Source organism: Dendropsophus ebraccatus, chromosome 9 (genome assembly GCF_027789765.1).
Source record: "Dendropsophus ebraccatus isolate aDenEbr1 chromosome 9, aDenEbr1.pat, whole genome shotgun sequence".
Taxonomy (NCBI): domain Eukaryota; kingdom Metazoa; phylum Chordata; class Amphibia; order Anura; family Hylidae; genus Dendropsophus; species Dendropsophus ebraccatus.
Window position 1 is genome coordinate 40,959,902 of NC_091462.1, and position 72,089 is coordinate 41,031,990.

Below are 72,089 nucleotides of genomic sequence, written 5' to 3' on the forward strand. Positions count from 1 at the left end.
TCCCTATCTCTGCCTGGATATCACAAGTTTTTTACTTCCTATCTCTGCCTATCTCTCCCTCTCTCTACCTCCCTGTAAATATCTAATTGTTTGCCTATCTATCTATGTGCTTTCCCTCCCTAACTAGCACGAAGCTCCTCTCTCTCTGCAGTCTAGACACACAATGAGAAAGAGCATGGACGCTCAGGCACTTCCTGTTCCTGTAGTGACGTCACACACCTTGATATTCACATAATAACAGGATAAAAGGGATTATAGGAGTAATAATTCCTTATATCCTCTTCCATTCTGTGAAAACAATACAGTTTTGCGACGCCGTTGCGGTTTTAACGAACTTCGTAACAAACTTTTTGCAAAGTTCCTAATGAATCTGGTTCGTAACTGTTCGGTTCGCTCATCCCTACTTAAGCCACAAGCAGCGTGCAACCTGCAGTGTGAACAGAGTCATAGATGTGCTGCCAAAATTTCCCTTTTTTCCTGTTAAAGGAAACCTGTCACCAAACTATATAACTATAAGTAACAGGTAATGCACCTTAAGGCTAGGTTCACACTATGTAACTGTGCGGCTGTATTTTTTATGCGGCTGTAAATGTGCGGATGAAACTACGGCCGTGGGAAAAAATAGACATGCGGCTGAAAACATACGGTCATTTACTTGGAAATCTGGTTCAACTAAAAATAACAAATAAAATCCTAAGAAAGTGATGCAAACACCTCTGGATGCATCTGGGAAAGCAGGGACACAGTTTACATGAATCGCTATTACCGGGGTTTGCGATCCTCTGCAGTAATGCCGATGCCTCTCATGTTTAATATATTGAATTAATAAAACACATTTTCTTTGTAATAAAGTCCCTTTCATTGTTCAATAATTAAATTTAAACGATTCCATCATTTTGCAATTAAATATACTGTTAAAATAAATATATATATAAATAAATGTATATTTATATATATATTTATTTTTTTACAGTATATTTAATTGCACAATGATGGATTCCTTAGAATTAAATTATTGAACAACGAAACTGATTTTATTACAACGAAAATGTGTTTTATTAATTAAATATTAATTAGTACAGGAAGCTCCATAAGCCGTTAATTCATATTGCCGGCAATAGAGCTTTCTGTACTAATCATCACTTTACTTTAATTAAAACATCAAATGTTTCTTCTAATTATGTTATCACAATAGCATTATTAGAAGAAACATTTAGAATTATAGGTGCGCTCAGCTGATTGGCTGATCGGCTGAGCACACATATAATTAGCGGGTCCGCAGCACAGTGACTTCATTGTGCTGCGGACCAGCGAAGAGACAACATCGGGGTGAGTATAGAGCTCTCCCCACCCCCTCCCCGGCACTGCACCCCTCCCAGCAAGGAAGGGGGGTCACTTAACCCCTTCCTTGCTGGGATGGGTGCAGTCTGACATCAGTCTAGCCCCCAAGGGGTTAAGGGGGATGCAATACATCCTCCCTTAACCCCTTGGGGGCCAGACTGTAAGCAGCGATCTGTAAAGATGCTGCATACTGTAAGGAGCACAACACTGCTCACAATGATGGGTGTTGTGCTCCTGTTTGTGTATTTTTTGTGTGTTTCTCCCTTTTTGTTTTTCAGATATCGGTATCCTGGGGATTACGTCGGATTCCTTGGACTACGTCGATGACCAGCTGTTGTTTGTTGTTTTTTTTTTTTCTAAAATGGTCAATGAGGGGTGTGGGGGTGTTTTTATTTGAATAAAAAAAATTTTAACTTGTGTCTTGTCTTTATTTCTTTACTTTATAGACTTAGTAGTTGAAGCCGTCTAATAGACGGAATCCATTACTAAGTTGGGGCCTAGTGTTAGCCGTTATAAAATGTCTAACACTAACCCCCTATTATTACCCCAGTACCCAATGCCACCAGGGGTACTGGGAAGAGCCGGGTGCCAGTGGTCCCAGAGCGTCAAAATTGGCGCTCCTGGACCGGGCGGCAGCAGGCTGGTAAGATTTAGGCTGGGGAGGGCCTAAACCAATGGCTCTTCCCACCCTGGTGTTACCAGGCTGCTGTCGTTTGGTTTTTAACCCGGCTGGTTATAAAAATAGGGGGGACCCTATGCGGTTTTTTTTTTTAAATAAATAAATTAAAAAAACGCATAGGGTTCCCCCTCATTGACCATTTTATAAAAAAAAAAAAAAAAAAAACAACCGCTGGTCATCGACGTAGTCCACGGAATCCGACGTAATCCCCAGGATACCGATATCTGAAAAACAAAAAGGGAGAAACACACAAAAGACACACAAACAGGAGCACAACACCCATCATTGTGAGCGGTGTTGTGCTCCTTACAGTATGCAGCATCTTTACAGATCGCTGCTTACAGTCTGGCCCCCAAGGGGTTAAGGGAGGATGTATTGCATCCCCCTTAACCCCTTGGGGGCCAGACTGATGTCAGACTGCACCCATTCCAGCAAGGAAGGGGTTAAGTGACCCCCCTTCCTTGCTGGGAGGGGTGCAGTGCTGGGGAGGGGGTGGGGAGAGCTCTATACTCACCCCGATGTTGTCTCTTCGCTGGTCCGCAGCACAATGAAGTCACTGTGCTGCGGACCCGCTAATTATATGTACGCTCAGCCGATCAGCCAATCAGCTGATATAATTCTAAATGTTTCTTCTAATAATGTTATTGTGATAACATAATTAGAAGAAACATTTGATGTTTTAATTAAAGTAAAGTGATGATTAGTACAGAATGCTCTATTGCCGGCAATATGAATTAACGGCTTACTGGAGCTTCCTGTACTAATTAATATTTAATTAATAAAACACATTTTCGTTGTAATAAAATCAGTTTCGTTGTTCAATAATTTAATTCTAACGAATCCATCATTGTGCAATTAAATATACTGTCAAAAAATAAATACATATATAAATATACATTTATTTATATATATATTTATTTTAACAGTATATTTAATTGCAAAATGATGGATTCGTTAGAATTAAATTATTGAACAACGAAAGGGACTTTATTACAAAGAAAATGTGTTTTATTAATTTAATATATTAACTATTAGAGGCATCGGCATTCGGCATCATTGCCGCCTATTTTTGAAGTACTCCGTACGGACCGCCTTTCAATCCACGGCCGCATTTCCAGCCGCAAACAATGGTCTTGTTCATTTTTTACGGGTCCGTTTACGATAGGGCCGTAGATTCATACATAGTGTGCACTGTGCAGCCGTATATCGTATACTTTCCAGCGTACGCATGAACCACCAAAAATACCGCCGCACAATTACAGCCGCAAATACAGCCGCACAGTTACATAGTCTGAACCTAGCCTAAGGCTATGTTCACACAACATACATTTTAGGAAAAGAATGGCCATTGTTTGCAATTATAACATTGGCTGTTTTTGTCATAGAGAAATATGTTGCATTGAATTCAATGAAAACAATGGACACTGTTCACACAATGTATTGAACAACAACCATTGTTTGCTATGGCAATTGAAATAATTGACGGCCATTGTTTGACTCTTAATACATGCCAGGAGTTCCAAACGTGGGAAAAAGAAGTTTTATAATTGTCCCCTTGGAGGGGAACATTTCTGGTCTCTTCTGTCTTAAAGGGGTACTCCAGCAAAAAAAATATATATATATTTCAAATCAACTGGTGCAAGTAATTTACATCTAATAAAAGATCTCAAGTCTTCAAGTACTTATCAGCTGCTGTATGTCCTACAGGAAGTTGTGTATTCTTTCCAGTCTGGAGAGCAACAGTGGTTTTCTATAGGGATTTGGCAGCAGAAAGCATCCTGTCAGATTGCAAAGATTACACCACGTCCTGCAGGACATACAGCAGCTGATAAGTACTGGAGGACTGAAGATTTTTTTTATTTTTAGTAAATTACAAATCTTTGGCACTTTCTGACAACAGTTGATTTGAAAGAAAAAAAAATCACTGCAGTTCCCCTTTAACAACATCCCTGTCCCCCTACCATTACAGCTGGCCACCAGAGGGAGCTCTGGACTAAAGTACTGTGTGCTAGCTCTGGTAATGGAAATAGCAAAAAGATGATGGCAGGCAGAGGGGGAGAATCTGCCCAGTTGCTGCATCTATAAAAGTTTTCCTGCTTTGGAGCTCTAGAAGAAGTAATCCTGGATTATATGCTGGGTGTGGATTTCTGCTGTTAGGAAATCCTGAGGGGACTGGATCACTTCTGGCGGAGCTCATTGTTCCATTAGTGTGACCAGTCCTAATAGTATCGTTCTTCAGTGCTTTCATAGCTCCCAAAAATTAGCAATAAATGGATATGAGTGACAGCCATTCAACACAATAGTTTTTTCTGTAATAAGCGAGTAGAGAAATGTTGTAAAGTATTTATTGCTGAGGTAAACTTGCAACAGAATCCTAACCAATTTAAAGGGGATATCCATCTAAAGCTGCATTTACACGGAACGATAATTTGCCCGATCGTATGATTAACGATTTCGAAGTAATGATTATTTTTTTTTTATAACGATCAGCGTTTAGACGGAACGATATATCATACGGAAAAATCGTTTTGCGATCGCTTAAGCCTATCTCGCACATAGGTAAAATCGGTGAACGACTGTTTACACGGAACGATCTGCGAATTTTTTTTACGAATGACGATTTAAGAACATGTTCATAGATCAAAATGAACAATTTCTCGCTTGTCGATTGATTGTTCACTGCGTTTACACGGAACAATTATCGTTCAAATTCTATCGTTATTGCGCAAATTCGAACGCTAATCGTTCCGTGTAAACACAGCATAAGAGTGAAAAAATGAAATGCTAGCTAGTCTTATGCTGCGTCTGCACGGAACGATTATCGTTCGAATTTGCGAGATAACGATTGAATTCGAACGATAATCGTACGTGTAAACGCAGCGAACGATCAAACAACGAGCGAGAAATCGTTCATTTTGATCTTTGAACATGTTCTTAAATTGTCGTTCACAAAAAATTCGCAGATCGTTCCATGTAGACAGTCATTCACCGATTTTACCTATGTGCGAGATAGGCTTAAGCGATCGCAAAACGATTTTTCCGTACGATATACCGTTCCGTCTGAACGCTGATCGTTATAAAAAAAATCATTACTTCGAAATCGTTAAATGTACGATCGGGCAAATTATCGTTCCATGTAAACGCAGCATAACTCATCAAGTCCCCCTGAGTATTTGGAGATGTCTCCTGTCCTTCTAGCTGCTGCCATTCCTGAATTACAAGTTTTTCTAAAAGCCGATCTATAACCAAGATAGAAAACTACATTTCCCATCATGCATTTCCCTGATTAGTCCGCTTGCGTACTCGCCCCCTTAGCTTTCTTTCCTGCCCCCTGCTATCATTACTATTGCACTGTAAACACAGGACTGTTTTTTTTTTACTGATTTTGCATCACATTACCCCAATATGTATTCCATACTAGCTGATGATGTAGCAGAGCTGACGCTCGCATGGTGTAGCTATGTGCTGCATACAGGCATCTGTTTACCAGGGGTGGGGGTGCAGTGTAGGTTTAAATCTCTGCTTGCTGACTGTGAATGAAAACATTTTAGTTCCATCCAAACTCTAAGAACATCTATAACACAATATACAGAGCTGTGACACAAAGACGGGTACATATGTCTCAATTCACTAACAGCAAGCAGATATAGAAGTATAACTTTTCATATTACAGAAACCTAGGCTCAGGGACACATGTAAGTCTATGGAAGCAGCACAGGTGCATGGAGATGATGCAGATGATGTCTCCTGGGGGTCATGTTACCAAGTCAATAGACAGCTAAACCAGCCCCCAGAGAGGAGATCACATGTCCTTTGACTACAAAGGGAGGGGGAAAGAAGGAGCTGAGCATGGTCAGAGTGGACCCAGAGTAGAGGATTTTAGACATCCAGAGTGCATTAGAATGAGAAAAAACAGGGAAAGGGTGCAAGATAGGTTATACATGTATATTAGACATAGGGTGGTATTGGTAAGGGGGATTGTTTAGAATTTTGTTTTTGTTACCCAGATAACCCCTTTAAGTTCTGCTAGGGTCTGGGTGTTTCGACCTCCCCATTATTTGTTACAGCTGGGATAAGTGAGTGTCTATGCCCCCGGGTTACTGCCTCTTCTGTCACACTGCAGGGGATACTCCATATATTTACAATGCAGTCCATCTCCTGTGGCGAGATGGGTAGTGCAGTAAGCACTGGAGTGAAGTGCTTAGCCGAGTGCTTCTCCTTGCTCTATCTGACGAACAGTAGGGTTCTGAACAACCAAACCCAACTATCAAAACTTTTGATGTCTGAACTGTCAAATGTTTTTTGAAGTGACAGGGACACTTTTTGAACGGCTTTCCTCTGACTGCTAGATACTTGCGTTACTAAGGGGGTTATCATTTATTATTTCAACTGAAACTGTGGCACTGGTGTTATTCACACACACATTTATCTGTCACAAGGACCGCTTGTGAAGTGGCCTGGTGTCCTTTAGCAGCAGAAGTCCAGCTTCCACATCCAAGAGCAGGATAGAGGGTGAAAATGTAGAAGACAGCTCCCTGGTACCGTCCTTCTTGGCCATGCCTTCAATAGGGTGAAAAATGATCTTTTAATCTGCAGCAGCCGAGTCAATAAGTCAATCACTTGTCTAAACACTACACATGCGCCTTAATGATCCAAAGTGGCACATGTGCACAGTTTAGACAATTGATGAAGGAGAAATCCTGCCAGGGGTGTACCTAATAATAAGGAGGGCGAGGAGGAAGAAAGGAGAGGCATTGCAGGCCTAGGGCACATACACTCTAGGCCACACCACATTGACTCGGCTGCTGCAGACTAAAAGATAGTTTTTTACCTTAACCAAAGCACCAAGTGCATTTAAAAAAAAAAAAAACACGGCCGTGAAGGACTTTCTCATCAAACGGACAGTAACAGCGGGTTGGGGGGTGGATTGGTGGATACAGTATTGCTTTAAAGAGGTACTCTGGGCTATGTGTATTTTCAGTAGAGGAGCACCGCCTGAATGGCTGAGCTGCCTTGAGACGTCACGTCTAAAGCTGCAGCTCAGACCAGGAAGTCGCAGGCGGACGGGAGAACGGGGCAGCGTGATCTGGGACCCGGCGCTGGAACCGGGGAGGTAAGTGACCGGCGGCTTCTATATCCACACCCTCCCCGGCCGTACACTGAAAATACACATAGCCCAGAGTACCCCTTTAAGGTCTGGCCTGTGAAATGCAGCTTGTATACACCTGCACCAAACTCTTATGTTTTTGCCTGTTAGAATTTCCCTTACAGATATTTGATTAATATACCTGTCAACTTTTGCTTAGTAAAGCTGGTGAACAGGTTAGTCAGCACTTTGTAATTGTTATTGTAGCTGTATTTCAATATTCTGACTGGTCTGTGTGCCAGATTTACCAGGAGATATCCTGCAGAGCCACGTCAGCAAGCAGGCACAGCTCAATGAAACAAAGTGTTTTGTTTGAGCAAGGTGGTTCCTCGGCATTAACCATCATGTACTCAGCATTTGCTGATGCATTAAACTACAAATCCCTCCAAATGTTGCTGGTAGTATTTAATCCAATAATAATATACCTATATATATATATATATATATATATATATATATATATATATATATATATACAGTATATAGTATGAATTGCATTTTTACTGCACTGCAATCTCATCCTACTGCAATGCTATTTGTTAAAGGGGTAATGTTAAATTAAAGGAGACCTGTCACCGCCCCCCCTCCCCCCGTGCCAGGGTGACAGGCTCCCAACCCCCAGCTAGATCCCCTTATACTGACCTCATCCCGCCGAGTCCCGCTGCCGGAGCCGGTCCCGGGTTGGAGATATCCCGGTCAGAAGCCGGCGCGCGCGCTCTGGAGAGAGGTCCAGCGTCCATAGAGAATGAATGGAGCCGTGTGCCCTCTCCAGAGCGCGCGCGCCGGCTTCTGACGGGATATCTCCGTCCCGGGACCGGCTCCGGCAGCGAGACTCGGCGGGATGAGGTACATATAAGGGGATCTAACTGGGGGTCGGGAGCCTGTCACCCCAGCACGGGTGGGGGTGGGGGGGGGGGGGTGACAGGTCCTGTTTAAATGCTAACATTCTATTTATGTGAGAGGGGCAAAATGTTTTCCCTTTTAAATCAACTGTTGGCAGAAAGTTATACAGATTTGTAATTTACTTCTGTAGGAAGTGATATATTCTTTCCAGTCTGACACAATGCTCTCTGCTGCCACCTCTGTCCATGTCAGGAACTGTCCATGTCAGTAGCAAATCCCCATAGAAAACCTCTACTGCTCTGGACAGTTCCTGTCTTGGACAGAGGTGGCAGCAGAAAGTACTGTGTCAGACTGAAAATAAAACAACATTTCCTGCAGGACATAGTTACATCCCGGGAAGAAACGGGCGCAGGAGCTGTGCCCGTGCCATTCCGCGGCAGTTCCTGGCTCAGTGATAGCCGGCCACCTGCCGCATCCCGTGTTGAGTGCGGATCGCGGTAGTTAACCCTATAGGTACTGCTATCAGGCCGAGCGTAGCACCTATCGTGTAGAATAGAGGGAGAATCTTCCCTCTTTTTCCCCACCAATTCCAGGAAAACTGTCCCCTGAATGAATAGGGGTGCAGCTTGTTTTTGCGGCCAGCGCTCCCTTCATTCTTTATGGGGTCAAATATGCTTGGGAAGTTAAAAAGAATTTAATGAATTTTACCACTAAGTAAAGATGATACAATCATATATATAACACATACATAATATATATAGCTGGGACGGGGAACCTTCACAAAACTACAATTCCCAGCATGCCCAGACAGCCAAACCTATAGCTACAATGTCCAGGCAGGATAGGAATTGTAGTTTTGCAACAGATGGAAGACCAGAAGCTCATACCTCCAAACTTTTGCAAAGAGCAAAGAGGGACACGTGTGACGCAGTCCCCATAGCCACGCCCCCATAGCGGCCCTCCATAGCCACGCCCCATAGCAACCCTCCATAGCCACACCCCCATAGCAACCTTCCACAGCCACTCCTCTACAGTCACCACATGCTGCTGACTGAATAGTGCCCTAGTCTCCAATCCCCTATATAGTGCCCTACATAGTCTCCAATCCCCCATATAGTGCCCTACATAGTCTCCAATCCATCATATAGTGCCCTACATAGTCCTCAATCCCCCATATAGTGTCCCACATAGTCTCCAATCCATCATATAGTGCCCTACATAGTCTCCAATCCCCCATATAGTGCCCTACATAGTCTCCAATCCATCATATAGTGCCCCACATAGTCTCCAATGCCCCCATATATGCCCCACATAGTATCCAATGCCCCATATAGTGCCCCACATAGTATCCAATGCCCCATATATGCCCCACATAGTATCCAATGCCCCCATATAGTGCCCCACATAGTATCCAATGCCCCCATATAGTGCCCCACATGGTATCCAATGCCCCATATAGTGCCCCACATAGTATCCAATGCCCCATATATGCCCCACATAGTATCCAATGCCCCCATATAGTGCCCCACATAGTATCCAATGCCCCCATATAGTGCCCCACATGGTCTCCAATGCCCCCATATAGTGCCCCACATAGTATCCAATGCCCCCATATAGTGCCCCACATAGTCTCCAATGCCCACATATAGTGCCCCACATAGTATCTAATGCCCCCATATAGTTCCCACATAGTATCCAATCCCCATATAGTGCCCCACATAGTATCCAATGCCCCCATATATGCCCCACATAGTATCCAATGCCCCCATATAGTGCCCCACATAGTATCCAATGCCCCATATATGCCCCACATAGTATCCAATGCCCCCATATAGTGCCCCACATAGTAGCTAATGCCCCAATATAGTGCCCACAAAGTATCCAATGCCCCCATATAGTGCCCCACATAGTATCCAATGCCCCCATATATGCCCCACATAGTATCCAATGCCCCCATATACTGCCCCACATAGTATCCAATGCCCCATATATGCCCCACATAAAATCCAATGTCCCCATATAGTGCCCCACATAGTAGCCAATGCCCCCATATAGTGCCCACATAGTATCCAATGCCCCCATATATGCCCCACATAGTATCCAATGCCCCCATATATGCCCCACATAGTATCCAATGCCCCCATATATGCCCCACATAGTATCCAATGCCCCCATATAGTGCCCCACATAGTAACCAATGCCCCCATATATGCCCCACATAGTATCCAATGCCCCCATATAGTGCCCCACATAGTAGCCAATGCCCCCATATTGTGCCCACATAGTAGCCAATGCCCCCATATAGTGCCCCACATAGTATCCAATGCCCCCATATATGCCCCACATAGTATCCAATGCCCCCATATAGTGCCCCACATAGTAGCCAATGCCCCCATACAGTGCCCACATAGTAGCCAATGCCCCCATATAGTGCCCAACATAGTATCCAATGCCCACATATATGCCCCACATAGTATCCAATGCCCCCATATATGCCCCACATAGTATCCAATGCCCCATATATGCCCCACATAGTATCCAATATCCCCATATATGCCCCACATAGTATCCAATGCCCCCATATATGCCCCACATAGTATCCAATGCCCAGAATAGTGCCCATATAGTACCTCAATAGTGCCCAATATTGTATGCAGTCCCCCAATAGTGCCCAATATAGCATTAAATCCCCCCACAAGTGACACCCGCCCATCTCCCCATACCCGAACTGTCCGCAGCAGAAAAAGAAAATAAAAAAGCAGTAACTCCCCTGTCCGCCGGTCTCAGCAGCTCCTCTCCTGTCAGAGCGCGCACTCCTGTCATCCTCCAGTCTCCAATCCATCATATAGTGCCCTACATAAGTCTCCAATCCAGACTGAACCCCCCTCAAGCATGCTGGAGGCTGACCATTCAGCATATGAATACCAGTGGCTGAAGAAGTAGGATGCAGCCCCAGAGTCCAGGAAAACATGGATACAGCCATAGGCCACATACTCTAGTAGCACTCATCTCTATTCCCCATCTCTATTAAAGGGGTTGTCCAGCAAAAATCTTTTTCTTTCAAATCATAGTCATTTACTTCTATTTGAAATATTTAATGTAAAATGTACAAAAATATCAAGTCTTCCCATACCTATCAGCTGCTGTACATCCTGCAGAAAGTGGTTTTATTTTCAGTCTGACATTTTCTATGGGGATTCATAGAAAACAGAGGCAGAGTTCCTGTCTCGGTCAGAGATGTCAGCAGAGAGCACTGTGTCTGACTGAAAATAAAACATTTCCTGCATGACACACAGCAGCTAATAAGTATGGGAAGACTTGAGATTTTTTAATAGAAGTAACTTACAAATCTGGATAACTTTCTGATATCAGTTGATTTGAAAGAAAAAGATTTTCGCTAGACAACCCCTTTAACCCCTTAACAACATAGGGCGTATATTTACACCCTGATGCCGTTAAGGACATTCAGAGCGGGGCCACGCGGCGACCCCACTCTGAACCGCGGCGGTCCCGGGTGCCGCTTATAGCCCGGGACCGCCGGTATTAGCGGGCACGGTCCGATCGCCGTGCACGCTAATACAGTAATCAGATGCAGCTGTCAAACATGACAGCTGCATCCGATTACCGGACGCAGCACTTCCCTGGTGTCTAGTGGAGGAGATCGCTCCTCCGGGATGTTATCCCGGAGGAGCGATCTCCGTAACTGAAGCCGGCCGGGGACCGCTCCAAGATGGCGCCGTCCCCGGCTCGGCACTTATTTACATCCGGCTGCAGCAGCCGAAAGCAAACGAGTGCCTATCTCATGGATCTCTGCAGCATATCTATGCTGCAGAGATCTCAATGAGAGATCAAAGCACTTATACTAGAAGTCCCCTAGGGGGGCTTCTAGTATAAGTGTAAAAGTAAAAAAAAAAAATGTTGTTAATAGTAAAAAGCCCCCTCCCCTAATAAAAGTCTGAATCACCCCCCTTTTCCCAGGTTATAAATAAAAGTAAATAAATAAATAAATAAACAAACATGTTTGCTATCGCCACGTGCGTAATCGCCCCAAACTATTAATTAATCACATTCCTGATCTCACACGGTAAATGGCGTCAGCACAAAAAAATCCCAAAGTGCAAAATTGCGCATTTTTGGTCGCATCAAATCCAGAAAAATTGTGATAAAATGCGATCAAAAAGTTGTATATGCGCAATGAAGGTACCGATAGAAAGATCACATCATGGCGCAAAAAATTACACCCCAAACAGCCCCATAGACCAAAGGATAAAAGCGCTATAAGCCTGGGAATGGAGCGATTTTAAGGAACGTATATTTGTTGACAATGGTTTAAATTTTTTACAGGCCATCAGATACAATATAAGTTATACATGTTACATATCGTTTTAATCGTAACGACTTGAGGAACATATATAACAAGTCAGTTTTACCCCAGGGCGAATGGCGTAAAAACACATTTCCCCCAAATAAACAAAATGCGTTTTTTTTTTCAATTTCACCATACATTTATTTTTTTACTGGATTCACAGTGTACTTTATGCAAAAATTCAGCCTGTCACTGCAAAGTACAATTAGTGACGCAAAAAATAAGGGCTCATGTGGGTTGTGGGTTTCTAGGTGGAAAAATGCAAGTGCTATGACCTTTTAAACACAAGGAGGAAAAAACAAAAATGCAAAAATCGAAATTGTCTCTGTCCTTAAAGGGAACCTGTCACCCCCCTTGCCGGGGTGACAGGCTCCCAACCCCCGTTAGAGCCCCCTATACTCACCTAATCCCGCCGGGTCCCGCTTCTGGATCCGGTCGGGTGATGAAGATCTCAGCCGCTGCAGCCCGGCGCGCGCGCTGAGAGATGAGTCCAACGCTCATAGAGAATGACAGGAGAGTCCAGCGCTCTGTTTTTCCACCTAGATTAGGTGAGTATAGGGGGCTCTAACGGGGGTCGGGAGCCTGTCACCCCGACATGGGGGGTGACAGGTTCCCTTTAAGGGGTTAAAGGCAATGGCTAATGGAGCATGCTGGGAGTTGTAGTTTTGTAACCACTGATGCTATAGAAAAGTACAACTAGATCTGCAATGAATGTCATTGTTAAAAAAAAAAAAAAAGTGTAGAATGAAAATTAAACGGAATGTATAAATGCTGGTACGGCCGCACACCCGGATACTCCAGCTACGTGTCGCCTCCGGTCGCTATGACAACCAGCAGCTGTGCCGAGACGAGTCTGCAGTAGAACTCTACTGGCCAATCAGCGCGCGCCAGGACACGAGCCCCGCCCGGGGCCCACAATCCTGTGCGGCGGAGGCTTCTGAATACGGAGGTGGGCGGGGCCGAGAGTGTGCGGCGTCACAGCCCTGAGCGTCATCCTGCTGTGTACGGCCGCTTCCGGCTTATCTCACGCTGCTGTGCCGGCTCAGGACTGGAGGTAAGGAGCACTGCTGTGTGTGTGTCGGGGATCATTACATCACTGACATCCCGCATCAATGTACTCACTACTTTCATTACTGTCCCAGTGACTACTATTATACAAAGCAATGTTGTTGGTTGCTGTAATGCTACAGTACTGCAGGGGTAGGGAACTGTTGCAAAACTACAACTCCCATCATGCCTGGACAGCCAAAGCTTTAGCTTTGCAAAACATGATGGGAGTTGTAGTTTTGCAACAGCTGAAGAGCCAAGGTTCCCTACCCCTGCAGTAGCCACTCAACATCTGCACTATTATTTAAAGGGATATTCCAAGGCATCTCCTCTTTACAGAGTCTTGATCTGGGGCCCCCTGCCATCTGACACTTGGGGTCCCTGCACACATACAGGATCTGATGCTGTGTTCCATCATTTAGTTACATTGTTATCTGATTCTTTATGTGTGAATGGATCCTTAAAGGGATTGTCCAAACATGGCTTATTTCACTTTTGACATGTGAAAAGTTATTGATCGCAGCAAGTTTCAACATTGAGACCCGCTACCATTGGGAGATATAGCCAGGGCGACAGTGCCATCCGCTCCATGGCTGCTCACTAATTCTGACAGCGTAGCCTCATAAACTTACATTGTTGGAATTGGCCAATCAGGAGATACAGAGTGGATTGCGCTCTTTCCCCACCAATATCTCCTGATCCGTTGTGATCAATAACTTTTGACATGCCTGATGACATATCAAGTTATGTTATCAATAACAACAACCCTGGTCCTATTGATTTTCATGGTAAACTGCACTTTTTTTATGCTATTACACTGTAAAGCCCCAAGTTGCAATGGAGCGCTGGGCATAGGCGTGGCAATTATTTGGGCGGACGGTGGAATTTGCCGGCAAATATTATTGCGTCTATGAGACGGGCGGAACTTCAAGCGGAGGACGCCTAGCGGAATCCGCTGGAAGTCTCTGCATAAAATCCATAGTGTGTAGAGATGAGCGAACCTGGAACATGCTGGAGTCGATCCGAACCCGATCTTTCGGCATGTGATTAGCAGTGGCTGCTGAACTTGGATAAAGCCCTAAGGCTATGTGGAAATCATGGATATAGTCATTGGCTGTATCCATGTTTTCCAGACAACCTTAGAGCTTTATCCAACTTTATCAGCCACCGCTAATCAAATGCTGAACGTTCGGGTTGGACTCGAACCCGAACCCGGTTCGCTTATCTCTAATAGTGTGCATGTACCCTAACGCAGAGTAGTAAGTATTCATAACAGTGGATTTCCAACAACGGCACAGTCACCCCAGATTGTACAGATTTGTTGCTGCATACATTACATTTTATAATTCCACCTGGATATATATAATGTCGTGATATGACCCTTATACCCCATCACTGTCTCTATCATAGAATGTTATACAATAAGCAAATGAGACTAGTTAATGTTAAAAATTTTCTCTTTATTAGTTAAAAACAATAGAATACAATGCAAATAATAAATACGTATGCAAATAATGTTCATATAGATCAGATAGTCAGGAAGTAATGGCATATACATCTCTTACATGTACATCTCTTACATGTATTGCCCCTAATATACAGAGCTGTATCCAAACTTAGACAGAAGTTACAGCCTATCTATTGTGGGAAACACAGGCCTCATATTATATCACACACTGACATTTAAAGTGGGGAAATACATGTAGAGTAAAGAGATGTATATCCCATCCGTCCTGACTATCTGATCTAACACCTTTAAAGGAAGGCAGAATTCAGTAATATTAGCCATTACATGATCCCTTACAGTCACCTTCTGAGAAGTAGCCTCTGGTTCCTGGGAAAACACTGTGCTGGGTGCTGGTCATATGCAAAGTCCCTGCCCATTGAGCTGATGTGTATACATAGGTAGGCAAATCAAATACAATAGTGTCGCATGGGTATTATGATCTATTTACTTTAAGGATAACATAGTTATAATCTCTGGCTAAGCGAGGAGTACTGATCCGACCTGTATATAGTTATAGAAATGGGAGTATTACAGTCATGTCAGTGGGTGAGCGGTCATGGTGGGGTATGCTGTATCCAGCAGCTGCTCACCCCTCCATTTGTCATAGGATTACCAGCATATGGGAAGTTCCTTATGGCAAATGGCCAAATCTCTTTGATTGGTAGCATCAGCTGGCCACTAACTATCCCATGTCATATAGCAGTATAAGGGTCCATTTACACAGAAAGATTATCTGCCAAAGATTTGAAGCCAAAACCAGGAACAGACTATAAACAGAGAACAGGTCATAAAGGAAAGCCTGAGATTTCTCCTCTTTTCAAATCCATTCCTGGCTTTGGCTTCAAATCTTTGGCAGATAACCTGTCAGATAATCTTTCTGTGTAAATGGACCCTTAGTGTACCATGAATGGCCGCAGCTGACATTGTGAAGATGACGCAGTTGTGTGACTAATGGTGCGTTTACACAGAGAGATTTATCTGACAGATTTCTGAAGCCAAAGCCAGGAACAGACTATAAACAGGGTGTAAGACATAAAGGAAAGACTGAGATTTCCTGTCTCTTCTCTTCCATTCCTGACTTTGGCTTCCAAAATTGGTCAGATAAATCTTCCTGTGTAAACGTACCATAAAGCAAGCATCCTATTAGTGTCACACAATCCAGCCCTGCACTAAGCTGCACCTGCAATGTGTTTCACACAAATTAAAAAAATGCATCTAATCCACAATTTTTATTTCCCTCCATGTTTAGCCCCCAAAGGATCCGCACAGCAGCAGCACCAGTCGTGCTCCGAAGTAGACGACGCCGTCATGAAAAATCACTAAGATCCAAACCCAAATAAACTGTCCGCCACAGACACATTAGAATTATAATATAAACACGATGGATCCTTTAATTGCAAGAACTGGTAACCTGCGGAGTCTAGTCCTGTGCTGTATCATCTTATCATTGGCCTTGCTGGTCTGCACGGATGAGGACTACTACGGGTTACTGGGCATATCCAGGGCATCCAGTAGCAGAGAAATTAGACAAGCTTTTAAGAAGTTAGCGCTAAAGTTACATCCTGACAAAAATCAGGTCAGTATTGTTCCCTTTCATTGAAAGACAATGTCACTTTGTAACAGTCGGCTTACTTTAGGCACAAAGGCCCAGATTTATCAAAGGGTTAGAGAAACTGGTGTAAACTGCCCACAGCAACCAATCACAGCTCAGCTTTCATTTTACAGGAACTGAACTCTGAGCTTTGATTGGTTGCTGTTATCAGTTTGCGCCAGTGCGCTTTTGCACCTTTAAAGGGTGACATAAATTTGCCATAATTTACTTCTTCTTATACTTATCAGCTGCTGTATGTCCTGCAGAAAGTTGTATTTTTTTTCAGTCTGGAGAACAGGAGTGGTTTTCTGGTTCAATGTTTTTATTAGGTTTTTAAGAACATATTACAAAAGAGACGTTTTCTATGGGAATTTGCTGCTGCTCTGGACAGTTCCTGACATGGACAGAGGTGGCAGCAGAGAGCACTGTGTCAGACTGGAAAGTATACACAATTTCCTGCAGGACATACAGCAGCTGATAAGTACTGGAAGACCTGGGATTTTTTAATAGAATTAAATTATAAATCTCTGGTACCAGTTGATTTGAAAGAACAACCCCTTTAATCTGCACCATAGGCATACAGTATCACATTATAGGCTATACCCCTTTGTGTAGCTGATGAGTTTTCTCTAATGTAACACCCAAGCACCAAACCTGTTTTAGGGTACAAACACACACACACACCGTATACGCAGCGTATTTACTGCTGCGATACGCAGCAGATTAGATCTAAATAACTGAACACAGCATCAAATCTGCACCATCGTATCTGCTGCGTATACGGTGTGTGTGTGTTTGTGTTTGTAACCTTAATGCAATTAGCAATGTGGGAAAGGATGTTGGAATCCAGCTCCCATTACCATCTAAATAGACGGCAGTGCTACTCACCAGCTTCCTACAGACTAGCACTCTGCTAACTTTTGCCTTGTTACAGCTGCCGCCCATGTAAATGTGGTTGTGTGTGTATTGTGCAAATAGCAGATGTTTGCTGCAGAACACCCAGAAGCTGTTGCAGATAGGTAGCACCCTCTATCTTTCACATGCACAACCTCCTAACATGGAAATGTCACTTTGAATTATATTTCCATGAATATCATCTTCCAGCTTGTGCAGGTTCCTTTCTTACATATGAGCTTGTGGTGATGTCACTTAGCTGGCTCTGTAATGCATGTTACACCCTTCTACACGTGTCCCTATTGTGCTTATGTTTAACCGAGTGGTAACATCATGTTCTTATAAAGGACGTTGTCATATATCCCTGTACTGCCTGGTAATAAGGATATGGTTACAGATTACCCTGCTGACCTACACAGAGGTTACACATCTCAGTCACATGCTGGAATGACTGAAATGGGAATTGCTGCAACTTTGTATTTAGAAATGTTAAGGCTACGTGTCCACTTCGGGAACAGAACAAAGGCGCTAATAATGAGCATGATTGTTATTAGCGGCCGATATGTTCACAAAGTGGGAACATAACCTAAAAGTCTAACGTTGCATGGATAGTATTGCACAGGTGTCACTCAGGCCCTCCAGCTGTTGCAAAACTACAATTCCCATCATGCCTGCGAAGGCGGACGGTGGAGCAGAGCGGCACACCTCCCGGCAGGCATATAGCGGCAGGGGATGGATGGGAAATCCCAGCAGGCATATGGCGGTGGAGACATGTGGGGGGAGCAGAGCCGCACACGTTGGGGCGGACGGGGAGCAGAGCGGACAGGCCGGGGGAACAGGAGGCATGTCGCAGGGCAGACGGGGAGCGGGGAGGACAGGCCGGGGGAGCAGGAGGCGCGTAGCAGGGGAAATGTGCAGAACGGGGAGCAGAGAGGCGATCCGGTATGCAAATTCTATGTTGCAGTGGGAAATGATAGAGTTCATTCCATCATTTCCCTGAAAGGGGTCAGTGATTTCATCAAATCCCTAGGAAAATCATGAAATGAAAATCATGAAACGGTCATTTCATCATTTCCCGGGATTTGAACAAATCCCTTTGTGATTTAATTCTATCATTTCACTGCAACATTTACATCTTACGCACACTGCTATTCTTAAGTGCAGATTTAGGGCCCTATTCCACCGGACGATTATCGTTCAGATTATCGTTAAATCGTTCGAATATAAACGATAATCGTTCGGTTGAAATGCAGTTAACGATTAACGAACGAACGACAAAACGTTGATCGCTTTATAAGACCTAGACCTATTTTTATTGTTGCTCGTTCGCAAATCGTTCGCATTAAATAAGACGTCGTTCGCAATAGATACGAACGCGATAGCGAATAAATAGCGAAGAAAAACGATCGCAATTACGATCATAAGTAACGATTATCGTTCCATGGAAATGAGTGAATGTTTTCAGGTCTTTCGCAATAGCGGTCGTTTGAGATCGTTAACGATTATGCAAACGATAATCGCCTGGTGGAATAGGGCCCTTAATCATGGCTGCAGGGTACTTTTAATAGGGAATGATGAAAGTTGTTAGATTCTGTTCCATTAGACAGTTCTTATAGTATGAAAGTTTTAAAGAGATCATTGATACAAAAAAAAAATTTTTTTTAACTGTGTCAGAAAGTTTTACAGATTTGTAAATTACTTGTTTTTTAAAATCTTAAAAACTTTTCAGAGCAGTAGAGGTTTTCTGTGGGGATTTGTCACTTCTCTGGACAGTTCCTGTCACAGATTGAGGTGGCAGCAGAGATTTATCAAACATGGTGTAAAGTGAAACTGGCTCAGTTGCCCCTAGCAACCAATCAGATTCCACCTTTCCTTCCTCACAGACTCTTTGGAAAATGAAAGGTGGAATCTGATTGGTTGCTAGGGGCAACTGAGCCAGTTCTACTTTACACCAGTTTGATAAATCTCCCCCCATGTGTGAACAAAGTCTTAAAGGGGGCTTTTAGGCTTAGAAAAACACATCTGCTTTCTTTCATAAACAGCACAACTCTCGACTTCAGTTTGGTTGTGGGCTTTGCAGCTTGCTTCCAGTCAAGTGTTTGAAGCTTAATTGTAATACCACACACAACCTGAGGACAAGTGTGGTGCTGTTTTTGCAAAAAAGTAGCTGTGCTTTTTTAATGTTTGCTCAGCTGGTTTATTATGTTTAAAGTAGCCATTTATCTTCAGCTTTGCAACTCCTGCCAGTATTTGGAGTATTATTATAATGGTGGATGGGTGTTGGGTATAGTCTGATCTATATAGTTACCCTTATAGTTGCACATGTATGATTTGTTTCTGATCTTTCTAGAATGATCCGAGTGCACACGACAAATTTTTGAAAATAAACCGAGCTTATGAAGTGTTAAAAGACGAAGATCTGCGAAAGAAGTATGATAAATATGGGGAGAAAGGGCTGGATGAGAACCAAGGAGGCCACTATGAGAGCTGGAGCTTCTACCGATATGACTTTGGTATGGTGTCTGGCCTTCTTTTCACTCTTGATCTTTCTTTTTCTTACTGGATGCAAATCTCCCTATATTACTTGTTGTTAACACATCCCAGACTAGAAAAAGTAGCTCCCCTGTGTAGAGAGCGGTCATGCTCCCCTACCCAGCAGGATGTAGATGAGGAACTCTCCGCTCATTGCAGCTTGTCTGTCACAGTTCAGTAACCCTTCCATTGTTAGACTGGTTTACCTCCTTATATTAGAGAGTGAAAATACAGGCCGATTCAGTGTGATATTTACTATAAATGTCATGAAAACCAGAATATGGGGAAAATAAGTAACTTACACAGGGGGTATGCAGCACAGGTTGAGAGGGTACATGGCAGGCTTAAAAAAAAAAAAAAAAACTGCTGGGGTGTACGCAGGTATACCACCACCATCTGTACTGCCCCCACCATAAAACCTGTGAACCATTGAACTACCTGTGTTTAGTCATATTATAGGTATTTTTTTGATACTAGTATTAATCTGTACATCAGAATATTCATAAAGTAAAAACCTTAAAAATATTCCTTATTTTATTTATTGTGAATAATTATAATCTAAACTCAGTTTATTGTACTCAGGCAGCAAACGCTCTGATCATGGTCAATATAGTAAATAGAAATCTAGATAAAAACGAAGCAACACCAACGTAAGTTAAAATTGTTTATTCTTAAAAATAGCAATATGCAACATCGTAATGAAATATTACCGGCCCTTTAATGAATAATAGATCCGGTAACTCAGGTCTGCTGGAGACCGCAAAAAGTGCCGCAGTCATCACTACCCATCCTGATCTGAGAGTCACCAGACCTAAAGATCCAGAGGAAGGCGAAGAAAGCCCCCGGAGAGTTCTACATCAGGGGGGGGGGGGAAATTCCTTCCTGACCCCACAAGTGGCAATCGGATCTGATCTCCCTGGATTACGACTGGCCTACTGCATACAGCTGTATATATATAGCGTATATAGGATCTGGAGATTTCACCCTGTAATAAAAGAAAGATAGAGACAGAAATGCTGCACATTATTAATATTATTATTATTATTATTACATATACATCCAATATACAGTACATGGCCTGCTCCTAAGAGCTTACATTCTATCTGGTAATGGGGCCCTTTCCAAACTAATATTTACAGTACATGTCCTGCTCACAGAGTTTATAATCTAATATTTAAGACAATCTATGCTCCTATGAGCTCACAGACTCGTACAGGCTCTCCTCACAGGCTAATATATAATACGTGACTGCCCTGAAGAGCTTACAATCTAATGTACACTTCAATACCCCACTCCTAAGAACTTGCACTGTAATGTACCATACAGATGTCACCAGTGTTATCATGAACACCGCAAAGCATTTCATGGTAACACAAGCTACATGTGTAGAGTTCCTACCGCAAGAGCTTAAACTCTTAATACACAAACCAACCTTTATTCTGCCACATAGCAGGTGTACAACAGAGAGGGGGCTGTCTGGAGAAGAACCGCCATTTTAAAGCGGTTTTCCAGGGAATAATGGCATATCCTGTGCATTGACAATCACTCAGCTTTCCCTGGTAAATCTCTTTCAGACCAGGTTCACACATGTGCCTCAGGAACGTAACTGATTGATCATCAGTTACAGCTCAGACCCCAGCCTCCCATGGCAAGGTGCAGAAGGTCCCACCCAACCCTGGCTGCAAAGGGGACATTTATTAACCTACAAGTAGACATGTATCTGGCTGCAAGAGGGGGAGGTATATGGCTCCAAGGGAACTTGTCTCTGGCTTCAGGGGAAGGTATCTGGCTTTATGAGGTCTTGTATCTGGCTACGGGTGTGTGTGGGAGGGTTACAGCCGGTATCTGGCTGCAACGGGGGTGGTATCTGGTATGGAGGGGTTGTATCTGACCCAAGGGGATTTGCATCTGGCTACAGGGGTTAGAGGTAAATTGGCTGGTGTCCGAAAGTTGTATAGATTTGTGATTTACTTCTAGTCTAAAAAAAATCCTCAATTCCTCCAATACTTATCAGCTACTGTATGCCTTGTAGGAAGTGGTGTATTCTTTCCAGTCTGACACAGTGCTCTCTGCTGCCACCTCTGTCCATGATAGGAGCTGTCCAGGGCAGCACCGAATCCCCATAGAAATCCCCTCAGAAATAGAGCACTGTCTCAGACTTAAAAAAAGAATGCACCACTTCCTGCAAGACATACAGCAGCTGATAAATACTAGAGGGCTTTTCAAATACATCACAAATGAAAATTCAGAGTACCCTGGTGCTTGTGGCAAACATAAAAATACAGAGAAATTCCACCTAAAATGATGCAGTATCTTCTCATCTTCCCGTACACAGGCCCAGAAACCAGGCCTATTTTGCTTGAGGACAGCCATAAAGCTATATATATATATATATATATATATATATATATATATATATATATATAATAGCCAGCATCCCAGCTGCCACATACAGGCCAGACTGGCGGGGTCTTTCATCCGGAGATCACAGATCCCAGAGGTGGCAGCCTCCTCTATCAGACTTTTATGCCATAAATGTTCCAGATGGGAATACCCCTTCAAGTGGGCAAATCTTGTCCTTGTTTCATGCTAAAAACCACAGGAAGACTGTAATGCAACCCTAATGTTTCTCTATGGGTCATTCTGCGATAGGTAAAGGGTCATCCGTGACTTTGTTTCTCATAGTGAACATTAAGGACCCAGCACATTATTGGGGCAATATTACAACAATAAATGGGTGACCCAAATCATACAAGGTTATATCACTATATGTTAGCATCTCCCCTTTTATATGCTGCTCTAAACAATGCTGGTCTTCAAGCTTGTACAAAGCACCTGCCTGTGAACAACCACTGCACCAATGATGGATGGAAACACAAAGAATACCTTCTATACCTATGTTTTGTTTTATCCTTCCTTTTAGGTATTTATGACGATGACCCTGAAATTTTCACTTTGGATAAAACTGAATTTGGTAAGTGTGCAGTGTATTTCTACTTACTTAACGCTTTACAGGTGGTCACTCCTTATAGGAAACCATCCCTCCATTGTGCTGTATGGAGCTGGGGACAGATGGATGAAGGTATGATTGTAGGATAAAGTTATACAAGGGTTTTTCTCTTACCATGGAGATGGTCCAAAACAAGACCCAAATCTAAACCTATTGCAATATGACTTAAAGCATTACAGACAAGTTACTGATCGCACTGAGTCTCAGGCTGTGATCCCCAGATGCAGCCGGAGAGAGAGCATAGCAGTACGCCTGTTGGCCAGAGAGGGGAGCAGTCTTTTGTTTAATAGACTGTAATGAAGTAATAGTCAGATTTGATTCACAGCTGGAAGAGACTTTACTCCCCTCGGCTGGATCCTGAGACCTGTTGCGATCAGTGACTTTCGATAAGTCTGATGACATTTCAAAAGTCACCACAAATGATAGTAAAGCCCCTGTTACACAGAGCGATCAGCAGGAGCAAGCAAATGCTGACCTGTCAGATCAGAGCTCGCTTGCTCCTCATTCCTTGGCGCTATTACGCACGCTGACAGCAAGCGGGTAAGTTGGGGGGGGGGGCAATTTTAGATCATCTGGGGAGCCCATAGGAGATAGTGACTGTCCTAGTCATTAGTCTTTCAACATGTTGAAAGACAACGATCAGCCAACGTCGTGCATGGCCGTAATGGCCGAAAATTGGAGAAATACGGCCTATAATCGCTTTGTGCAATAGGGCCTTAAAGGGAACCTGTCACCATGAAAATGCTACCCAAGCTATCAGCATTGTGTTATAGAGCAAAAGGAGCTAAGCAGATTTATATATAGTTTTATGGGAATAGATTTATTATAACTTTTAAATTATTGATTGAAATCTCTGATGTTTCCAGGCTAAAGATTCCAGTCCATTCAGTGACACCACCCACTGGACTTCTTAACACAGAATGAGCAGGGATTGCAGTCAACATGTTACAAGTTATACTGAATCTTTCCCACAAAGATATATATCAATCTTCTTAGTTCTTAGATAACATTGTCTTGGTAAAAGGTTCTCTTTAAGGCTTTGATTTTCTAGGACAGTAGAGATCACCTTCCCTGATACTGGTATACCTACAAAATAGTTCTCAAGACGTTTACCATTGACTCCTCTGTGTTCTGTAGATGGAGCTGTAAACTCAGGAGAAGTTTGGTTTGTTAATTTCTATTCGCCCGGATGTTCTCATTGTCATGACCTTGCACCAACGGTAAGTTAACCTACTTATTGTATTTTATTTCTCATATTATCTCCCTTTTAAGAGTAGAGTCTCTTGATAACCTTTTTATGATTTCATTTTGCAGTGGAGAGAATTTGCTAAAGAAATGGATGGACTTATCCGAATTGGCGCTGTCAACTGCAGAGATGAAAGGATGCTTTGTAGAAGTCGGGGGATCAATAGTTATCCGAGTCTCTATATCTTTAAAGCTGGAATTGTGAGTCTCTAACCTTACAGGTTCATTACACACAAATTATCTGAGCTTAAAGTTTTGGCATTTGTGCGGAGTGCGTTCAGTGTACTGATAATATAGTGTTAGAGGAAGCCTAAACTCCACCCCGAATGCCTGTTTGCAGTGTTTTTGTGCTTGTGATTTACAGAATCCAGTCAAGTACTTTGGGGACCGATCAAGAGAGAATTTGGTGAATTTTGCAATGAAATATGTGTCAAGTGCAGTAACAGAGCTATGGGCAGGTAAGGATACAACAGATGACAATAACCAAGCTGCTAAACTAGATCTGAAGTCTATCTCCTGATTTTATTATCATGTTTATGGCCTGTTCTCATTGATTTCTTATGGCAGTTGATTATTTATCCAACTTAGTTTAGATACAGAGTTGAAATAGGAAATTCTTTCGGGGGGGGGGGGGGGCTTACTAGGGACCCCCACAATCTTAAGACCTGGGAGTAGAATCTTCTTTTAAAAGAAGCATCAATTTGCATATGCAAGCTGCCACCCATTCATTGTGGCTGGAGCTTCTTGTCCATTTTTGGCACTCCATAGATAATGGAGTGGCAGTGATCCACCACTCAATTCAAACAAGACACTGCCTTATGCCAGAAAATTGCAATGATCGGACCTTCTGTGATGTGACACGTTTTCCCTATCCTGTAGGAGATTAGTAACTTAACTTTGAGTACCCCTTTACAGAAGAACTCCGGGCTGGGGTAATTTTTGGCAGACTGCCGGGGAGGAGGTAGGATAAAAGAAATAACATGGTCTCACCTCCCCCCGCCCCAGCACTGATGCTGGTAATCCGCCGCTCTGATCCCAGACGCTGCAATACATAGCTCAAAATCCCCGGTATAGGTAAAGGAGAATTCCGTGCTGGGTGATTTTTGGCAGAGTGCAGGGGAGAGATGAAAGGGAGGATAAAAAAAGTAACATGCTCTCACCTCCCCCAGTCCAGCACTGATGCTGTCATCCCGCAGCTCCAGTCCCCGGGCCGCTTCCTGGTAATAAAGTGGACCTGGGAAGTGCCATTTCAGGCCCGCTGAGCCAGTCAGCGACTGAGGTGGGACCCCGCTACGGCCGCTGACTGGCTGAGCGGGCCTGGCACATCACGTACCAGGTTCACTCTATTACCAGGAAGCAGCCGACGACCGGTGCTGCGGGATGACAGCATCAGTGCCGGAGTGGGGGAGGTGAGAGCATGTTAGTTCTTTCATCCTCCGGAATTCAACTTTGAGTCTCTCGATACAGGGAATTAGGAGCTATGTATTGGTAACACAAAACTGTGACTGCTATCAGGATTTAAAGGGGTTATCCAGCGCTACAAAAACATGGCCACTTTTCCCCCTCTCTTGTCTCCAGGTCATGTGTGGTTTGCTATTAAGCTCCATTTACTTCAATGGAACTTTGTTTAAAACACCAACCAATCTGGAGACAAGAGAAGGGGAAAAGAGGCCATGTTTTTGGTGCGCTGGATAACTCTTTTAAGGGTGGGTTCCCTCTGAAACCCCTTAATGACCCACAGTGGCATTAAAAAGGTTATTCAAGATTAGAAAAAAATACAACTATTTTCTTGCAAAAACAGCACCGCCCTTGCCCTCAGGTTGTGTGTGGTATTACAATTCAGCTCCATTCACTTCAATAGAACTGAGGTGCAAGACTACATCCAATACGATGTTCTCTTCTTTTGAATTTGTATTCTGCATGTGGAGTTGTCTTAATTCAGTTATGTACCAACCCTTTTGATGGATATATGTTCTCCATACAAGTACATCTCTACTAAATGTGAAACGTTAAAAAAAATCCAATAAAACATATTTAAAAAAATTAAGGAAAGGAGAGGTGCTCTTTGTAGAAGAAAACAGACATGGTAAGCTAAGCCTGGAAACTCCCTTTAAGCATGTATAGAGCAGGTGACTGCTTCTTTTAGCAACTGACAGACGCTGTCAGCAACAACTAGTGCGGAGTGCTAGCTCCGATGCCTTCCAATCTTATTTTACACAATGTACATAGGCAAAAAGGAGAGATATTTATTTCCTGCTAATACATACACACATAAATATCTACAAGTGACCTGTGAAAGGTTATCCTAAGTGACAGGTACACATTAAGTAGTAATCTAATACATTCAAGATGCAGTCAGAGCATTCCAAAAGAGCGTTTACAATCTTTCTTTAGACAGACTGTTTTTTCTGTGCTGATATTCACACTGTAAATATTTTTCCCGTTTGTATCAGGTAATTTCCGAAGCTCGCTTGAGAATTCCTTTGCGTCAGGGGTTGGCTGGCTGATCACATTCTGCGCTGACAGTGGAGGTAACTGAATCGCCCCATACAGTATGCAGCAGATATCTCTAGGTGTTCACACTTGAGACCTAATTTTTTCATATTTGTTTATATAATTGTTTAAAAAAAAAAAGAAAAAAAGTTTATAATTTTTAGTAGTATCAATGGATAGTTGCCTGCTGCCCTTTCAAGGATCCGGACAGATTTACTGTGGCAATCAGGAGAGAGCCGGAACATCGGTGGTCCAATGCACAAAGTTTATTGAAGATGCAGGCGCTCCACGGCGGATCAGGAATCCCCATCAAATAAAAGATGTGCATAAAATGCAAGACGTGTTTATTTACAGAGCGTCTTTTGAGGGGGAGGGGCCCTCTTCATCAGAAACTTTGCACATTGGACCTCCGATGTGCCGACTCTCTCCTATTCCTACTATACTTATATCTGTGATCGCTGGGGACACATTACAGCTACTTGCTCAGCTCCTTACTCTGCTTTGCCATGCCCTGGCTCCTCTGTCAGCTGCCTAAGGGTCCATTTACACAGAAAGATTATCTGCCAAAGATTTGAAGCCAACGCCAGAAACAGACTATAAACAGAGATTAGGTCATAAAGGAAAGCCTGAGATTTCTCCTCTTTTCAAATCCATTCCTGGCTTTGGCTTCAAATCTTTGGCAGATAATCTGTCAGATAATCTGTCTGTGTAAATGGACCCTAATGCTGGGTTTACACGAAACGATTATCGTTCGAATTTGCATGATAACGATCGAACGACGAGCGAGAGATCCTTCATTTTGATCTTTTATCCTGTTCTTAAATCGTGGTTCGCAAAAAATTCCCCAATCGTTTTGTGTAAACAGTTGTCGCGCAAAAGTCCGGCCACTCGCAGCCCAGCCCCCTGCTCGCAGCCCAGCCCCCTGCTCGCAGCCCAGCCCCCCGCTTATCCGCAGCCCCCTGCACCGGGTCGATCGCCGCCACCCCCGATCGCCGCCGCCGCTCTGATTGCCACCCCCGCCGCCGCTCTGATCGCCACCCCTGCCGCCGCCGCTCCGATCGCCCCCACCGCCCCGGCCATGAGCATACGTTACCTGCTCCGCGTAGCAGGTCTCCGAAATCCACTGATTGGCTGAAGAAGAGCCGTTTGAAATTCCCGCCTCCCCTCTTCAGCCAATCAATGCACCGCAGCACTGATTGGCTGAAGAGGAGCCGTTTGAAATTCCCCTCCCCTCTTCAGCCAATCAGTGCTGCCGTGCATTGATTGGCTGAAGAGGGGAGCCGGGAATTTCAAACAGCTCTTCTTCAGCCAATCAGTGCCGAAGAGGAGCACTGATTGGCTGAAGAGGAGCCGTTTGAAATTCCCGGCTCATCTCTTCAGTCAATCAATGCGCTGAAGAGGGGAGCCGGGGATTTCGAAGACCTGCTACGCGGAGCAGGTAATGTATGCTCGCGGCAGTGGGGGGTGGGGGGGGGTCGATCGGAGTGGCGATCGGGGCTGCGGTTGAGCGGGGGGGCCGGGCTGCAGGCGGGCCAGGCTGCGGGCGCGCGATCGCAAAACGATTTTTCCCTACGATATATCGTACCGTCTAAACGCTCATCGTTATGAAAAAAAAATCGTTACTCCGACATCGTTAATCGTATGATCGGGCCAATTATCGTTACGTGTAAACCCAGCATTACTCCCATGCATTCATGCTCGCTGAAATGCAGTTTCTCACAAATGTGAAATAAGTGGCTGCTATGTAAAGCCCACCTGTTACACCGACACTTGCTAATAGGTTTTATCATCGGAGTCTGAGTATTCAGGAGAATAGCAGGCTGCAGAGTGCTCTGCTTTTCCAATAATGATGGCACCAATTGTCATTGTACGTGGTCTGCCCAACTTCTGCTCTGGTCCTGTGGGATCGTACACACTGGAAAACATGGTGATTCTGGCAACAAATTAGGGAAGGAGGAATGGCTGCGGTAATCTGGGAGCAGATTTTTTTTGCAGTATTGCCATATATTGGGTTATATATTAATGCCAGGGAGTTATTTTCAGGCTTAAGAAATGAAATAAAAGAAAAATATCTTTTGTTCACTTGATTTGTGTTGATGTGCTCATCCGGGAACAGTGTTTGTAATAATTTAATTAGACCTATACACTATATATAATAATTTCAGTAAGGTCTACAGGTGTTATTAGAATGTATGACATATCCAGTGTTCTGAACAAGTCTCCTTCCTTTATTCCAGACTGCTTGTCCTCACAGACACGGTTAAAACTTGCCGGCATGTTGGTAAGTGAGTTACAAAGTTTTAATAGTGTGTGAAGCAATGTATATGAAGGGATGCTGTGGCTTTTTTCAGAATGAAGCTGCAGTGGTGCGTCTGTGTTACTAGGCCACTCATTGACTGTCTGCTGTCCGTCTTTCTTTGGTAGCTTCTATAGACATTAAATAGAGTGGAACTGCTCACATATGAATGGCACTCTTTTCTAGGGGATCCCAGAAGTCAGAACTCCCCCTGCTGTTATACACTTACCCCCCAATTCTGTGGATAGGGGATAAGTTAAAGAGGTATACCCATCTGGGATACATATGGCATATCCACGGGATATGCAAAAAGTGGCCTATAGATTCAAGTCCCCTGCTGGGCCACACACCTATCTTTAAATCAAGGGCTTTCTGACCCCCTCAAGCCTGTTTAACTAGTGATTAAAGTAAAAGGGAGTACAAGCAGGCATTGCAGCAGTTCATAGTCTTGGAAACTCCTCTCTGAATTAAAGCATTTTTCTATGCAATGGAAGCACAGATAGATATATGAAAGGTACCATGTGTCTCCTTGTCCTAACAGCTATCTAACAGTGAAAGCAGTTTGGGATGTGAATTACCTAACATTCACTATAAATATATTACCACCTTTTTATTGTGCTGCCAAAATCTTGCTTTTTTGTGACTTAGGATGGACTGGTGAGTGTGGGATGGATGGACTGTACCACTCAAGCCGACCTCTGTGATAATCTAGAAATCACCTCAGGCACCACAGCTTACTTTCCACCTGGAGCTAATCTTGGGAACAAAGAGAAGAGTGGCGTTCTGGTAACTAATATTTCACTACTGTTTACTTTTAATTGAACGTCTAGATATTTTTATATATTAACGCTCTTCTTGTTTTGTCTTCTTTTAGTATTTTAATTCATTAGACGCCAGAGAAATCTACAAAGAGGTGATGGATCATCTTCCAGATTTGGAGATGCTTTCTCCAGATGGCTTGAAGGTAAGCTGAGGCACATCGCTAAGGGTCCATTTACACAGAAAGATTATCTGCCAAAGATTTGAAGCCAAAGCCAGAAATGGATTTGAAAAGAGGAGAAATCTCAGGCTTTCCTTTATGACCTGATCTCTGTTTATAGTCTGTTTCTGGCTTTGGCTTCAAATCTTTGTCAGATAATCTGTCAGATAATCTTCCTGTGTAAATGGACTATTAGACTAATTAATAGTTCAGTCATTGAGAAGAAAAGAATAGGTTATACGCTATCTTCAGGCTATCCTCAACCTGAAATGAAAGTTGGCAAAACCTGTTTCCTTAATTGTATGCTCTTATTGGCTATGGATATAAATTTTTTTATAGTATTGATGTGTATGCATTATGGTGCAAAACTTTATTACAGTTTTTCTTAGTTTCTCTTCTACAGCCACTGCAGATTGCTGTGTGAGCTCTGTACTTATACACAGCCTATATGATTCCGCCTTGCAGACTGCCTTGTATCTGCTTTCCTCTCTTTGTCCAGCCTGTGTGAGCTGCCCCTCAAGGATTTTCTCCGTTCTGTCCACAATCTAAACTAGTGTGTAATTCGCCTCCTCTCTGTTTCTATCACCAAGTCTGAGAGAGCAGAAAATCTGTTGGATACATTTCCTATGTTTCTCTAACTAGCAGTTAAATGGTAGGAAATTTTTAATGAAGACTATTTAGAAAGTTGCTTCATTTTGCATTCTGGAATCAAATAAACAATGGGAAAAAAATAATGCAACAGTGTTTGTAGCCTTTAACTGCTATAGGCCCCAATAGGAAGAATTTAAATAGGCCCCCTCTGTATTAAATTGCTTATGCCTATAGTGTATTAAGTCCTTTATGCAAAGAAAAAACAATATTGCTATCTTGGAAGAGGAGATTTAATGTGTAGGTGTCTTTATCCTGGACGGACAGACATATTGCGAAACACACAGAGGAGCAGCTGCCTGGGAACAAGCATGCTATATATACATGAAGTGTATATGAATCACAGAGATTTGCATTGGAAATACAGTATTATAGTGTCAGGCCCTGTTCACATTTGCATTGTCCTTTCCATTTTAAGTTTTAATAGTTTTTATTGGGATTTTACATTTTGAAAATACAGTAATACAACAGAAGTCAAGATAATCTGTAAAGCTGAGAACATAGAGAAATTTAGCTATGTACATTGGCAAATAACTAGTCTTTGGTATCAAAACACAAACAAAAACCTTAAACTGGAATCAAAGAAACCCCAGTATTCCGCAAACCTTCAATATTAAAATAGAGCCCAGCTAAAGTCTCTATATCAGTCGTCAACGGTCTCCAAGACCAGTCTAGGACCAGTCTAGGAGAGACAATGGGGCCTTGACCTCTACTCATTATATAGTAATGCTAAAGTACTGTATAAGGCCTAGACTGTGTCCATTTAGGCTTGAATACTATGTTCATATACAAATGTGGTGTTCGTTGCCACCACCACTTCCTCTAAGGAGGGCGGGGTAGGGTCTTTCCAATGGCGAGTTACAACCAACTTCCCCAATATGAAAAGTTAGCATGTTAAAGGGCGGTATGGGTATGGAATACAATCAAACCCAATACACAAAAGCACTAGGGATGGTGCTTTTGCACTATATGGCCAGGTAAGATACCCTCAATTAAATCTTTAAACGCTTGCCAGTAGGGTTGAATCTTTGGGCAAGTCCATAAAATTTGAAGGAGCACTCCTCTCCAGCATCTATCTGAGACATCTGGATAGATTTTAACCAGTTGTGTAGGAGTATGGTACCACCGTAACAGTTGTCCTTTCCATTTTATGTCTTGCCAAGAAAACTAAAATTCTGTAATTCTGCGACAGATTGTAGACATTTTTTTTTTTTTAGGTTTAATTGACAATAATTCCATATTTGTTGTATTGTACATTGCATAATATAAGACAAACGTCTGATGGGATTTTTCCTCCTTTAAGGACAGGTTAACTTATCATCGATGGCTTATATTCTTTACTTACGGACATGACCGAGAGCTCTATCTCCCAGAATTCAAGAAGCTCAATGTTTTATTGCGTGGGGATCATGTCCAGGTAAGTGACCTGCATATTAGTAGTTTTTGTTTTGTTTATTTATACTGTCATGTTTTTTTTTTCCCAGTAGTATTCACAGATTGGTATTAACTAGGGCTGGGCGATAATGGCCTAAATCAATATCGCGGTTTATCGTACATGTAGCCGCAGTAACGATAAATTGAACGATTATGGCACGCCCCTTTTAAAAGCCACACCCCTTTTGAAAACCCCATTTTCCGATGGTAATACAAACGTGAATTTATTCCATATAACAATGTGCAGCAAACTTCATAAGTAATACACAACATTTTGGCATCTCCTAGTGCCACTTGAAAATGGGAATAGGAGATGCCAAAACGTATATTACTTGTGAAGTTTGCTGCACATTGTTATATGGAATAAATTCACGTTTTCACGTTTGTATTACCATCAGAGTATTTTTTACTAGCTGATTTTTTACGTCTGCTGGCACCCACAGTTCAATTAGTGTGCTGCCTATATTTTTTGCTATATCTATCTATCTATCTATCTATCTATATATATATATATATATATATATATATATATATATATATACATACATACATATAAACATATATATATATATATATATATATATATTTTTATACAGTGTGTGTGTATATAGATAGATAGATAGATAATAGGCGAGAGAGATAGATAGGAGACAGATACATAGATAGATACATAGATAGGAGATAATAGATAGATAGATAGAGATAGATACATAGATAGATAGGAGATAGATAGATAGATAGATAGATAGATAGATAGATAGATAGGAGATAGATGTCTATCTATGTATCTATCTATCTCCTATGTATCTTTCCATCTATCTCCTATCTGTCTGTCTACATCTATCTGATATGTACCCCCAGTCACTGTCACGTGCTGTTCTGACCCCCCCTCTCCCGCACATACTGTTGTTGCAGGGGTCAGGTATAAGTCGGCACCTCCATGCTCCACCGGGCACTGCTCTCTCTCTCTCTCCCCCCCCCCTCCCCCCCGCACAGGAAGGAATCGTCTGCCCCCCATCACTCAGTGTTGCAGCACATATATCTGCCGGCAGCATCACCGGCAGATCGTCACACATGGCTGCTTTCAACACTGCCAAAAGATAACGGGACGCCGAGGATTCCTGTGCGGGGACAGAGTGCGGTGCCCGGTGGGGGGAGGATGTGCCGACCCATACCTGACACCAATTGTATGTACGGGAAAGGTGGGGGCAGGGCACACTGTGTAGCTTCCAGAGAAGCTAGGAGAAGTGAGTGAGCCGCCTGGCAGCAGCAGCAGCGCTGAGCACACAGCACGCCTGTGCGCAGCCTGTCAGATCTCCAGCCTTCCTCCTCAGGAAGATTAACAGAGGGGAGCAGAGCATGCGGCCGCAGGGTGAGGAGGAGGAGGAGGGAGGGGGGAAATACCGCAGATACCGTCCTGGCAGAGTTGAGGTCGGTTAACCGACGCCACAGACGGTATCGGTATTTTGACGGTATACCGCCCAGCCCTAGTATTAACCCTTTTACTGCCAAGTAGAATGGGATACAACATGACTTTAAGGGGGTTTGCCCAGGACAGACACTCATCTCCTATTCAGAGGATAGCGGATGAGTGACGGATCGGTGACTGTTTGGCCACTGGGACCTCTACCGATCATAAGTACAGGGGCCCTATGTCCCCCCTGTTTGGAGTTGTGTATTGGCAGGACAAGAAAGAGAAGTACAGCACTCGGCTGTCTTTATTTAGCGCATAGGGTTAAAGGGGTATTCTGCTGAAATGTAACTTTTAATATCTTGCTGCCCTGGTGCAGAACATAACAAACAGGCTACACTTACCTTTCCTGCATCATCTTTAGGTCCAGTGTGACATACATGTCTCACCAGTGATTGGCTGAGCAGGCTGTCACTGCGGGGGTGGGAATCTTTCATCTTCGACCCCAAGATGACCCGGGAAAGGTAAGAATAGTCTGTTATGTTTTGCACCTGGGCAGCAACATATTTAAAGTTTAATTTCAGCTGAATATCCCTTTAAGCCGTGTGATCCAGGGAAAACATGCAAACCCATCTTTTACTACTATTATTATTATTATTATTATTATTTCTAATGTATACCTTATTACTTATGGGTTGTAGTATGTATATGGTGTGTATATATACGGCATATATCTGTTCTGAATCTAATAAATCCTCTTGTCTATCTTTAAGGTTGGACGTTTTGACTGCCAGTCCCATCCATCTACCTGTAGTTCCCTGTATATACACAGGCCCTGTGTGGCAGCGTTTAAAGGGAAAGGCATCAATGATTTTGAGATCCATCATGGTAAGAATGAGGGGAAAATTAGGATTCTTTTAAGGCTGGGTTCACACTACGTATATTTCAGTCAGTATTGTGGTCCTCATATTGCAACCAAAACCAGGAGTGGATTAAAAACACAGGCTCTGTGCGCACAATGTTGAAATTGAGTGGATGACCGCCATATAACAGTAAATAACGGCCATTATTTCAATATAACAGCCGTTGTTCTAAAATAACAGCAAATATTTGCCATTAAATGGCGGCCATCCACTCAATTTCAACATTGTGTGAACAGAGCCTTTCTGTGTTTTCAATCCACTCCTGGTTTTGGCTGCAATATGAGGACCACAATACTGACTGAAATATACCTAGTGTGAACCCAGCCTTAGAGTGTAAATATCCCTCATCATTCTGCTCAGAATACCAATGCCTTTGGTGATCTTCAAAAATGTATGATTTTAGTCAAGATATTTACAGACATGCTGGCAACCTGGATTTTAACCACTTATCTTGCTGTCAGCAAGAAAGGATGCTTACACTGTAAAGTAAATCTGTCATTCCAGTCTGCTGACACTGTTAGGTAGCTGTTAGTACTTCCATGACTTTCCATGCTTTTTATCTCTACTGCAAAGTGTCTGAGGCTTTCCTAAGCCCCTGAAACGCTGATGGCTGTAACGCCTCTTCTCTCCCCCTTCCATCCCTTTCCCTGTTGGATGGTCAGCCTCTAGCTCTAGCCCTACTTCCACATCTTATTCCTGCACTGTGCATATTAGTGCACAGGTGAGAGATCTGGAAACAGGGCTCTGAGCTGGAAGCTGACTGCTGGAATAAAGATGGGAGTGAGGAGGCGTTACAGCCATTACAACCACAGGAGCTTGGGAATGCCTCTTTGACACTTTGCATCAGAGAATAAAAGCATTTTTCCACATTTTGGAAGCACAGCTGGGTATATGAAAGGTACTATGTGTCTTCTTGACCTAACAGCTATCTAACAGTGTTATCTGTTTGGAACATGAATTACAGCTGACAGATTCCCTTTAAGCGAACAACACACAAATCTCAGCTATGGACTATGTGTGTTCTGAATTTAAATTGAACCAAATAAACTGTAATGATTTGTACTTGTTCTTTGGTTTATATGTAGGTGAGGTTGTTCTTCTTTGTGTGGGATTTTGTCATAATTTATAATCATTATTATTATTATTATGTTTTATAGGAAAAACAAATGTTTACGAATTAATGACCTTTGCAAAAGACAGTGTAACCTCTCACGTCATAACACTGGGGCCCAAGAATTTCCCTGGAAATGAGCGAGAACCATGGCTGGTGGACTTCTTTGCTCCTGTGAGTAGAAGTTTCAATTTGCAGATTGTTTCCTATGTTATAAAAGTATTTCCTAAATTTAGGAATCTTAAAGAGACTCTGTCAGTAGGTTTGTTTTTCTATCTAAGGACAGCATGAACTAGTGACAGAGAAGCTGAACAGAATGATGTATCACTTACACTGTTCTGTGCAGCTGATTCAGAGATATCCTCCTGAATAACATGGACAATAAGTAGTCCTCTCCATGAGGAGTAGACCTCAATATTTATCAGAAGCAGAAAACTCCGCCCACCAGCTGCTGATTGGCAGTTATCTATCCATGCTATGTATAGTCAGTAACTGTCAATCAGCAGCTGGAGGGCGGGGCGAGGGGTGTGTTAACAATCCTATTCTCCTACATATTAGGAGAACGGCTGAACAGAATGATTTAAGGTAATACACCGATCTGTTTAGCATTTCTGTAAGTAGTTTATTCTGCCCTCATTTAAGGTGGCATAAACCTAGTGACATACTCCCTTCAGCCTGTCTTTTATAAACCAATATTGGAAAGCTATTTGATGCCAATACACATGCAGTTTTATTCATTAAATTTTTTTTCTTTAATATAAAGTGGTGTCCTCCATGTAGAGCTTTGCTGCCCGAATTGAGGAAAGCTTCCAAGCGGGTGTTTGGACATGTGCGATTCGGCACTCTGGACTGCACAATTCATGAAGGTCTCTGCAATATGGTAAGTGAATTATTTAGTACATAAGTATACAGGCGCAGAGACACTATATCATGCAAGATAGAAAACGTCTGCTATAAAATATGGTCATGATACATTTATGTCCACATCAGTTTAATCTTTTATATGTATTTTTTTTCCTTTTCCTTACAGCATAACATAAGAGCTTACCCTACAACTGTAGTGTTCAACCAGTCTAATATTCATGAGTATGAGGGACATCACAGTGCAGAGCAAATCCTGGAGTTCATTGAGGTACTGTGTATTTTATAGTTGTAGCTGCTCGATCTGTTGTCAGGTCATGATGCTGCACGCTGGACATGACAATTGTAAAGACCACCATTGTTTTGTCGCAGGATGGATATCAAGTGGATTCCCAAGTTTTACATGGTGCCAAACAGTGTAGAGGGATGCAGTCTCTCCTCCTAAATCCCATCTATCATATTCTATCTATCTGTCTGTCTTGTTATAGAGGGTAAAATTGTTCATATTGTACATATACCTTAGCGTGTCTTCTGTCGGTTTGTTACCATAATACTGCCACCGTGTGGTTGGATGACCTCATGACATCCTAAAGCATTTAGATAGGTGAGCCTACCTAAATGGGCTGAATAATTCCAGCATATTTCAGGATGTATTGGATCTGAGTTGTATAACACTTATTGAACAATCTCTCGATAATCATGTAAACTAATAACATCTCTACAACACACTTGCTTTGTGCACCGTAAAACATAGATGTTGCTCTCTTTTATTGAACTTCCTCTTTTTAATATTTAGGATCTCCGCAATCCTTCTGTGGTCACTCTCACACCAGCAAATTTTAAGGGACTAGTAAAGGAACGGAGTCGGGAGGAAATCTGGATGGTGGATTATTATGCCCCTTGGTGTGGACCGTGTCAAGCCCTGATGCCAGAGTGGAAACGCATGGCACGGGTATGTGATACAGTCGTATTTTGTGCATTGTTGCTTTAATATTGAATATGTTATTTGATAAAATATATAATGTGGCAATATTTTCTGAGTTTACCCATATGTAAAAGAATTTTCCCACCAATAGCATTTATTACTTATCCACAGGATAATTGACCTCTGCTATGACCCCCAGCGATTACAAGAACTTGCACCCTTCCTTAGCAAGTTTATATCCCTTTGCTAGCCATATGCATATACCTTATGCCAGGATGCACAGGGCTTTTCATTCATGTGGTGCCCTGCTCGGCATCTGTCTACTATACACTTTTATAAAATGGGATTTTCCTCTATTTCAGCAACTAAATGGATTAATCAATGTTGGAAGTGTAGACTGTCAGAGATATAGTTCACTTTGCAGTAAAGAATATGTCCAAGCATATCCCGAAATCAGACTTTACCCAGCAAATCGGGACAACCCTAACTATTACCAGTGAGTATAAGAGTCATGTTCTTTATATACAACGTATTCTTCTTCACAATGGAACTGTCCAAAGTACATGGCCTCTTTGCTTTGTTTTGTTTTTTAGTGTCTATAACGGATGGCAGAGAGATTCCTATTCGCTGAGAAGCTGGGCACTGTCGTGAGTAGCTACTTATGTTTTCGAACAACTAAGTATAAAGTGGCCTTTCTCAAGCTGTAGCACTGTACTTGGCACTGTACTTTGCTGTCTGAACGCAGCCTATAGTACACTTCTCTGTTTGCTGCTCTATGCAACCAGGGGGTTGCAATTGGTTTTTCCAATCATTTATCCCTTATGCTTCTGATATGGGGCTAGTCTGTTTCAAGGGGAAACACGCCTTGCTCAAGATACCCTTTAACCAGACACCCCCTAATTTGCTTTTGTTTGTATCTAAACAGATTCTTGCCAAAAACAGCCATCGATCTCACACCTGAAAGTTTCAGTGAGAAAGTTTTGAAGAGCAAAGATCACTGGATTCTAGATTTCTACGCTCCATGGTGCGGTCCATGTAGGAGCTTTGCTCCTGAATTTGAGAATGTAGCCAGGGTAAGTAGCCTGTAGCATTTAGATGGGTTCTTCATGATGTCTATAAGGATAGAATTCCTGATAGAGGTCCAGACATCCTGAGGATGAAGTGGCTGCCATGGTACATTAGTGCTATGACCACTTTGGTGTTTCCCTGTACAGCAGAGCTCCCATGTTGCACCCTCACTAATAATACCATTATATATCCTAGTGATATGCTGCAGCATTACACGATCAGGAGAGCTCCTCTTGTTACCTATGTTTAAAGCTTTGAGGTACAATAAATGGCATTCCCTTTCCTGAACTTTTTGGGGTCTCAAAGCAATAGAAGACTTGGTACTTGTGTGTCCCCATATTTGCAAACGTTTTGCAACACTACTCTATTTCATTTTGATGACTTCTCTTCTCCTGATGGCTTGTGGTGCTTGCTAGCCATTGCCAAACTTTGTGCATCCACCTCCATGTGTAATGTATATAGCTAAGTATTATATATAACAGATATTAAAGGGGTATTCCAGGAAAAATTAACTTTTCCCCTATCCATAGGGGGTCCGACCTCTGTACCCCTTCACTGATCTTTGTATTGAACCCCGGCTTCTGTACTATGAATAGAGCCGCGGGTACGGCACGTGACCCGCAGCTCTATTCATTCATCTGGAGTGACGGAAAGAGCGGAGTACGACAAAAGAGCAATGTACTTGGCTCTTTCTGTCGGATCCACAGGATTGAATAGAGCCTCAGGTCGTGCGCCATACCTGCGGCTCTAGTCATAAAAGTCGGCGGGGCCCAGTACGGAGATTGATGGGAATACAGAGGTCAGACCCCCCCCCCCCCCCCACAATCTCCTACCTTTCCCCTATCGTGTGGATAGGGGGAAAGTAAATTTTTCCTTGAATACCCCTTTAAACCTGTTTTACACAATTCTAATTTGCTTTCTAGGTTATTTGTGATCCTACTCTGTTTTGATTTAATAGAGAAACCATTTGCTCAGTTTATGACCTTTTCTGAAACCTCTTTGTGTTTTATAGATTCTAAAAGGAAAAGTAAAAGCTGGTAAAATAGACTGCCAAGCGCATGGGCACATTTGCCAGTCGGCAGGCATCAGAGCCTACCCTACTGTGAAACTTTACCCTTACACGGGATCTAAAAAGGTATTTGTTGACCTGTATTTTCTTATATACCATGTGCAATGTTGCCTCAGCGTTTTATTGGCTCGTATGTTTTAGAGTAATCCATTGCGGATCCCGAGTAGCAGTTTGACTAGAAAAGTGTTAATGTAAAGCTTTATCTCTTGTACAGAAAAATGTAGACGGTGAAATTGTGGATTCTAGAGAAGCCAAAGAAATAGTGAAGATGGTAACGGGAAGAATAGGATACATAGAAAAGCAATATAAAAAGTCTCAGAAGGTAAGTGTATTATTATTGTGGTATTACACGTTACTCAGCTGAAACCCTTAGTCCACATTCACACGTTCCATAGTGCGCCTGTGGTTTCGGACCTGCAGTTATGGACAGCACTACAGACCCATTCATTTAAGTTGCCCTGTTTCCGTATGTGTGCGGGACCATGGTCTGTGCCACATAAAAAGCAGGCAGGTCCTAGTACAGACCCACAATTGCGGAACACTGGTGTCTATTAAAGGAATCCTTGGGTTGTGGACACCCTACGGTTGCACTCCCATGGGCTGTCTTTAGCTAAGGGTCCACAACTACAGACAGCCCACAAAATGTGTGAATGTGCCCTAACTCTTAGAAATACACAGAGTATATTGGTATATATACACATTACTACTTAGCATACTGTAAGTCACATTTATGTATCGTCTGGGTCGCCACATTAACCGCCTGAGAAACTTCTCATTCTGCCAATTTAACCTGTTACTAGCTGTGGCATGTAACATATCTGCCGGTGCTTTTCTGTGGCAGTAGCCCCCAGGCCTGCCATGTATATGCCTTTGGCACAGCTGTATAAATTGCTGACATGTATGATACACTGCACCACAGAAGCTCTGACCAGAGAAGACCAGATTCTATTTCGACAGATTTTCAGTCCGGCATATGTTATGCTTAGTGGACGTTTTCTTTTGGACCAACCAAGCAGAGCAGTAGTATGTGTTACATACATAATATATAAAACTTGTGCAGTACAAATGGCCTTATGGTTATGCAGTATTTTTTGGCCACTTATATCTCCAACATCCTCTGCGTTCGTGTACAGAGACTAATCCCCCATTGCCCACTGCCCATTCATCTATAAGTTGTAGTGAAGTTCATGATATGTGTGTTTCAGGATGAATTGTGATGGGACAAAGTGACCATTGAGGATTACCAATTTCATCTTCAGTCTGTACCAATTTGGGCCACGTTTAACATGTAAAACATGCACATTGGATGGATATTATGAAGGACCATGCCTGATAAGTACAAGAAGCTGACATCTTCTCTGGAGATGCTGTTGCCTTTCATTCAGCAGTAACTTGGAGGTGGTGGTTACCTATATCGGATGTTTACTTCAGAACATTGTTCTAGATGTCGAAAAGTTTCCTAAGAAAAAAGGAATGGAAAATCTGTAACTCTTCATCAGAACATTTGCAAGCGCCAATGATATCCTACAACTTGGACACATCTTTAAAGGGGTATTTCCACCTTGAATATTTCTGGCCTACCCTATGGTACAAATGTCTGATATATGAGGCTGACATTTCTGGGACCCACACCTATGTGAAAATGGGGTATCCTAACTTGCCAGGTGAGGTGACCACTGCGTCCAGTTAGAGGTGGCTGTGCATCTTGCTCTTTCTATAACTCCCATATAAGTAAATGGGGATAAATGCACACATCTAGCTGCCTCATTGGGTGGCTCATTTCTCCACATAGGTGTGGAACCATCAGACATTAATGGTATATCCTGTGGATATTCAGTAAATGTTTAATGTGGGAATACCCCTTGGCTGGCTACACTGGTTTACTGGAAGTGATTGAAATTAAGCCGAAAACAGAAATTATTATTTTGCCTTACAAAGTTTCCCACTGAGTTGAGAAACTTCCATGTATCTGTATTTCCCTTGTACATAGGGAATATTAAAGTATGACATAAATGAATGATAGGGGTATTCCCATCATATATCTATACTAAGGTGACCCATTTCATGGAGACAACAGTTGCCATAGACTGCAGTAGAGAGGTGATAGTGATTGTATTGTAGTGTAGTCTATAATAGTGTGCCCACATCTCCATTGCAGTCTATGGGAAGCGCTGCTTCTATGAATTGACTCTCCCTGTTCTCTCATTGTTTTCTCATGTTTATGACATATCAATCATCTGGTAGTAATAACTTTTTTTTATCTTGCTACTTTATGTTTACAGAAGTTTTAATAATTGACCACTTTTTTCCTTTGTACTGAAGTTTGACAGGATTTTTATATATATATATATATATATATATATATATATATATATATATATATATATATATATTATTTTTTTTTTTTTTTTTTTTTTTTTTTGGCTTCGACATTTTTTCAAATCTCCATCTCTCCAGAGACAAGCAGCATTATAGTAGAGTAAATAGAAGGACAGAGTAAGATAAGAAAAGAAAATCATGTCTGTCAGAGGCCATTACACCTTTGCAATGAAGCAAAAGTCTTGATAAAAAAATAGGCGTATCCCACCTTTTTATATGTACTGTGCAGACGTATGCGCCCTAATTGTTACAGACTACATAGAACCCAACGTAGTCTGATCCTTTGGAAGTGTTGTCTCGCTTTCTACTCTTCTACTTTCCATAGGATAAAGTTTAAAGGGAACAATAACACCAAAACAGAACCAGACTACAGGACTATTCAAGTTTAGTTCTAGTTTTATTTTCCATAAATTGGATCAATATAAAAATGCTTACAAAGAATGAACAAGTAAATAAGTAAATTCACCCGACCTTCTGCCTTGTAATGCTGCTTCAGGGTCCCGCACACAGTAGTCTGGGTCCTGCAGCTCTGCTAGCTGCACTGTCATGTCCCGGATGCCCGCTCAGCCAATCAGTGACTGGGATGGAACACGCCCCACTCACTGACTGGCTGAGCAAGCAATTGCTCAGCTGGGTCATGACATTGCTGCTGGAAGAGCCAGGTACATGACTTACCTGGTTTCCAGCTGAAGATGACACCTGGCTGTCATGAATGGAACCTGGGTGCGGCACAGAGGAGGCACAGGCGAGTTCACTTGTTCATTATTTTCTCTCACCCCCTGTCTGCCTGCTGATTTTAGTGTTTGTGGAACTTCCTCTCTAATGTTATTCAGAGTACTCAAGTATTTTTAAGTTTTGCAAAATTCTGGACTCTGATGCCACTCTGATAATTGTCAAAAAAGTGCCAAAAAAGTAGATCTTCTAGCCTAGTCTTTACAGTTTTACTACTGTTATCAAGCCAGCAAATCCATTATTTCATTTGCATTTTAAGTCCTCTGTAAGGGAGCATTCACATCACAGTTTGTCTGTATGTGGCATGTGTACATTGAAATACCAATAAAAAAAAAATTCCGTTATATACTCTTCCACAGTATAACCATAGGCTTTAAAGGGGTTGTCCAGGCAAAAGCAAAGTTGTATAAAAATAATAAACATGCCACCTCCGGTCCCTCACAGCTGTCACACTGATACTCCCAGTCCTCTGCAGGTCTCTACTACTTCTGGGTTGTGTACTGTTCCATCCAATCAGGACCTGACTACTTGGCCATTCAGCAGTGTCCTGCTTTAGTATTGGCTGAGCAGACAGGCCCTGTGGGATCAGGATGCTGCGGTGACCGGCAGAGGACTGGGAGTGGCAGAAGGTGAGTATAGTATTTTTCACTCCACAGTACCAGGTGTTCAGAAAAAATGTTATGTAAATGTCTCCCAAAGTTAATTTTTTGTTTAACGTTTTTATTTTATGGTCACTGAAAGGTTTAAAAACCACCAGCAGTACTGTATGTTTTCTTCTCCATTGCAGTGAGTTGGTGACAAAAATACCAGAGGTAGTGTCAGGTAATGGGAAAAGAGTAATGTTTTTTAAATTTTGAAATGAAATAATAGAAGGAACAGAAACTCATTTGCTTTACATTATCCATGTTTTCCAGGCAGCCTTAGGGCTGCATTCAACTTCTTCAGCCACCAGTAATCAAATAACCGCACGCTCTGGTTCGCTCATCTCTACTTGATACCCATTGCTTTTAAACAGAATGTTTTGTTTCATATTGGCTAAGGAGGCGTCTCGCATTGATGGAATGCTCTTTAGTGAGATGAGCTTTTTACTAACTGGTGGATCATTAATAATATGGCTAGCTTTATACTTGAAGTTTGCATTTCCATTTTGTGCATAGTTAAAATCACAGAAGAGTGAACTTACAGTAAATTGGGGTTTAAGCTAACCCGAACACTCGATGACTGGAGAAGATGGATGCAGCCCTGGGGATGACTGGAAAATATAGACTGTATTCATGTTTTCCAGGCAGACCTAGGGCTGCATCCATCTTCTGCAGCTATTGGGTGTCAGATGCTGAGAAATCAGGTTCAGGCCAACCCAACTTACTGTCTGTACAACATTCATATAATACAGACTAATAATTTCTGTTCACAATTTATTTTAAGTATTAATTTCGGTGCCTACATCAAGTATTTACCCGCTTCAAGCCATTGCTTTATCTTCATAGGGTCACTGTCATGGTGTCGAAAATACAAGTTATCAGGGCGGTCTACAGTTGCTTGTCCCCTCAGAACATAAGACTTATTTGATAGATCTCTCTGCGGATATAGGAAGAGATCTGTCAATCAATGCCGACAGTGCAGATGACTTGTGATTCAGGCAGCAAGAATACAATGACAAGCTCCTTTAAATCCTATGTCGAGTCTTGCTGAGATTTGCTGACATGTTGTCATTTGCCTGTCACTGTCCCTATAGAAACAGACTCTGTCCGTCACCTTCTTACATTACACTGAATGTTGACTACAATTTTAATCTGTTACCAAGGAGATGGAAGCAAGTGACAAAATGATAAATGACATTGTACAAACCTTACAGAGACAGCGCTGTGAAGTTTAAGGTCTTGTCTTAACAATGTTTATTTACTGACAGTAAGCAGATATATCAAACTAGCAAAAAGCAACAACAACAAGAATATTAGAGAATTACGTGACTCTTCAGTATACAAATGGTTAAAGGAGTTTGCAAAGTTATTTGTACTTGTCCCCTATCCTCCGGACCTCGTGGGATCTCTAGAACGATGCCCCGCAGGTTCTCTATGGTTCTCTATGGACTTGCTGGAGATATCCAAGTACAGCACTCCGCTAGCTGCAGCGGCTTTATAGCGAATGAGTGGAGCAGCGGTTTACATGCTGACCCACAGCTCTATTCAAAACTAAAGACTCGGGGCGCCATTTACCTCCGCAATCTTATTTGTCCCCTATCCTGCAGATAGGTTTGCTTATTAGGATATGCACCTTATTTTCTATAGTTAACCTTCTTATCCAGATGTTCTATGATGTTCATTGATTGACGGTAGTTGAGCGGCAGTAACCCATCTTGGCCACTACAGAGTAAACGGCGCTATCTGCTTCCAGCTCTGTTTCACTATGTATACCAGCCACATGGCTGTGAAAAAAGCTAATTGGTAGGAGTGCTGGCTTTTAGACCCTCACTGATCTGATATTTATGACCTTTCTTGTGGATAGGCCAACAATAACCTTTGCCTGAGTGTATGTTAGGATAGCTTCTGGCGTACATGCTTCACATATCCAGAGTACTCCAGTCACCCATCAGGGGTCAAAGGAGTTTCCTTGTTGCCTTTTTTAGCCAGTATATTTTGGTACAGCAGAAGAGAGCCATAGATGATTATAGTAGACTAGTCATCCATATAAAGATGCACAGCAAGAAAAAAATACTATCTATATAATTTTGACATTTACCCCTAACAAAATTATACTTAAATGGGAGAGTAAACTTACAGCCACTTATCTAGTTGTACACATGGCGATGAAGCATGACATTGATCATTGTTATGTTATGAAGTCTTCTCTTTCTCTTACTGGTTGTCTGGCCAAAATGACAAAATTATGCTTCTGCTGAAGCTGCAGAGTACACAACAGCGCTGTATACTTACCTGTCCTGCTCCACCGCAGCTTCTGCTTCCCAGACAGCCCGCTGTTCTCCGCTGTCGTCATTCTGACAACTTTCAGTGACTCGGCATAGTCAGCATTGTACTGTCTGCTATGATAAATGGGCATTTTCTGTGGGACTTGCATGCTACCAGAAGTTGTCAAAAGGATGACAGCAGGACAACTGGGAAGAAGCAGCTGTGGAAGGGCAGGACAGGTAAGTAGCACTGTTGTGTGCCCCGCAGCCCTGGCAGAAGCATAGTTTTGCCATTTAGACCAGACAACCCCTAAGTAAGTACACATCACCCGAAAAGTTTTGCTATTTTCTGTTCCTCCCACTGGATATGGTCATAGCTCGGTAGCGTTGGATGTCGCATATACTCTAAGTAAGAGAAAGTCTTTCCATACTTATGTTACAGACCACAGGAGAGGAAGGAATACAGGGAAAAGAAGGTAAGGTCGCCAAGGTCTCTGGGCAGTGCCAGTGCACTGTTAGACAGGAGCAAATGGCAATGTTAAAAAATTTTAGTAAAATTCTGGACAACTCCAAGTTGTGGATTTAGTTCTATACATAAGACTGAGAAATCCCTTTAAATTTAAAAACTTAAATAGCCAAGCTTCATTAAAAAAAATGGTAGCAATATTCCCAAATTCTGGTTGTGCATTAGTGGATGTTATTACCTGGTTCACAGGACTGACTGTTACTTGACCTTGTGTCGTATCTATTGGTGAGGAGCGTTGTGGTCGGTGCTTCTGTGGAGGTCAATGCACAGGAACCTTCACTAGAGAGAATCTCTTACCATCTCGGTTGCTTTTTCCTTGATCTGCAAACATGAATGCACCTAAGTTTTGAGTAGAGAGTCTTCACTCTTCTACGTTCTTGTCTAACTTTTGCCTGTTCTGCTCTTGATTTCAGGATTTCCAGACTGCTGAATTTACTTCTGATTAGAGAGGAGTGAAGTTACCGTAATAAGTAAGCAAAGTGCTTTGTTATCTCTGTAATCCACTCATCAGTCGGCTGCCTTTTAACTCGGTGCCGCTCTTCCCCGGGTACCGGGAAAAGCTGGATCCGGTCCTGGGAATTTTCTCCCAAGTTCCCAGCACAGGATCCAGCTTTCCCCAGCACCCAAGAAGATCCGGCAGTCAGTTAATCAGCAGCATGTTGATGAGTGGATTACAGAGATAACAAAGCACTTTGCTTCCTTATTACTGTAACTTCGCTCCTCTCTAATCCTTATTACAATGACTGTTAAATTTTCATGGTTTACATCAGTTATTATGTTCTGTTAGACTTGTAGCAATATACTGTATAAATTCAATAGAATTTATCCTTATGGTTGATTATAATACTGTTGCTCATATCACACGTTCGCGTCTTGCACATTTCAGTTTAATGTCTTAGTTTGGGCAAGAATTAAACTTGTTTCGTTTTTTCTATTTTACATGGAAATCTGTTTTGTAATAAAACTTTTAAAGCCAAGACTTGTGTTGTGTTATCCAGTGACTTCTGTATTTCTGTGCATGGTCCTAGCACTCTGCTTTACTTCGTACTATGGATTATCATACATGGCATTATTAATGCAGAAATAGTGGCCTCTACATTGAGGCTCAGGTGGTGCTTGTGAAAAGGGTTCTATACATCTTAAGACACACATCAGCCAGCATTAAAATTATTGCTAAGTGGAATAACATGACATTGATTACTGTACTGCCGCCTCAAAAAGGGAGCTGTCTAGAGCAGTAACAAATCCGCCTAGAAAACTTTTCCTGCTTTGGACAGTTCCTGTCACAGACAGAGGTGGCAGCAGAGAGCACTGTGTCAGACTGGAAAGAATACACCACTTCCCGCAGGACATACAGCTGCTGCTAAGTACTGGAAGACTTGAAATTTGTAAATATTAAATTAAAAAGTAAATAATAAATCTATATACCTGACAAATCTATATACTTGTCAAACCTGACAGCTGCACTGAAATAGTTTATACTGTCCCTGGTGTCCAGTGGGACGGATCCGTGGACTCAGCGTCGCAATAACGCTGATCCCGGCTTGGCAATACATTGCTATGGCCTGCAGCAGGCCAAAGCAATGTATCACTGATTGCAATGATCATTGCTTTGCATATACACTGCATTGATCTCTATGAGAGATCAGTGCTGTGTATATACAAGTCCCTCAGGGGGACTTCTTGTTAATGTAAAAAAAAAAAAAAGTAACGTTTTTTTTATTAATAAAAAAAAATCCCCTCCCCTAATAAAAGTCCAAATCACCCCCCTTTCCCCAATATAAATAAATAGACAAATATACAAACATATTTGGTATCGCCGCGTGCGTAATTGCCCGAACTATTAAATCATCACATTCCTGATCTTGCACGGTAAATGGCGTAGGTGCAAAAAATTCCAAAGTGCAAAACTGCGCGTTTTTGGTCGCATCAAATCCAGAAAAAATAATAAAAAGTGATCAAAACGTTGCATATGCGCAAACAAGGTAGCGATAGAAAGAACACATCATGGCGCAAAAACTGACACCTTACACAGCCCCATAGACCAAAGGATAAAAGCGTTATAAGCCTGGGAATAGAGCAATTTTAAACACATTTATTTTATATAAAAAGGTTTTCATTTTTTAAAAGCCATCAAATTATATAAAAGTTATGCAAGTTACATATCGTTGAAATTGTAATAACTTGAGGAACATGCATAACATGTCAGTTTTACCATAAGGCGAACGGCGTAAATACGAAACTCCCTGAAATGAAAACAAATTCCTTTTTTTTTTCGATTTGACAGCGCAAATGATTTTTTTCCGGTTCCGCAGCATATTTTATGGGAAAATAAAGTCTGTCATTGCAAAGTACAATTGGTATTGCAAAAAGAAAAAAAAAAGGGGGGGGCTCATATGGGTCTCTAGGGCAAAAAATGCAAGAGCTATGGCCTTTTAAACATAAAGTGAAAAAGCGAAAGTGCAAAAATGAAAATTGCCATTGACCGTCCTTAAGGGGTCCAATTAAGTAACAATACATCTTCAATAAAAATGCCCTACTGTTTTGCTTCTGCCTAACATGCACAGTAGTGTAGTCTGTCTTCCATACACTAGGTGGCAGTGTTGCAGCATTGACATTTCTTTTCACTTCCTTCCATTTGTCGGATGTTTGCATTTTTTTTATTAGACCAGTAATACCATACACAGACAAGATCCCCTTCTATCTTCTATCATGACAGATGGTATGTTTTCAAGATGTGCAGTTCATTATCTTATAGCCCAGTGGCTGCTTTTTTTGTATTTATCACTTTAATTGCTTTGTACTGTATTGCATTCCCTATGAGTGTTTAAAAAAAATCCTGTTTTCTAGACTAATAGCATAGATGTAAAGTGGTTTTTGCACATTTTTTTTGTTGCAGATTTCCTTCTACTGTGAGAATTTAACAATTTTAAAAATTTTCTCAAGAACAACAAAGTTTCCAAAGTCAGGAAGATTTCACTCCCCCCAAATCTCCATGGCCCTAGCATGTTTATACCTGGGTGGGCGGGAATCCATCCTCTAGTAGTCTGGTTCATTATGGCCAGGCATGCCATTAAGCTAATGTAGGAACACAAGAAATTGTCTGGTCTGCCCTTACTTCCCTTTTATTTTTCTCTTGGAAGAGATCATAGAATAAATTCTATAAATGTAACCTCTGTATATTACATAGACCTACAAAAGCATGTCCATTGTTTATCCCAATTACTCCCGCCCATCCAGCTGTAAAGTATTACATGTCTCCTTTATAGTCTACTGTAAAGTTATGTTATGACCTCTGAACTCCTTGTACTCGCTGATGTGACCAAGGAGCAAGGACAGGAACATGTGGGACAATTCGGGAGCCAAGGCTTAACCCTTTCAGGGCCGGTCTAATTTTGGCCTTAAAGGGAATCCGTCAGCTCCTGGGCACTTCCTAAGGTGGTGACAGTGTGCTGTAGCTGGCAGTCCCCCAGTGAGCATGGTGCCTTTTTGGTAATTTTCCGTGCAGCGGATTATGTACAATCTTATGTCTCCTACTGTCACAGAGCTGTTGTTCGTGCCACACTTGTCATGCATCCTCCTCCCTCTTCATGAATAATCAATGCTGCCCGGCCTCCTGCTCGCTCAGCTGTCAGATTCCACATTAGTCCTCTGTAGGCTGGTTATGTCTGAAAGAATCTTTCCTCTGCAATGTGTTGGAGCTGTGGTCTAGGGGTAACTCACCTGTCTAGAGAGCTGACAGCAGTTCATTCTCTGGTTCAAATCCCCTGGTGGAAATTAAATAGATGTCTTTTTTTCCTCATTATTGTATCATGCTTAAGGCTATGTTCACACACACAGTATTTTTGCTCAGTATTTTGGTCAGTATTTTGCAACTAAAACCAGAAGTGGATTGAAAATGCTGAAAGGCTATGTTCACACACTGTTGAAATTGAGTGGATGGCTGTCATTTAATGGCAAATAATTACTGGGTTTTTTTAAAACAACGTCCGATATTTGCCATTAAATGACAGCCATCTGCTCAATTTCACCTGTGTGAGAACATAGCCTTTCTGTGTTCTCAATCCACTCCTGATTTTGGTTGCAAAATACTGTGTGTGTGAACATAACCTTAAAAATGATACAATAATGAGAAAAAACAGTAATTATTTGCCATTAAATGACGGCCATCAACTCAATTTCAACTGTGTGTGAACATAGCCTTTCAGTGTTTTCAATCCACTTCTGGTTTTGGTTGCAAAATACTGATCAAAAATACTGTGTGTGTGAACATAGCCTTAAACATGATACAATAATGAGGGAAAAAAAGACATCAATTTAATTTCCATCAGGGGATTCGAACCAGAGAATGAACTGCTGGCAGATCTCTAGACAGGTGAGTTACCCCTAGACCACAGCTCCAACACATTAGGGAATAGAGATTCTTTCAGAGATAACCTGCCTACAGAGGACTGATCTGCAATCTGACAGCTGAGCGAGCAGGAGGCCGGGCAGCATTGATTATTCATGAAGAGGAAGGATGATGCATGACAAGTGTGGCACGAACAACTGCTCTGTGACGGTAGGAGACATAAGATTGTACATAATCCACTCCACGGAAAATTACCAAAAAGGCACCATGCTCACTGAGGGACCGCCAGCTACAGCCCACTGTCACCACCTAAGGTAGTGCCCAGGAGCTGACTGATTCCCTTTAAGGACCAGGGAATGTTGTTTTTTTTAACACAGGTTTACATCTTACTGTCCCACTATGGGACTGTGTCACTGATTACACACAATACATTGCACTGCTGATCTGCACTGCAGTGTGTTGTCGGTCAGTGTTATACTGACAGGCATAGCAGATCAGACTCTAACATAGTAAACAAGGCTGAAAGAAGACAAGAGTCCATCAGGTTCAACATAGGGAAACCCTACTGCGTTAATCCAGGGGAAGGCAGAAACCCCCACGAGGCAGACAACAACCGTCCCACCACAGGGAGAAAACTGCCTCCCAACTCCAATGGCAACCAGAACAATCCCCGGACCAACATATCACTGGAAATCTAATGCCCATAACTAGTATATTTTTCAAGAAAAGCATCCAGGCCTCCCTTGAACTTATTTAATGAATTGGCCATGACAACATCATGTGGCAGACAGTTCCACAGTCTTACCGCTCGTACAGTAAAAAACCCGCTTCAATGCTGATGGTGAAATCTTCTTTCCTCTAGACGTAGAGGATGCCCCCTTGTCATGGTTACAGACCGAGGAGTAAAAAGACCACTACAAAGATCTCTGTACTGTCCATTCATATATTTGTACATTGTGATCAGATCGCCCCTAAGACGTCTTTTTTCTAGCGTAAATAGCCCCAAGCTTGATAACCTGTCCTGGTACTGTAACCCACCCATTCCCTTAATGACCTTTGTTGCCCTCCTCTTCACCCGCTCCAGTTCACCTATGTCCTTCTTATATACCGGTGCCCAAAACTGTACACAGTATTCCCTGTGTGGTCTGATCAGTGATTTATAAAGAGGCAAAACTATGTTCTCATCTTTAGCATCTATACCTCTTTTTTTTTAAACTCGTTTTATTGAAGTATGTACACCATCAGATACAAACATTGGCATATGCAGAATACATGAGAAAAATCAATAAAGGTGGCATACAACAGCAGAAATCAGTTTGCCGTTGTCAATGTTCATATAACAAGTCTCTCCTCAAACACACAAAAAAAAAAAAAAAATAAGGAAGAGTATCATAAGCAACACAGAACGTAAATAAAGGGTGGGCGGTCAACCACAGATAATATTCCAAGCGTCAGAGCTACGATCACACTGAAGTCTCACCTCCTACGCCTCCTGTCTCGCTCTCATATATTGATTGGGAGAGTAATTTGTACAGGGTGACGAACACCAGTCTCCCCACACCCTATTAAATTTGGATACGCACCCCCTATTTTTATATGTCACATACATATATGGTAGCATTGAGTTCACCAACGCCTTCCATTTCCGCACAGTAGGCGGCCTCGTATCCATCCACCTGATGGCCACAGTTTTTCGTGCCATGAATAAGGCCTCCCGCATAAATATTCTCTGGTGGTGTGACCACTGTTCCTCATCTAAAAGTCCAAATAAGCAAGTTGTAGGGTCATGTGGCACAGCCACCGTTAACACCACCTCAAGCACCTCCAACACTTGCCGCCAGAAGTCCTGCACCGGTGGACAATCCCACAACATATGCCAAAAATCGGAGGAAGGCATTCTACAACGGTGGCATTCCGTCCCAGGGCATCTACCCATCTTATGCAACCTAATAGGGGTCAGATAGCTTTGATGCGTAATAAAAAGTTGTGTAAGTTTATTAGTTGCAGCAGGAGAGACTAATACATGGGAAGCCAACATATCTGACCATATATCATCTGTGATGCCAGATATCTTAGCCTCCCATCGGGCCCTTACCGGGAGGGTGTCCAGTTCCAGTTTTGAGCGAAGCAAGTAGGAGTATATAGCGGATATGAGGCCCCTGGGGCCCTGAGACTTAATTATCCCTATCAGTGGGAATTTAGAGAACGGTGGTCCAGTAGGGGGAAACTGAGCCCTAAAAGCGTGCCTTAGTTGGATATACCGAAAAGTTGATTCTCTAGGGAGCCCGAAAGTGTCCTGAAAATACTGAAAGCCATAGAACCCCTGACTCCCATATACATCCCCCACCTTTGTAACCCCACGGTTTATCCAAAATAAAGGCTCTATTGCTCCAGTCATATGAGTGAATTGGGGGTTATACCAAAGAGGCATTTCTAGCATGTTATCTGTAAATGATAGAAGTTTCTTAGTTTCCACCCATACCTGCCTCCCCAATTTATGCATCGGGAGCAATTTAGTACCACGGGGCATCCCTCCCTCCAGTACGGGCCATAAATGTTCAAGTCCCAGGACATGAGCTAGATGATGTTCCCTGTTGGGCAAAACAGCCGCCTCCGCCCACTTGGCAAGATATCGTAATTGCCCGGCCAGGTAATAAATGAGCATATCGGGCAATGCCATACCCCCCAAATCCTTAGGGCGTTGTAGAGTAGTCTGTTTCAATTTAGCCCTATTAGAACCCCACACAAAAGGGTGGAACAGTGAATGGAGCCTTTTAAAGAAATACAGGGGAACCGGGACCGCCGCATGCTCCAAGATATATAGGCATTTGGGCAGAATAATCATCTTAATGAGGTTAATGCGGCCAGCAACTGATAACGGTAGGGAAGCCCAATTGTGGAATTTAGTACGTACATATTCTAATAGGGGAAACACATTAGTTTGAAGGTCGTCTGAGGGATTTTTATTAATTATGATTCCCAAATATTTAAAACTGTGTACTACCTTAAGATCCCGTACCTGTGGCCCCCATCCCCCCTCCTGCAGCAGCATGAAGTAGGACTTGGACCAATTGATTTGGAGGCCAGAGAAAGATCCAAACCTCTCAACGATTTGTATGGCAATATGCAGTGTATTCTCCGGATCCGACATAAATAATGCCATGTCATCGGCATACAGACCGATACGGTCCTCTCTGATGCCATTAACAACTCCCTTGTAGGCCGATGACTGCCTAATGGTGAGTGCCAAGGGTTCTATTGCCACCGCGAACAGGAGGGGCGATAGAGGGCACCCCTGCCTGGTGCCTCTAGCAAGCCTAAAATAGGGGGAGAGCAGACCATTCACCAAGATATTGGCTCTAGGGGAGGAGTAAAGGATAGATACCCACTTAATAAAAATAGGGCCAAAGCCGAACCGTCTCAGTACCTCCATCAAATACGGCCATTCCACGGAGTCGAACGCCTTGGCCGTATCAAGAGAGGCAATCGCCCAGTCCGCCTTCCTCGCTCCCCCCACCTGGACCACCGCCTGTACACGCCTGATATTTTCTGACGTGGATCGTCCTGGCATGAAGCCCGATTGATCACAATGAATGATGCTCAGAATCACTTTGTTTAAGCGGTTAGCCAATAATTTAGCTAGGATTTTATAATCCAGGTTAAGGAGCGATATGGGGCGATATGAGGTACATTCATGTGGGCTCTTATCAGGTTTTAACAACACCACAATAGTTGCATCGTATAGGGATTCAGGGAGAGTACCAGTGCGTAGGGCTTCACGGTACATGGCTACCAGCCCAGGCGTTATCTGTTCCGCATACAGTTGGTATACTTCCGCCGGGATACCATCCGGGCCCGGAGATTTACCCTTCCGGATGTCAGCTATCGCTGCGGATACCTCCTCCACCGTGACATCAGCCTCCAGTGCCTCTTTCTCGTCCGCAGACAAGGTCGGGAAATTAATCTCATCTAGATAGCTATGTAGTGCATTCATACTGTAAGTCGCCCTTGAGGCATATAAATCCTCATAGAAGGCCTGAAACTGAGCAGCAATATCCGTATTTGTACGGTGTGAGACCCCTGTCTGATCTATGATTTTTAGAACGGCCGGAGACTGAGAGTCACGGTGAACCAGGAAGGCCAGCAGTTTACTAGACTGATTGCCCAGTTCAAAGAAAGATTGTTTTGCAAAAAATAATTTCCTATCCGCTTTCTCACGAATGCATAAGAGATATTGTCTACCCACACTCATCCATCGGTTTTTATTTGCCTCAGATGGGTCTGCAACATACACTCTCTCCAGTTCCAGACATGATTGTGCTAGAATCCTCTCCTCTCTGGCACTCTCCCGTTTAATATAGGAAATCGTGGACTGCATGCATCCCCTCAGGTAGGCTTTGAACGTTTCCCATACCACCAGTCTGTCATCGTGCTCCACATGCACCGTGAAGAACACCTGCAATTGGTCGGGTATTCTGTCATGTTCCCCTATTAATTTAAGCCAGAATGGATGTATGCGATGAGATTTAGGTTTAGGGCATTCCCTCAGAGTGATATCTAAAATAACCGGTGAGTGATCTGACGGGCCTCTCACCCCATATCTCATGTGAGATACATGGGGGATGACACAGGGACTGCTAAATATATAATCTATTCTAGATAGGGTATTGCAGCCAACATTATGGCAAGAATATGTACGTTGTGTAGGGAATAGAAAGCGGAAAATGTCCACCCAGCCCATATCAAGTAAGAAAGTTTGTAATGGGGTTACTGGTTGAGGAGGGACGCTGGCATGTCTATCCATTAAGGTATCCCCTACCATGTTCATATCTCCCATACAGAGAACCTTGGCACCCGGATGGGAGGCCGCAAATAAAGCGGCTTGATGTAGGATGCTCATAGAAGCAGGAGGAGGCAGGTATACCCCCAGCAGGACATATGGGTCGTTATCAATCGTAGCAGAGACAAATACATAGCAACCATTGGGATCACTCTGAACTGTCTCTGGATTCCACTTAAGGGATTTATGTACGAGGAGTGAGACCCCCCTGGAGTGTGATGTCCCACATGAGTGCACCGCCCACTGAACCCATGGTTTTTTAAGCCATTTAGTCGTTTGTGGTGTGAGATGAGATTCTTGTATACACACTATGTGAGGATTGTACTTGCATACGTGGGAGGCTATAATCACCCGTTTCCTCGGACTGCTCATCCCCCTGATGTTCCAGGACATCACCGTTAGAGATGCCATGGCACTGTTGATGACTTATGCGGCATATGAATTAGACCAATCCACCCACCCCTCATCTCGAACCATCCATCAGAGAAACTGCAGAAGAGAGACCTGTATAAACAAATACAACAGAATAGTCGGCAAGAATATAGGGCAACGGCGCCCTCTAGTGGCAAACAACTTCCACAGCCAACCGGGCTGTAACTTGAGTATATTGCTAGAAATGGTAAGGCACACGAACGGCACCACAAGGTCTGTGCCTTTGTGCCACTTGATGTAGTCAAAGGTGGCATCCTGGTTACAGGGGAAGACCCCGGCACACACACAAATAGAAACGTTCCAATCACGCAGTAAGGATGAACCACAAGGGATATACAGACAACAGCGCCCCTGGTGTCTACATATATATGGACCCCGGGCAGCACTCACAAGTAAATAGAATAAACCGAACAGAACTATCACACCAAGAAAACATGGAAACCTCTCAAAGCTGTTAGGTACATGAGATTGGAAGAGCATAAAAGTAATTGTGGCTCAGTCATACCAAGACAATGCATACACCCTTCCACCATAGCGGTGACTAACAGGCACTCAGTAGCAGAAGAGGGAGAGAAGGTGCCACTCATCTATCTCCAACTGCCCCGTCATAATACTAACACCTAGAACAGGAGGCAGACATAGTCCTCAGTCTCTTCCTCTGCGGGCCGCGTTCCCACGTCGTGAGGCCCACTCCTCAGCTTCCTGCGGCGTAGTAAAGAACACCGAACGATCGCCATCCACGACCCGCAGACGTGCCGGGTACGCCATGGAGTATGGGATTTCCATCTCACGTAGGCGCCTCTTCACTGCAGTAAAGGTGGCTCTCTTCTTCTGCAGGTCTGCCGAGAAGTCCGGGAAGATGGATACTGCGGCACCGTTAAACAGAATGTTCCTCTTCTGCCGCGCCATACGGAGTACCACATCTCTATCTGTGCTATTCAATAAACGAGCCAGGAAGGGTCCCCCGGAGGCAATGGCCGTGCCGGAACCCTATGCGCACGCTCGACGGCGAACGCTGCAGAGAAATGAGCTTCAGGGAAAAGCTCGCGTAACCATTGCTCAGTGAATGAAACTGGGTCAGGGCCTTCGGCCTTTTCAGGTAAGCCCAGTATTCTCAGGTTATTTCGTCGCAGTCTATTTTCCAAATCATCGGATTTCTGTCTCCAGAGCTCGGCAGCTCTCTCCAATGATGCAATAGACTGAGGCACTGGGTCAAATCTATCTTCCATATCTGAGATGCGATCCTCTGCCCTTTTCACTTTCTCTCTTAAGTTCTGCATATCTTGTCTTATGAGGCTAACATCTATTTTTACCTCATCCAATTTAGCAGTCAGCGTAGCTTTGCAAGATGAGATTGCATTCATCAGGTCTTTCAGAGTCAGCTCTGGGGCTTCCTCATCCTCCTGTTCCCCCATGTCTGACCTGCCGGCCGCCACGGCAGCCCTGTTGAGCTGTGTCGCAGGCACGCGGGCGCCATCTTGGAAGTCCGGCTTGACAAATTCTTGCAGCTTTTCTGTAGCTGTCCGGGTCCGTTTGCCCGTCATCTTAAGCAGGGGCACGCAGGGGACACTCCGGTCGTCGGGTGAGGAAGAATTTCCCTTCAGGATATCTGCAGGATGTGTGTATGTGCCGCGTCTTGCCGGAGCTCCGCTTACATGCGTCCGCTCCCGCTCGTCTCTTGGCCACGCCCCATCTATACCTCTTTTGATGCATCCCATTATTTTATTAGCCTTGGCAGCTGCTGCCTGGCACTGATCACTAAAGTTGAGTTTACTGTCCAACAATACCCCCAGGTCCTTTTCGGAAGTAGTTTTACCCAGTGTTTTATTATTTAGCACATAACTGTACTTATTATTTCTATGGCCCAAATGCATAACCTTACATTTATCCACATTAAACTTCATTTGCCATTTCATCGCCCAAGCCTCTAGCTTCTCCAAATCCCTCTGTAATATGATATTATCCTCCTCTGTACTGATTACTTTACCCAGTTTAGTATCATCTGCAAAAATGGAGATTCTACTCTGTAGCCCCTCTACAAGATCATTAATAAAAATATTAAAAAGAAGTGGACCCAACACTGACCCCTGTGGTACCCCACTAGTAACTAAAACCCAATCTGAATATGTTCCATCAATGACCACCCTCTGTTTTCTATTACACAACCAGTTACTTACCCATTTGCTTACGTTTTCCCCGAGTCCCAGCATCCTCATTTTGTAGAACAACCTTTCATGCGGCACAGTATCAAATGCCTTTGAAAAGTCCAGATACACAACATCCACAGCCTCCCCCAGGTCCAGTCTATAACTGACCTCACCTCACCAGCCGATCAGATTAGTCTGACAGGATCAGTCCCTCATTAATCCATGCCGATGCTGCGTCATAAGATTATTTTCATTAAGATACTCTAGTATAGCATCTCTTACAAACCCCTCAAATACTTTACCTACTATAGATAGGTAGTTAGACTTACGGGCCTGTAGTTTCCAGGATCACTCTTTGACCCTTTCTTGAATATTGGTACCACATTAGCTATGCGCCAGTCCTGTGGAACAATCTCTGTCATTGCCAGGGCCTCTGCCATAGCTATGACACCTCTAGTTTTCAGTTAGTTTTAGGGTTAACTATTGGGTTCTGAACACAGTTCTGGTCCCGATAGTCACGGCAGGTGCCTAGCAATGATTAACAGTGTCTTCAAGGTCTTGGAATGAATCAAAGCCTAGACCTGTTGCATGACTTGAAGGCTGCTGTACTAACAGGCCATGTATCTAACTTGAAGTTAAAACTGAGTAAAATAGAGAAAAATCCTAGTATCTAGATGTAACAAAATGTAGGACAGCGCTCCATAGCATAATTCATACATGGCTGAAGTGGTAAAAGAAAGCACATAGAACTCTCCTCTGAGTAGGTTGTACTGGTGTAAGACACAACTCTTACTGATAACGTGTAAAGTGGATTTATATACATGAGACAGTCATTTTATGGTATAGCAAATCATGTGTTGTATTTTTGTTATTTTCTCTCTTTTTTGGATGTTAAGGGTTAACTCCTATATATATATATATATATATATATATATATATATACATGGTCGTTCCAACCATATCTCTATCTATCTGCTGGCATAAAACTTTTAATACATTTTATGATATTTTATATCACTATTACCCCGTGGACCTGCGCCAGTTTTACCCATCTTGGAGTGAAGGAGGATACTGAGTATCTAGATGTGTAAACCTAATAGAGACATATTCGATGAGACTGCATCAACAAAGGGCAGCTCCAATACTTGTACACAATAATATAAAAAAAAAACTACTAAATAGACTAAATATGCCATATTGTTACTGGGGGGGGGGGGAGGTTGTATGTTTTGGGTACAAACTCAACTAAAACATAATTGCAGGCTGTAATGCAACAACATAGGAAATACACAGTACTCTATATGTGCAAGTCACGCCTATTATATACCGTATATTTATAGAATATAGCCAATTTCCCTAATCTACATAATGTTGTAAAATAATATCCAACAAGAAATGTGGCCGCCTGAGTGAGTAGTGCCTGTTTACTTTTAATATGGAGATGCCAGGGAGCTGGGCAGTAAGTACAGTAAGCTCTTGTTAGGATACTGTACCCTTTTTAGAGTGATTTTGTCATTTGCATAACCCATTAAGAAAACCCCAATTAGCCGCTAGCAGGCATGTATACAATGCTTAGTCTCAGTTTCCTGTGAGACCTGACCAGCCGTTTCTTTCCTTTCTAACCTTCTGGGAACGCTGTAAAGCCGTGCAAAATGCCTATAATTCACGCTGCAGGATATAATTAGACTTACAAATTTCAAGTGGTCACAAATTAGATGTGTGAAAATATGCTCTCCAAATATAACGCCGGGAAAGACAGAAAGGAGTTAATCACCGGTGTCTGCGCAATGTAAACTCAATCCCTAAATGTTATTGCAGTCAGTAAAATCTAATCATGTCATACTGAATGTGTTTTACTAAATTACTGTGATTATTACTTTAAGCTACCACTGGGATACCTAGTAATTGACTGCAGCTGCCAGCATTTTTATTGTGCGCTATCCTGCAGCTGTAATGCTTCGGAGATAATACATCATTGAACACAAGAATAAAGTGCTCTTGTGCATTGTGTGCTTGTGCCTGATAACTATCTTTTCCTGCACTTGTGACTTAGTGAGTTTTCTATGTGTGTTACTTCATCAGGAGGCGCTGAAGCTACGCATATATATATAATATTTTTTATTTATTTATTTTTATTAGGGGTATTGCGGCGTAGTAAAAAAAAAAAAAAAAAAAACATACTCAGCTGCTTTAATCCCACACAGTACCTGGTGTGACTTAGGGTAGTATTAGACGGGCCGTTGGGGGCCCGATATTAACTGTAAACGAGCGGTGATCTGCAAGATCTGCGCTCGTTTACTGGGCCTATTATGCTGTGTTTACACGGAGCGATAATTCGCCCGATCGTACGATTAACGATTTCGAAATAAAGTTGTTTTTTTGTTTTTTTTTATAACGGCAGAGTTTAGACGGAGCAATATAACATATGGAAAAATCGTTTTGCGATCGCTTAAGCCTATCTCGCACAAAATGAACGTTTCTCGCTCGTCGCTTGATCGTTCGCTGTGTTTACACGTACGATTCTCGCTCGAATTCAATCGTTATCGTGAAAATTCGCACGATAATCGTTCAGTGTAAACGCAGTATTACACGGCCCGATAATCGTTGCCCTTGCAGCTCTTGCTAAACTGGCATACATTACCTATCCATGGTCCAGGGCTCCTCTTGTTGTCCGCTTGGGTCCCACGCGCTGCAGCTTCAGAGCATCCTGTCTTAACTGACAGGCTGCTCAGCCAATCACTGGCCGCGGCGGTCCCTGCCTGTGATTGGCTGAGTGGCATGTCAGCTAAGACAGGACGCTCCAAAGCTGCAGCGCGCGGGACCCAGGGAGAAGCACAACACAGGAGGAGCCCTGGACCATGGATAGGTAATGTATTTACTTTGCTAATCATGAGCCGCCGGCCACGCACCGCTATTACACTTACCGGTGCACGGACGGTGGCCAAAAATTATAGGTCCAAACCTATATCAACGATCAGCCGATGACAACGATCATCGGCTGTTTGTTGTGTTTATTACATCGAACGATAATCGGCCGGATAGGGCAGATTCGGCCGATTATCGTTCTGTGTAATAGTACCCTTACAGTCTCCACTGCTTTCTTCTGTCTGTGAGTTGTCACCTCTGCAGCAAATGCCGCTCAGCCAATGGCTGGTGGAGGTGGGATGCTGTGGGGAAGTTTTACAGGAAGAAAGAAACCCAGAGATCAGGAGCAGCGAGTATGTGAGTTTTTTCATTTAAAAAGGTGTGTCCTTTTTCAACCAATTTTATTGTGTGCGATTATCCCTTTAATGGATTGGTAGAAATTGGCACATCAGGGGTCAGACAAGAAGGAGTACTCCGCAATTCAAGTCAAACACTGGAGAATTAGCACAGTATATGGTGGTCAGGCAGAGGCACAGTCGGTAACTCTGTGGATCGACTGTATCCACCATCTCCACGGAGCGGGCAGACAGCGGGAATCAGAATCATATGAACCCAAACCTCGGCCGGTTCATTCATCCCTACATATGAGCTGCTGTATGTCCTGCAGGAAGTGGTGTATTTTTTCCAGTCTGGAGAGCAAGAGAGGTTTTCTATGGGATTTTGCTACTGCTCTGGACAGGTCCTATTATGGACAGAGATGGCAGCAGAGAGCACTGTGTCAGACTGGAAAGAATACATCACTTCCTGTAGAACATACAGCATAGTAGGCCTCCATTACTAAATTGGGGCTTAGTGTTATCCTGTAAAATCGCTACAACCCCCATAAAATTAGCCCGGTACCCACCATCAGAGCCAGGTACTATCAGTCCAAGAATGTAAAAAAATGGTGCTTCTGGGAAGGATGAACTGTGTTCACGATATCAGTCCCTGATCAGTAGGGTGCTCACACCCGACACCACAGCTCATCCGCCCTGTCTGCACTACACAGTGAATAGAGGTTGGAAGCAGTTTGTCCCCACTGACTGTGTAGCGGTAGCAACATATAACCATAGCTCTTCTATCCTGTCGATAGATCATATATCTAAACCCCTTTAAATATTATAAAAACAAACCATAAAGCTGCTACAATGCTGCATCCTGCAAAGGTGATCTGCCATGGCACTTCAGGGAAGTTGGAACCACCTTGATGCAGAAGTGAAGCCTATGGCCCATAGAATTCAAGGCACCATAATTGGCAGCACGGTGGCTCAGTGGTTAGCGCTGTAGCCTTGCAGCACTGGAGTTTGTATGTTCTCTCCGTGTTTGCGTGGCTTTCCTCCAGGTACTCTGGTTTCCTCCCACACCCAAAACATACAGATAGGTGGATTTAGATTGTTAGCCCTAATGGGGAAAGGGAGCAATAATTGGCAAAAACGTGTAAAGTGCTGCAGAATTTCTGTGACCTATACAAATAAAAGCATCATTATTATTATTGCCCAAGGAGGGACTAACTAGTAACTGGGATTTTTCTTGATGATAATTTATTTCCATGTGTTTCAGATATGTTTTACAACCAGAATGTTCAGGTGTCTAACATTGTTTGTATCAAACACAATACTTGTATATTTGCCAAGATGTTAAATAAGTTAGGGGAACTGTGGTGAAAATTCAAATCAACTGGTGTCAGAAAATTTTCTATTGCTTTGGGCAGTTCCTAACATGGACAGAGGTGGCGGCAGAGAGCACTGTGTCAGCCTGGAAAGAATACGCCACTTTCTGCAGGACATACAGCAGGTGATAAGTACTGGAAGACTTGAAGTAAATTACAAATCTATATAACTTTCTGACTCCAGATGATTTGAAAGAAATTTTATATTGATGGAGAACTCCTTTAATAACTAATCATTTTTAGGGTTTTACTTCTCATCTGGTATCTCAGATTAGGACAATTAAGTATTATATATTTTCTTTATGTCCATTTCTTCTTCATCATTTGTACCTTTGCACACGATTGTCTAGACCTTGTTAATCTGCTTTATTCACCATCTTTATGAAAGACGGTATTCATGGATTTGATTGGCGACAATCTTTCAATGATGACTCCGTGTACGGCGGCAATAATGGAGCGAGCTGTATCAAATCATCGAGTCAAAACTTGTTATGTTGACTGCACACCTCCCAGTGCCAAGATGCACTTTCTATAATGAAGTGGTATACTGAGAACATTCGAGCATGGACTATTGCCAGTAATGACAGACTACAAGTATTCATTCCCATGTATTTTCTTCAATTCGAAGGTGCACTTTGGATTTAATGTGCACATTCATTTACAAATATGTTTGTTTAAATAAAGTTTCTGTAAAGGCTGCCCCATCGGGAAGATGATGATTGACCATAGACATGGGGATGTATCCTATGGTTTATGGTCGGCCACATGTTGCGCACACAGCTGCGTTCACACTACGTATATTTCAGTCAGTATATTTCAGTCAGTATTGCAACCAAAACCAGGAGTGGATTAAAAACACAGAAAGGATCTGTTCACACAATGGTGAAATTGAGTGGATGGACGCCATATAACAGTAAATAACGGCCATTATTTCAATACAACAGCCGTTGTTCTAAAATAACAGCAAATATTTGCCATTAAATGGCAGCCACCCACTCAATTTCAACATTGTGTGAACAGATCCTTTCTGTGTTTTTAATCCACTCCTGGTTTTGGTTGTAATACTGACTGAAATATACTGACTGAAATATACATATACTGAATGAAATAAGGCATATCTCCAAAAGTCCAAATTTCACGCCCTAGGTCCATAACTTGACTTTGGCATTTTGGCCATGTAGTAAATCTGTCTGGATATGATTCTGACCCATGAAAATTGATGCCTTAAAGGGGTTGATGCCTTAAAGGGGTACTCCTGCTGTAGAAAACCTTTTATATGCTGTTACCCTGTTAGAAAACATAACAAACATGCTTACCTCTCCACGCTCCATCTGTTGTCTCTCCAGCATCCCCCTCTGACTGCAGCCACACTACTTTGAGACGGACTAGTTTCAGCAGTGACACCCCATTTAGTCAATTTGTGACAGGACTGTGAGACATCACCGCAACCAGTGCTTAGCTGAGTGGGCTGTCATTGCCGTGAGGAGTCTGTCTCAGAAGTAGTGGGGCTGCATTCAGTAGAGGACACCAGAGATGCAGCAGCAGAACACCGGGGAGCACAGAGAGGTAAGCATGAGATGTTTGTTATATTTTCTTATAGGGCTGCAGCAAAAAAAGTTTTCTACAGCAGGAATATCCCTTTAAATATCACTTGACACTACATGGTGCCGACACTGTAAATGCACAGAACACAGTGCTAAGGGTTTTCTGACAGACTGAATTTTATACAGCAGCAAGTCATCCAACTAATGGGACCCCTCCAATCTCAAGAAAAAGTTGATAGAACTATCCCATTTTATTGGCACTACCTGCTGACAGAATTATTTTCACCATCACTTTCTGCTTATTCAGGTTTAACCAGAAAACCAGAATCTCTCAAAAATGTCAACTTTTAGCTGCTGTTCTAAATTTTACTAAACTAATACATAGTGATTTATAGTCATACAAATCAATAAATGCAGCTGACAGCCTAAGGGCCCTATTCCACTGGACGATTATCGTTTGCATATCATTAACGATTAACGATCGCAAACGACCACTATTGCGAAAGACCTGAAAACGTTCACTCATTTCCCTTGAACGATAATCGTTACTTATGATCGTAATTGCGATCGTTTTTTCTTCGCTATTTATTCGCTATTGCATTCGTATCTATTGCGAACGACCGAACGATGTCTTATTCAACGCGAACGATTTGCGAACGAGCAACGATAAAAATAGGTCCAGGTCTTATAAAGCGATCAACGATTTCTCGTTCGGTCGTTAATCGTTAACTGCATTTCAACCGAACGATTATCGTTTAGATTCGAACGATTTAACGATAATCTGAACGATAATCGTCCAGTGGAATAGGGCCCTTAGTTACTATAATTTTGTACGAGCCCTGTGTGCTGGTTGACTTTGGGTTGGAGATTGTAGGGTTAGGTGCAGTAAGGTAAGGTGCTAACATTATTGCCTGTAATTACTCCAGGTCAGTCCATTCATTCATTTGACCACAGTTAATGTTTTCACATAGAGTTCAGTACAAACATACGTCAGTGTGTTCAGACCTTGCTGGACGGCTTCCAAACCAGATGTCATGGACAAGGCTAGTAAATAGATCTCACTTGTTAGCTTCTAGCCTGTTGCCTTCTGCTGGAAATACAGCTCATTAGAAATAGAAGGGGAACATTCTCATTTTTTTAACCTTGAATCTAGTTGAGCAGCAATCCTTACAGATGCCCAGTGAGACGTCTTTGCCTGTGTGCAACGGGGGTTTAACAAAGGCCGACTTTGTTTGTGAAGGCGAGCGTTAATGATTTATTAGCTAAAAGCAAATATTACTTACAAATGCATGACAGTGTATGCCCAGATCTTGGCCTGTCGTCTCTCTAACTTCCCAGGTGCACATCGCTAACGTAAGACAAGCCATTTATAAGCCTGATACATTGCTGACACATAGGCGCGATCTACACCAGAACTTATTTTTCTCTGCTAATATTCTGACTGGACGGCAGAAATAAACACTGCATTGAGTGTCATCAACTCATTGTCAAGGGGTTCTCCCATTAAGAAAAACCCTGTATGCCTAATGATTTGGGGTCCATATAATCTGTTGAAAAGAACACTGTAGCAAAAACGCTTTAAAGAAGCACTCTGGAAAAAAAATGAGCATTTTCCCCCCACTGCGTGCCAGCGATGATCGGTGTCCCGCTGCGCAACTCCTTTCCCGCACGTGTTCACGTCACCGCTCTTCTGGCCCCTTCGATTGAAGACACAAGTCACACTCTCCCATAGAGAATGCATTGGAAAGCGTGACTTCCAGTGCATGGGATTTGGATGACGCTGCAGGACAAGAATGAAGCCGCGCCATGGGACATTGCTGCTTAGTATATGCACCAGTGTGGAAAAATTTCCAGAGTGCTTCTTTAAGGTGCCCACACACCTTAGAATAACATGGCTAAACCCATCGCCTTTTTTATGGGTTCTCGCCGACTGTCCGAGGTTTATGGTGGCCTTCTGTCCACTGATAGATGATGGTGTTGGACAGAAGGGTTGAATGTGTTTAGATTTTTATCTCCCGACCCTGGAACCAGAGTAGTCTGGCTGCGACTTATCACTCTCTATAGGGTGAACCTGATGGACTCTTCTCTTCTTTCACCCTTACTAACTATGTAACTATAGAAAACAAAAGAAAGTTCATCCATCCCGAACCTTCATGAGTACGTGGAGGTTGGAAGAGATCATGTTCATTTGGCTGACAGCTATTGAGAATCTATGTATGTTCACCTTTACTAATGGGATGACTTCTATAAGGGTGAAGAGTAGATTCATATCTTAGACTATACGCCTCCAATTAGCCCAGAATCTTCAATTAATAATATCAGCCTTTTAGAATTGCTTTGGTGTGTAGCTCATTTCAGCACCCTCAAATCCGACATGGTCTCACTTCTCATACCTTCCTGTCTGGTAAGCCTACCATTAGCATACCTGCTATCATGTGGCTTGTAGCCATCATCTGGGTATGCACTTTAATTAGATTATGTATAGAGCATTAGAATACGCATTGCATATCTAATGATTTTATACATTTGTAAGGTTTTTGGATTTATAATTTTTTTTTTTACGATTCATATATTTACTTAATATAATTGTTCCTCCATTTGGCTTTAGTCTATGTATACTCTATGTGTACCCATCAGTTGGAACCTACAATTATGTACCATCCTTCCAGTGTGAGGCGATGAGTAAAAAATGCAGATGACACGAGAAATGTAATACCCCTCTATTTTCTTGTCAGAGAGTTTTTCATTTTCTTCCAAGCTTTCAATTTAATAGATGCAAGCGTTCTTTACATATTGCTAAATTTAGTCCTTGACCTCAGTGTCTGACTCTTCCATCACATTTAAGGAATCTGATTTGTTTTTCTATATTGTCTTCTGACATCATCTTTTTTCATAAAACAATTTTCCTTGAGATTTGTTGGAAGAATCCATTATCATTCTCTTTTTGGAATAACATTTAATGAAAATATTTTTTTTGGCAAGAACAAAGTATTAAGATGATTTCAAAGCTGCTTTGATTTTTTTTCTTCTATGGATTATCCAATTGAAATGCAATAAGATTTGTCATGTTCTCATGTTATCAATTTCTTTACACGTTTCTGTACTGGTACATTAAACAGGCTGGGCACAGTTACAGGAGGAAAGAGTACCATTGGCCAAGTCAAAGTCATAGATTTCAGGTTGCTTATAACACTATATAGCCTTTACAGATTTGCTGCATGACCCTTTAAATGACCAACAAAAGTTAAATTGCCAGTAGGTCTTAACCCCTTCATGACCCATGATGTAACTGTACGTCATGGCGCTGATATGGCAGGTTCAGGAAGGGGTGGCATGGTGACCCCACTCTAAACCATCGCGCTCCTGGCTTCTACCCTGTTTCCACGAAAATAATACATCCTCCGAAAATAAGGCATAGTGGAGGATTTACATGATAGTTTAAATTAGGCTTTCCCCCAAAAATAAGGCATTCCCTGAAAATAAGTAATCCCCCAAAAGTAAGGCCCCCGCCACCACCATTCTGCTACCCTTCACAACCAGCCCCTTGTGGTCCTTCACCGCTGACGCTGCAGGCATATCATTGGTCCATGGCCCCCACATCCTTCCTCACACCTGAGGTCACGTCCTGCAACCCAGCGAGATGAGACCTATGCGGTGCACCTGTGGTGTACATCGGTTCTTGTGGTGCCCAACTGCCGGGATGATGTTATGTCAGTGGTTGGAATATAGCTCAGCCAATGGTGGTATAGTTGTGACGCCAGTGAAAACTCACACAGGTATGATGTTGTACTGTACCTGCTTTTAGTTTGTGTGGCTGGCTATATTAATCCCCAATGGTCAGTGACCTGCCAGGTTGTGATGGGTCCCTTGGACTCTTATCACGGTGGTCCAGAGTGGGAAGATAAACAACCTACTCCTCAGAGAATAAGAGGGAAACTAACTAAGTGACGCTACACTCCCTCTCCCCAAGTGACTACTTCCTACAGGGTGTGTAAAAGTCCCTGTGAGGGGTGGAGAAGAGAGTGTGTAAAGATAGGAGAATAGAGATAGGTAGAAGGAAAAGAGCATCTCTCATTGGTCCACAGAATCCTTTAACACAGTAACCCTGTAGTGACTACAGCTGTGCAATACATACAGAGTGATACATAGTGAAGTCTGGTGGGAAAACTCACATACAACTTCATCACAACTTTACAGTACAAGGCTTTTGCGACAGGTGTCCTGACTAGAAACACCCGTGGTGGGACACATGAAGAGAGAGGGATATCTGGCTATTCCCGTGTTTTGAGACTCGTAACTGAGGCTCCACGGACCCCTTTTTTGCATATTCAAATTTTGTAGGGGGCAATCAGTGGAGACTCTGAAATGAGTACTCCATTGTTTTTTTTCACTGTTCTCTTTGAGTTCAGTGATTGGTGTGTTTTGTGGGACACCACATACTCCCCCACTTAAAAAAAAGCCGTAAGACCTGGAGAAAAAGTCTGGATGAGAAAGTTAAGGCACAGCAAGGGTTATATTAGCATAATAGAATAAACATAAAAGTGCACAGATAGAATCTTTTTCTTCAATTGGGCAATAATTAAATCTTTTACAACATAATATAGTAGAACTAGAACTCTGAATACATCTGTCCATATGCACCCTGACTGGTGCTATGATGCGTCAGTCCTGTTTTCAGATGGTGAGGCTTATTCCTCACAAGAAAGGGGAGAAAAGGAATGGGGGACACGGCTAGGCCGGGTGCAGGATCTTAAACAGGGATGTTACTTAACTGCAGACACACGTAAAACTTTGTGGGAGCCAACATGGCTTAACTTAGGCTCAGCAGAGCGTCCTTGGTGAAGTGTCTGGTACACTCTTTACTCCTTTTTAAACACTGGGGTGTAGGATTTTTTTTTCCTGGGCTGGGCCAGAAGAAGTCTTCTGGGTCCCCTCCTCTTGCAGCAGATGCAGGTTTCTTGCACTGTTGGGGTTAAGGTCACAGCAACGCTATAAGTGACCTGAGGCTGCACTTGGGAAACTGTGTGAACTTCTGTGACAACAGCAGGTGTCTGCTCTGCTTCCGCCCCAGTCCCGGCCAGTGATTGGCTGAGCAGCCTGTCAGCTCAGCCAGACTGCTCTGAAGCTGCAGAGTGGAACCAGGGAAAAAGACCCCCCTGCCCCAATCATCATAATGTAACAAAATAAATCCCAGGTCTAAGTGATCAAACTTAGTGTAATTTTTCTTTTGTGCTCCCTTTTACTATGACACTCAAACTGGTCATCTACTGGTATAGCCCATCCATGCTAAGAAACAATGGGGGACATTTATGAAGTCCGGTGTTTTTACGCCGGACTTACAAATGTCCCCGCAGCTCCGGAGCTTAGGGGATTTATGTAGGGGCGCATTGCCTCTACATAAATCCCAATCGCACAGAGCCCGTCCAGTTCAGTGTTTTAGTATAATTTTTCCACCGGAAAAATGATAAGTGCTGCGCACGCAGAGGCCGTGCCCCCTCTGCGTGCTGCTGCATCCCCTGTAACACCCCCTCTTCGCCCCACTAACAAAGGTGGTGCAGATGCGAAAAAAATATTTGCAAAAATACCATTTGCAAATATTTTTACGCCAATCTGCCCCATCTGCGCCTAAAAAAGGCATTTACGCCTTTTCATACATGTCCCCCAATGGGTTGTGCATCGCTTCTTCATCAATATAATCCTTCACATCTACCTTCCCATTTTGTTGATGAGATATTTACAACTTTACATCCACAGGACCCCCTTTTGCTGAATGTTTTTCCATGATCATGCTATTCTCCATATACTCTAATATAATCTGCTGACAAAACCTTACAAGGTTGCCCTGTGAATGCCTATGAATCCATGTATACAGACCCCATTCCCATAGATTTATATGCTGAATAAGATCGCCATGCGATGAACCATTCTTACTTAATTCCAGCCTTTTGTGCAGTCCACATTCCTGACCAGGCGATGAAATCACATAACCGTTCTATCCGTCTCCAAGAAAATGTGTCTGGGTGATAAATGTTTATCTTAGACAAACTAATATTAAAGGGAGAAGACTGAACAATCATCAGTTTTATTTATACCCCCGCCGTGCCGTGATCACATCAGTACATACTCTGCTATTCTCAGAACAACCTCTCCAGTATATCAAAGGGAAGTTGCTGGCAATGAAAAGAACTTAGCAAAGGTCAATCCTTTTGTTTGGTTCCTTACACCTTGGAGATATATTTTAAGACGTAGTTTAAATGTCAAACTGTCTAAATGTTATACGAGAAGAATTTCTACATAAATTAAACAAATCATCGTACAACAGTAGCTCAACTACTGTTGCATTAACGTATACATCAGGTATAGTCATTATAGAACAAGCTCAGAAGCTAAACATGTCTTCTCTGATACTGGGGGATTTATAATGGAACCCATGTGTAGGCTTCCCAAAAACACATGCTAACATGCTACGCATTAAATCAACTATTGGATGCATCTTTTGGATTAGGGATAATGCCAGTATAACAGATGGCTTCTGACTACCCACAGCCAACACACCATTTATGTGCATAAGATATATTTGTTTATGAGAGAAGACGGAGCCAAGGATAGTTAAGTGTCTGTCCGTGTAGGATCACCGATTTACTTTGCAAAACCAGGCCTAACATTAGGATCTTATAGAAGACATTGTGTTTACAAAATATAAATCAATGGATACCACAATTAGGCATAACATTCTAACCATTGACAACTGAAATGAATAACATATTGGCCCAGAGTTACTAAGAATTATTAGACACTTTAACGTTAGACAGACAAATTTACTGTTTGATAAGACAGTGTAGTCTAGGTTAGACCAACTATTCTTGGCTTACTTCCAACCAGAATTATGGCCAAAAATTTTGGAAAATTTTTTGAACATTAGGGTCATGTCCCTTTAAACATAAGCCACGCCTCCTTTACCGAGGCCACACCCTTTTTTGTCAGATCAGCAAAGTGTGTATGCAAGACAGTTTACTTATATGAATTTTTCAATTATAAATCTAAGCGATTATTTTATTACAATGGCACCTGTCTAGTAGGGCTGGTGTGTGTATATATATATATATATATATATATATGTCTTATTACACAGAGCTAATTTTGGCTGAACAGACTGATGTTAACCTGTGTAATTAGGTCAGCGGTGAGCTGACGAATGAGCAAGCGCTTGTTCATCGGATCTTGTAATAGGCCCTGTAAACAACTGCCAATCTACAAAAATCGGTGCTCGTTTACAGGGAGTGTTCGCCATCTAATAGGCCCTTAAAGAGAATTTTTTTTTATTCTTTAACTTAATTACTAGTTACATTTTTTTCTTAATACGATTAATTATTTTTACGGCCACAATTAATATCTATGTCTGTTTTTCTTTATGGGTTTGCGCCCACTCTTTTTATGCGGATTGGCTTCCATGGTTCTTTGCCTGCCGCTCTGTCTATACACAGTGATCTCAAGCTATTCAGCGCAAGATTGTTGTGTATAATTAAGTGTCCCTATTATAAAGGTTTATGCATCCCTTAGTGTATATATTAACACACAGACTGCCTTTGCAGTCTGTATCTAATACTTTTCCTAATCCTCTGTCCCGGTGCTTTCGGGCACCGCCTTCTTGTTGACGTCACTATATACCAGCGCTGGAAAGCAGTGACGTAACCAAAATAGTGGCTCCTGGCATTACAGCACTGGGACGGGGATTAGGAAAGCAGTCACCTACTGGTTAAGCAGGCAACTAATCAGCCAGGCATTGATTTTGCAGCTGGGGTATGTGACATCCAGCCGTCAGCAACCACTACCGGGGCAGCGCTACGGTGGCACGGGGACGGTTAAGTATACTTTGATTATTATGTTCCTGCACTTTTAAATTCTTTTGATGGCAAGGATTAAAATAATAGCATGCAAGACACCCCAAGTGGACAGACAAGAATGGATTTTTATGTGGTTAAATTTCATTTATATCCTAAATGTAAGACAGTGGGGAGACATTGGTATAGGTTTTATTGCATGCGGTTCTGGACCATGGATGGACCACTAAGATGCACAAGTGGCTTCCTTTGAAAAGAGGTTTAGATAGAAGTAAGAATGTGCAAATAAATAGGCGGGAAGTTATTGGATGCAGATGAGAAAACGTGCCTGAAGAGCCTGTGACCACAGCGGGTATTTCCCCTAGTACCTCAGGGACATGGCAGTGTGGATATAAGGCAG

At 42.6% G+C, this 72,089-nt stretch overlaps 1 protein-coding gene across 1 annotated transcript; it reads left to right on the forward strand.

The window, feature by feature from the left end:
- Positions 1 to 13,335: 13,335 nt before the first annotated feature.
- On the forward strand, positions 13,336 to 41,746 carry DNAJC10 (DnaJ heat shock protein family (Hsp40) member C10). Its single transcript, XM_069985189.1, has 23 exons — positions 13,336 to 13,429; positions 16,179 to 16,505; positions 19,765 to 19,927; positions 22,870 to 22,920; positions 24,094 to 24,176; positions 24,271 to 24,402; positions 24,566 to 24,659; positions 26,655 to 26,732; positions 28,932 to 28,975; positions 29,639 to 29,776; positions 29,865 to 29,954; positions 31,921 to 32,034; positions 34,236 to 34,350; positions 35,543 to 35,670; positions 36,260 to 36,376; positions 36,527 to 36,628; positions 37,154 to 37,309; positions 37,645 to 37,778; positions 37,876 to 37,929; positions 38,208 to 38,355; positions 39,363 to 39,485; positions 39,634 to 39,741; positions 40,625 to 41,746. Exons 2-23 carry the CDS (start codon positions 16,311 to 16,313, stop codon positions 40,634 to 40,636), a joined length of 2,379 nt encoding a protein of 792 aa, XP_069841290.1. The 5' UTR covers positions 13,336 to 13,429; positions 16,179 to 16,310; the 3' UTR covers positions 40,637 to 41,746.
- The last annotated feature ends 30,343 nt before the right edge of the window (positions 41,747 to 72,089 follow it).

Bases quoted from the DNA above. Each gene is read 5' to 3' on its own strand.
- DNAJC10 (XM_069985189.1), top strand. From the start codon at position 16,311: ATGGATCCTTTAATTGCAAGAACTGGTAACCTGCGGAGTCTAGTCCTG. The intron at 19,928-22,869 runs GTATGGTGTCTG...CCTTCCTTTTAG, and splicing joins CTTCTACCGATATGACTTTG to GTATTTATGACGATGACCCT. The intron at 24,177-24,270 runs GTAAGTTAACCT...TTCATTTTGCAG, and splicing joins GTCATGACCTTGCACCAACG to TGGAGAGAATTTGCTAAAGA.